The sequence below is a fragment of the Protopterus annectens genome, chromosome 1.part2 (assembly GCF_019279795.1).
Source record: "Protopterus annectens isolate FY-2018-M chromosome 1.part2, PAN1.0, whole genome shotgun sequence".
In the NCBI taxonomy this organism is placed as follows: Eukaryota; Metazoa; Chordata; order Ceratodontiformes; family Protopteridae; genus Protopterus; species Protopterus annectens.
Genome location: NC_056727.1, coordinates 413126317 through 413198405, shown reverse-complemented (window position 1 = coordinate 413198405; position 72089 = coordinate 413126317).

The window sequence follows — 72089 nt, the reverse complement described above, 5'->3', positions numbered from 1 at the left end:
AAGCTTACTCTGCAAAATGGAAACGTTTTTGTATTTGGAATGAGAAAAAAGGCCAGTGCCCTGGAAAACTGAATTTACCTCAAATACTACAATATTTGGCTGAACTGCTAAGCAGTGGACTTTCGTTCTCCTCCATCAAAATCCATGCCTCAGCCATTTCTGCAGAATACAACACTGATCCACCTTTATTCTCTCACCCTCTATTAAGACAGTTCCTCAGAGGGGCTAAGAATTTAAGACCTCCAAGAAAACAACCAATACCTGCTTGGGATCTTAATTTCATACTGGAAAAACTGACTTTGCCTCCTTTTGAGCCAGCTGCCTCATCAGATTTACAATATTTGTCCTGGAAAACAGCTTTCCTTCTGGCTACCACTTCAGCTCATTGAGTTTCAGAACTACAGGCTCTTATGGCTGTCCAGCCTTTTATCATCTTCCATCAGGACAGAGTTTCATTACGTACCAACCCGTCCTTTATGCCTAAAGTGGTATCCAGGGTAGCTTTAAATCAGGCCATATATTTACCTACTTTTTATCCTAATCCTCAAAACAAAGGGGAGAGATTACTGCATTCCTTGGACATCCACAGACAACTGCGTTATTATTTGGACAGAACAAAGCCTTTCAGAAAATCAGAACAGCTTTTTGTGGCCTATGTGGTAGGAGCTCAAGGAAAGTCAATATCCAAACAGACAATCTCAAAATGGATAGCCCACTGTATACACTTTTGCTATTCCTTTCATGGCAAAACTGTACCTACAGGCATTAGAACTCATTCTACCAGGGCCACAGCCACCTCTGCAGCCTTCCTCAGAGGAGTTCCTACCAAGGATATTTTAGAAGCAGCCACTTGGAGTTCTGTGCATACCTTCTCTAAGCACTACAACCTACCATTATACTCCAAATCTAGAGCAGGCTTTGCCACTGCAGTCTTGCAGGGCATTTTGGCTCCTCCTAGTTCCACCTAGTGCCTACCACCCCTTTCTTAGCTTTGGGATTCTACCCATCTGTTATGACTGCAGCTGTATGCACGATGAACATAGTACAGTTTTGTACCTGCCATAAATGTAGATGTTCAAGTGCTAATACAGCTGCAGTCCAGGTTTCCCTCCTGCCTTCCCCTCTAGGGGTCTTCTTTTATGGTGTATTTGCTTGCAACTACTGGTCTTTGATTATATTGCATTACATTATTACATAACTTTATGTATTGCCTTCCCTCTGGGGGCGCCTGACATCTGGGGCAAGAAAAACTTAAGAAAATGGCGTCGGCTGGTTCTTTTATACCCCTGTCACACTGACGTCAGGGAAGAAGCGACGACAACCGACGCCGGACCTAGACTTTGGAATTCGGCCGACCGAGGACCCGCCTGACAGCAGGAGAACCCATCTGTTATGACTGCAGCTGTATTAGCACTCGAACATCTACATTTATGGTAGGTACAAAACTGTACTTTTTGATTCCTTGGAGGCCTCTTGCAGGGCCGCAGTTACTGGATCTGTGATTAGAAGACATGTCTGGCTCAAGGAGCAAAATCTGCCTGATCATGTTAACGCTAAATTGTTGGATGCCCCCTTGCAGCATGATACTCTGGTAATAAGGCAGAAGAGGTTTTAAAGAAAATGGAAGACAAAGCTAAATCTATGCAAACTGTAAAAGATTTCTTACAAGTGCAGCCACCCAGGTTCAGCAGGCACTGGTCCGCTAAAAATTGGTCCTTTCCTGTGTCCAACAGAGTCACTCGAGGCAAATTCAGGCACTCAAAAGGCTCTAGATGCCAATCACAGGGTTCTTACAGGTCAAAGCAATGGGGTGCCTCCACCTCCAAATCTGGAGGAAACAAAGCACAACCCTACAGTAAGCAGTCTCAATGACTTCCCTCTACCTTCACTAAGCACTTATCTTTTGGCAGCCTCCTTGGGGGGAAAATTAGCACTTCATGCTCAAAATTGTCAGTTAATTGCCCAGTACAAGTGGGTATTAAACATAGTATCCCAGGGGTACAGATTTCATTTCCATACTTTGCCAATTCCAAACGGTTGGCCAGATCTGCCACAAAATCAATGGGCAGTGGCTCAGAAACAAGTTATGTCCCTCATGGATATGGGGGCTATTCTACCAGTACCAGAAAGGGAAAAATTACAAGGTTTCTATTCAAGACTTTTCCTGGTACCCAGAAAAGACAATGCCTGGCGTCCAATACTGGACTTATCGATTTTAAACACGTTCCTGGACATTCTAAAATTCAAAATGCTGACTTTACAACAGCTACTGCCTATGCTGGGCAGGAACGCTTGGTTAGTGACTCTAGACTTAAAAGAGGCATACCTGCATATCCCAATAAGGGAATCATGCAGAAGATACCTCCGCTTCAAGGCAGGTTTTTTGCATTACCAATTCTCTGCCCTGCCTTTTGGCTTATCTACTGCGCCCAGGGTCTTTACAAAGTGCCTGGCACCAGTAATTGCATTCTTCAGACAAAGAAGCATACAAATTTATCCTTATCTGGACGATTGTCTCATTCAAGCAGAGGACAAGGACACTCTTCTTCAACATCTGGCGTTTGTAAAAAGGCTTCTAACATGCCTAGGGTACACAATAAATGAAAAGAAATCCCAACTGGTACCCTCTCAAATAATTACATTTCTGGGTGCAAGCTTGAATACAACCACCCAGATGGCTTACCTTACGCCAGACAAACAAAGGCAACTGACAACATACTTCAAACAAATGGCAACAAAAACCCAGTTATCTGCAAGACAAATTCTGCAGGCTTTGGGGTTCATGGCATCCTGCATTCTACTAATTCCATATGCGAGACTGCATATGAGGAAACTTCAATGGTACCTAAAAAGTTTATGGAGTCAACATTGTCACAGTCTGGAAACGATTTCTCTCATTCCCTGCCTACAACAGGAGTTTCTTTGGTGGGCAGAGACATGTCACCACAACAAGGGACTGTCATTCACTCTACCCCCTGCCACCCAAACCCTAACTACAGATACATCAGACCATGCTTGGGGGGCCCACCTCACGGGGAGATGCATTCAGGGCAAATGGAACCCAAAACAAATGCATCTGCATATCAACCAGAAAGAGATGCTAGCTGTTCAGAATGCTGTGACAGCCTTCAAGGACTTACTTCATCCAGGACAACTACTGTTAAAGACGGACAACACCACGGTTATGTGGTACATAAACAAGCAGGGGGTACCCATTCCTACCCCCTTTGCAGACTAGCCATGGCATTGTGGAACACAGCTTTGACCTACCAAATACATATTCAAGCTCAATTCCTGCCAGGAAAACAAAATACTCTGGCAGACGACCTAAGTAGAAATCTTATGGACCCACACGAGTGGAAACTGGATCCACAAATCTTCAGCATGTTAACACAGAAATGTGGGAGCCCAGACAGATCTATTTGCCTCTCCCCAAAATTATCAACTGGACAAATTCGCACAAGGACTAATCACAGTCAAGCATGGAAAGTGGATGCCCTATCATTCAGTTGGAAAAACCTATCAGTCTATGCCTTTCCCCCTCTGCCTCTTCTCTCCAAGGTCTTACTAAAGGTCAGACAGGAAAAAACAAAAATGATCCTAGTTGCTCCGGACTGGCCTCGCCAGCACTGGTACCCAATTCTAAGGAATATGTCTCAACTCCCTCCTTGGTACTTGCCTCAAATAACTTATCTACTGCCTCAACAGAACAATCACATTCTGCACACTCAGCTCCAAACTCAGAACCTTGCAGCATGGCTGATCATTTAATTATTCAAACAACACCTCAGTAAATCTGTGATGGATGTCATTTTGGAAGTCAGAAGGCCTAGTACTAGAAAGTCTTATGCTGATAAATGGAAGAGATTCTGTACTTGGAACCAAGCACAAGGAACGGACACCGCAAAGCCCAATATCCCTCAGATTTTACAATATTTGACTGAGATGCTTGACAAGAGCCTATCTTTTTCTTCAATAAAAATCCATGCCTCTGCCATTTAGGCTCATTACAACACGGAGCTTCCCCTCTTTTCTCATCCTCTGCTTAAACAGTATCTTAGAGGGGCCAAAAATTTAAGGCCTCCCAGAAGATCACCAACGCCTGCATGGGACCTCAATTTTGTGCTGGAAAAACTCACCCTGCCTCCTTTTGAACCAGCAGCTACTGCGGATATAAAATTTTTATCTTGGAAAGCAGCTTTCCTCTTGGCAATCAGTTCAGCAAGAAGGGTTTCAGAACTACAGGCTCTCATGGCTGTGGAGCCTTTTATTACATTTTACCCGGACAGAGTGTCCCTCAGGACCAATCCTTCTTTTATACCTAAGGTGGTATCCAGTGTGGCTCTTAACCAAACTATTCACCTGCCAACATTTTACCCAAATCCGCAGAACAAGGGGGAGCGGATTCTGCATTCATTGGACATACACAGACAACTAATATTCTACTTAGGACCAAATCTCTAAGAAAGTCTGAGCAACTACTGGTGGCATTTGCTGCAGGATCAGAGGGGAAGGCTATATCAAAGCAGACTATTTCTAAGTGGATAAGCCACTGCATTCGTTTCTGCTACTTGCACCGTGGCAAACCTGTGCCCAAGGGGATCAGGTCACATTCCACCAGGGCTGCCTCTACCTCAGCAGCTTTTCTCAGAAGAGTTCCAACCAAAGACATTCTAGAAGCTGCTACTTGGCGCACTGTTCATACCTTCACAAAGCATTATCACTTGCCTCTCTTCTCCAAATCCAGGGCAGGCTTTGCCACTGCAGTTCTGCAGGGCCTTATAGCCGCTCCTAATGCTATTTAGTTCCATCCTCCCATCCATAGCTTTGGGATTCTACCCAAATGTAATGACTGCAACAGTGAAACATGAAGAACATAGTACAGTTGTGTACACTTACCATAAATGTAGATGTTCGAGTGTATTCACTGTTGCAGTCCGGGTTACCCACCTGCCATCCCCCATTACTATAACTTATTTTTCCTTCACTATATTCTAAAGCCTTTGTAGTGTATTTGGTTTTAGATGAAGGTAAAGTTTATGTTGCTAAAAGTGCATTTACATATATTTCTGTTTATTTATTTTTGCTCCCCATTTGGGGGGCACCTGACATCTGGGGCAAGAAAAACTGAATAAAATGGTGTCAGCTGCATGTGTTATACCCTTGACGACCTGACGTCATGGAAGGGGAGACAGCAGGACCCAAGACTTTGTTATTCAGGCTGACTGAGGGCAACCTGCCAGCAGATTACCCCAAATGTAATGACTGCAACAGTGAATATACTCGAACATCTACATTTATGGTAAGTGTACACAACTGTACTTTCCAGAGTGCTATGCCATCGGGCATGAAAGATGGACACCCTGTCCTTTCCTTGGAAGGGGTGGTTTCTTTTTGCTTTCCCTCCTCTTTACTTTCAAGAGCAGTGCAGAAGATTCAGCTAGACTCCCCAAAAATCTTGCTAGCGACTTCCTTTTGGCCGAGACAGCACTGGTGCCCCCTCTTAATATATCTGACTATGGGCAGTTATCACATTTTACCTCACCAGTTTGATCTCACACAGGACAAGGGGTCTCTCATCCACCCCCACTTGCCCACTCTGCAACTGACATTGTGGGTGATAGGTTTTCATTCCCTTTCAGGCACCTCTTTTCTGAGGACATGCTCAGGGTTTTACAGGAGGCAAGGAAACCTTCAACCAGAAGATCTTGTATGTCCAAATAGAAAAGGTTTTCAGTCTGATGCCATACTTATAACCAGGACCCTTTTTCAGTGGATGTCCCTCTGGTCCTTGAATTTGTGTGAGTTGATCCAGTCTAGCTTGGCCTATTCTTCTGTGAAGGCCCATTTGTCAGCTATTTCTGCTTGCCAGCCCTTGAATCCTCCTTTGACTTCTCGTTTTGAGGTCAAACAATTTCTTAAAGGTGTCCTGCATACTAGTCCTCCAAAAAAAAAAACTGTTTTTATTGTTGGTTCTTACTTCTGCATGGGGGGGGGGGGGGGGCTGAGCTCCAGGCCCTCATAACCATTCCTCCTTTTTTGTTTTTTCACAGGGACAGGGTGTCCCTTTGTACTAATCCTTCTTTTATGCCCAAGGTAGTCAATGAGTTTTCCTTGAATCAGTCAGTACAACTCCCTTCCTTTTTCCCTTCCCTCAGTCTGTTAATGAGAGGGTCCTGCATACCTTGGATATGCATAGACAGCACAGGTACTATTTAGACAAAACTATGGCTTTTCACAAGTACGACCATCTTTTTGTTTCCTTTCATCTCAGATATTTGGGTTTGGCTGGCTCTAAGCAAACCATCTCCTTCTGAATATCTAAGGCCATTTCCTTTTGTTCTTTTCATGGCAAATCTCTGTCTGCTTCTGGTAGACCTAATTCCACCAGGGCTGTTGCCTCTTCTGGTGCCTTCTTCAAGGAGTTGGACACCATTCCACCCTTGATGCGGCTACTTGGTCTTTGGTGCATACCTTTACTAAACATTATAAGTTAGATATGGTTTCTAGGGCCAGAGCAGGTTTTGTTGAAACCATTTTATGTGTGTTTGTTGAGGGCTCTTCTCAGTCTTCCATCTCCCATTCTGTTTCTTGAGCTTTTTTACTCTTTCTTCTATAATGAATACTGTAACCGTGATATAGAAGGTCGTAGTACAGTTGTGTAAAGTCTTAACATAACAGTTGATGTCTTTCTCTTCGATGTTGCAATATTCATTCCCTCCCTCTGTTGTCTTGCTTGTTATGCAATTTTTTCATCAGGATGTACATGAACTCCTTTTTCCTATGGTGACTGTTCTCTTCTGAGGCAATTCTCTAGGTAGTTGCATCCATATGTCCCTTTTATGCCCTACATTCTGTGCAGGGAGTATAAATGTGACATATGGTGCAAACAAGATCTCTTTTAGGCTTTTTTATATTGGCTGAACTTCGTGCTGCCCAGGGTGGGACATCCCTTCTATAACGAATACTGCAGCAGTGAAAAGAAGGACATCTACTCTTATGGTAAGACTTTATTCGGCTATATCCACAACCTCAAAGGCAGTACTCAATAATGTTCCAAACTACTTGTAAATGGAACCACCTACACAGAGCCAGTGGATATAGCAAATTTGCTGGCTGACAAATTTAACTCCAATTTTACCCCACCCTCCCACCCAGCAACACCCCTCAGGAAATATCTTCAACCATAACTCCTGCAACTATCACTAAGGAATAGGTCCTCCATGTACTCTCCAAAACCAAATACACTGCATAGATGGTCCCTGATAATATCCTAGGATGCAACCTTAATAGTTTGAAACCACAAATCAGGACCACTAAAATCACCATGTAACTGTAACCTTCATGCCAAATGAATGTAGGACTGCAACTGTCATTCCTCTGCACAAGAACAGACCATCTATTGACCTGGATAACCACATACCCATAAGTCTGATCATTCTCATATGCAAAGCCAAAAAAGAACTGTTTTGGAATGATAGACAATGACATAGGAATTCATCAGACACTGGATGTAATGCAGTTTGGTTTCATTAAGTGCAGGTCATGCCAACTCAACCTAACGGATTTCTTCAATAATGTTACCAAAGCAATGGACGAGGGCAAAATGGTGTATACGGCCGACCTTGACCTGGCCAAAGCTTCCAACACAGAATATAAAATTAGGTATAAACCCCTATGTTGCCAACTGGATAGATGGCTGAAAGATAAGAAACAAGAGGTTAGGATATGCAAGTCTACCATCCACAAAAAGATGGCCACAAGCAGTCTTTCAAGGTTCAGTGCTTAAGCCACTCCTTTTTGGAATCCATTTCTCTGAAGTCAAGACCAACAATCAAGGACCTCTGGCTGACCAAGATTGCAGACTGTGGCAAAATATGCCCAGCAAAAGAATCACCCAAAGATGCAAATACCCCAAGAAAGCCTAATTACTCCTTCTCTGGAACAGGCTTCCCATTCAATTTAACCTAAACCAGTGAATGAAAAATCAGAAATTTACCACTGGTCTGGCACCTGTGTCTCTCTCTCTCTCAGAGGCAGACTGTAAATGATTGACCATCCATGCCCAAGCCTACTTATACCCTTTAAACAACCCTAAGGCATCAAAACTTGTCCGATACATTTAGGAAGCATGGTTAGGCTTAGAGTCCCCCTGAGCTGACAGAGTTTATTGATCACCTATGAAACTATGAACTAGTGATTTCTGTCATTGGTCTACTAGAAAAACGGAATAATTATTTTGGACACATTATCTAAGAAACTGTGTTGGTTAGTATAATTCTGCAGTAATTTATGTGGAAATCTGTATCCTTACCCATGCCATTGATATGCAGTCTTGGAAGGCTGGTAACATCCAAGTTATTTGTGAGTCTTTTTGAAAATGTAAAAAGAAAAAAAACAAGTCCAAAGCTGAGTCAAAAGCTGAGACAAAAACTGCACCAAAAGGATAGCGTAACTCCACTTTAATCAATGCTTTCATCAAATGACTTCTTCAGAACCACATAGCAATGCAAGATAAAACCACAATATATACTCCTGCATTAATTACTATCAATTATATCCAATGTAAACCAATAAGAGCTTAACATTTTTTTTACTACCACTAAAAATATATATATAAAGTTTTGTTTGTTTAGAAATCTAACAACACAATAAAATCATTCACATTTCTTGACCTGCATTTTACGTTCTTTTAAAAAACATTTAATATTAATGGCATCGTTCAAGCCCGGTTTTTGATCTGCTTGCAGCTTGATTTGCCATCTCACTTCTCTTTGCTCTAGTTTTTAAAGTTGCCACCTCGAATATCATAAAAACATTGCTCCAAAATGAAAAACAGGAATTTTAGAAAACCAGGACATTCACACCCATGCCTATATAATGGGTGGTTCTTATCTTTCTTTTTCATATTATATACATGTTCTCTCATCCTGGTGTTCAAACACCTGGTAGTCATGCCAACATAATATGCTTGGCATACATCGCATACTGCGATGTAAACCACCCCCTAGTTTTGCAACAAAAATTACCCGGAACTCCTATGGTATAGGGCAGATGGAGTAGCTGTATATAGGGACCCTCTAAGATATATTTACACATGCTACAATCAAAACACTTGTACATACCCCTCGGTTTTTGACTAATAGAAAAACTTGGAACTATAATATTATTGTACCTTCCTTTTTCAAACAGTGCCTTAAAGTTATGATCATTCATGTACACAAAACTAATAACCCTAGACAAATCTAAATTCTCTTCTATAATTTGCCAATTACGTTCTACTATATTACATACACTTTTGTTGTCTAAATTAATGCTCGTACTGAAGCATAGAAAATCTTCTTTGCTACCCACTTTCTTTGTACTAGGAATGAATCCTTTAGTCAAAATAGGGGGATATTTAGAGTCCCATTGGTCCCAAATATTTTTAGCCAGTTCTCTCAAAAACACTTCTTGATGACCTCTGTCTAAAAATAATTGTGTAATAAATTCAAATTCATCTGCTAACTGCTGGTTATCACTGGTCATCCTACTAATAAATTGGCCTTTGGGTATTTTTTTTGCGTAAACAAAGGATGTTGGCAAGTGGCGTGTACATAATTATTTTTGAATGTCCTTTTACGAAAAATCCTGCTACAAAAACTTCTGTTAACTGTATTCCATGACAGTTGGACATCCAAAAAATCAGTAGAATTTCCTACACTCCCAAACACGAACTTCAGGAAGTCAGAAGCTTCATTTAACTTGTTGCAAAATGACTGGACTTCATTGTATCCTCCACTTATTATAAAAAGCAAATTGTCTATGAATCTCTTATAATATATAATATGAAATTCATCTTTTAAAGGTTTAATAGAACGTAAAACGCAGGTCAAAAAATGTGAATGATTTTATTGTGTTGCTAGATTTCTAAATGAACAAAACTTGATATATATATATATATATATATATATATATATATATATATTTTAGTGGTAGTAAAAAAAATTTTTAAGCTCTTATTGGTTTACATTGGATAATTAATTGATAGTAATTAACGCAGGAGTATATATTGTGGTTTTATCTTGCATTGTTATGTGGTTCTGAAGAAGTCATTTGACGAAAGTGTTGATTAAAGTGGAGTTACACTATCCTTTTGGTGCAGTTTTTGTCTCAGCTTTTGACTTGGTGTTTTCTTTTTATCTGTTTTTGGTACACCTTGGACATTTTTTGGTTATTGGTTGTGTTTGTGTTGCCATGGCTGAGTCTATTGCCAATCCGTTGGTGGATTTGAGTGTGTATAATACACCTGGTAATTTTGAGGATTCTGTCACCTCATTTTTGTTGAAAACATTAGGTTGTTGAGTCTTCCAGCTTTTCCCGGTTAGGGGTCGCCACAGCGGAACTCCGGTCCGCTAATGATTGGTAGTTGATTTTTATGTGCGGAGTTACCAGCCCTGATGCACAACCTTCAACGAAGGTACGCCCATTCACGCATGTCTCCACGCAGAAGACGCTCTAGCTGAGTATCGAACCAAACAGCATCTTACTGTGAGGCGACAACGCTACCGCAGCACCACAGCTGTTAACAAAGGGGAAAACTATTGCTCCACCAGTTGGAGAAAAAAAGTGAAACTGGAAGCATCGGTTCCGATGAAGATGCCCAAACAGTTATTGAAGTTAGTACATTAAAACTATCAGTAAGGAACGTGAGACAAACTTATTTCAGGGGCGGAGAGCAGACAAGCCGGGTCCCAGTTATGCTAACATTGCAGCAGTTCTATCGGAGTGTGCTGATCCATTCTACAGTAGGAGAAGGTCAGTTAATCCTTCTCCGCAATCTTTTTATAAAGAACAGTGTGAACGTTTAAACAAACTATTGAAAAAATACAAGAGTCTCAATATTTAGAACAAGTATTTTGCAAAATGTATACAACTGGGCATAATTCCCAAGGGTTTACGGTTCTTCAAGTGTCTGAATGGTGTACATTCATCTGACCCACTTTTTAACACTTTAGAACAGTTCTTCAGTAACTCTAGAATTTAATTTCTGAAATTACTGATAGAGCGGAATTGTAACATCATGAAAGATATTAAAGGGGAAATTACCAGTGTTGAGGCAACCATTGAGTCTAAATTTAAGTTCAAGTTCTGTGAAAGAAGTGAACATGCCATTCTGTTTAAAGACATTGAACAGCATGAAAAAATGTTAATAGAACAGAAAAATGGGAAACTTGAATGTGATTTATACAATTATTCTTACACAGAGGTTATCAAGAAGTGTTTTTGGGAGAACTGGCTAAAAATATTTGGGACCAAAGGGACTCTAAATATCCCCCTATTTTGACTAAAGGATTCATTCCTAGTACAAAGAAAGTGGGTAGTAAAGAAGATTTTCTATGCTTCAGTACGAGCATTAATTTAGACAACAAAAGTGTATGTAATATAATAGAACGTAATTGGAAAATTATAGAAGGGAATTTAGATTTGTCTAGGGTTATTAGAGGTAAATCCAAATTTGTGTACAGGAATGATCATAACTTTAAGGCACTATTTGAAAAAGAAAGGGACAATAATGTAGTTCCCAGTTTTTCTATTAGTCAAAAACCGAGGGGTATGTACAAGTGTTTCGATTGTAGCATGTGTAGGTATATCTTAGACGGTCCCTATATACAGTTACTCCATCTGCCCTATACCATAAGAGTTCCGGGTAATTTTTGTTGCAAAACTGGGGGGGGGGGTTACATCGCAGTATGCCATGTATGCCAAGCATATTATGTTGGCATGACTACCAGGTGTTTGAACACTAGGATGAGAGAACATGTATATAATATGAAAAAGAAAGATAAGAACCAGCCATTATATAGGCATGGGTGTGAATGTCCTGGTTTTCGAAAATTCCTGTTTTCCATTTTGGAGCAATGTTTTTATGATATTCGAGCTGGCAACTTTAAAAACTATCTAGAGCAAAGAGAAGTGAGATGGCAAATCAAGCTGCAAGCAGATCAAAAACTGGGCTTGAACGATGCCATTAATATTAAATGTTTTTTAAAAGAACGTAAAATGCAGGTCAAGAAATGTGAATGATTTTATTGTGTTGTTAGATTTCTAAATGAACAAAACTTTATATATATATTTTTTAGTGGTAGTAGTAACAAATTTTTTAAGCGCTTATTGGTTTACATTGGATAATTAATTGATAGTAATTAATGCAGGAGTATATATTGTGGTTTTATCTTGCATTGCTATGTGGTTCTGAAGTCATTTTATGAAAGCGTTGATTAGTGGAGTTACGCTATCCTTTTGGTGCAGTTTTTGTCTCAGCTTTGGACTTGGTGTTTTCTTTTTATCTGTTTTTGGTACACCTTGGACATTTTCTTGGTTATTACTTTTTGCAGATGTCACTGACCTGTGCCTGCTGCTGATGTGAGAATATAGACTTGATTTAAGGTTTGCAATTTTGAATAGTTTCTTTTGTTTTGCTCTTATTTATTGCATTTTTTTTAGCTTATTTTTATTTTAAAATGTAATTGTTTAGGGCAAATTAGCAAATATTTTTTTTTGCTTTGTCCTCTGACTGCAAAGAGGTTAGTTAAATAAATGTGATTTATGGGAGGATCTGAGAAGTGGCATTTATTATTTAAGGTAAGTAGAACTGAAAAGGGTTTTAATCTTTTGGAGATGCCACTGACCAGTGACTGCTGCTGTTGTGAGACTACATTTATCACTGATCTACCCTAACTTGGTGGCTCTTCAGTAGCCTGCCTCTTCTGCAAATTTTACTTTAGAAGCTCCTCCCACTCTCATCTTGTCTGCTCATACTAGTGAACACTGGAAGCTCAAGCTAAGAAGGGTCTCCTCTTCCAATGTTAAAACTTCAGTTATTCTCTCATTCATATCTCCCCACTGTTTAGTGCATATTACAGTACCTGAAGTATTTTAAAACCACAAACATCTGGACAAAAATACTAATTACTGACAGCCTAAAGACCTCTCAAGAAGAGTCAGCTTTGGATTAATGCTTCTGTTTTTGCTACTGGTGAGAGAAGGAGCACATAGACTTTATTTTCTAACCTTCTTAGAGATTACCAATCACAGGAAAGCCTGAAAACTGCTTCTTAGGTGCCAGACCTGGGATTAGTGCTTCTATTTTGCTATTGGTGAGAAAAGGAGCACTGAGACATTGATTCCTGACTGTCTTTGGGCAGTTTGTAAGGGATTTCCTGACCTGTCTGGTTTTCATCTGTTGCACAGCTTAGCTCTCTAGCACTGAGCTACTGTAAGTACTATCCAGGGAATCTACCAGGAGAAGGGTAAAATAATGTTGCAGATCCATCCAGCACATAAGATGAAATCACCAAAAAGTCTTGTCACCTGCTTCTCAGGAACCAGCTTGGGATTAATGCGACTGTTTTGTTTCTGGTGAGAGAAGGATCAAAGGGGCTTTGATTCTTAGCTGAGCGTAGCTGGAGTAAAACCAGCACTTGTAATAGTAGCCTGGTAGTAGTCAGGCAAACCACTTCAATTTATCACTCCTGGCAAACCTAATTGTGTCTTTTCGCTAAGTACTACTACTTTCGATTAGCCACCATCTACTTTCAGAGTATCATTCTAAATACTCCATCAATAAATCTTCATGGTCTTCTATAGTAGTCCCCCCGAACCCTTGAGAATTAGAACCAGTCCTTGTGCTGTACTCTCTGGCAACATAGTTCAACACTCTGATCTCACCCCATCTGTGACCAGTTTGATTGCAATAGGTATTCTAAAGCAGTGCATAAACTGCCCTTATTCTTACTGACTGTTCACTGCTTCTACCAATTGATGGTACAACCTGCAAAAGATATTTATTAAGAAACATGGAGGAAAACCTCTCACATTGTCCCACTGTTGGTAATCATCGAGCATCTGCCTTACCACATTAGTCACAACACATAAATATCCCTATAAGTTATGCTGAAGCTGTAAAGGAAAATTTTATTTGCCAAAACCTTCTAGAATGCACTCAAAAAATCTTAGCCTACAGCACACCAGAAAATACCTATTCTTCTACGCCCACATAAAGCAACCCCACACAGACCATCTAATCTGCAGGAAAGCAGACCTAAACCCTTTAGGCCCACTAAGCCATGCAGGGAAATGTTTTCATCATAGGCAATTCTATAGATATGTCTAAGACCCCATGCTCACCAGAATGGAAAAGAACAGGATGACTGTAAGCTGATTATCTGGGGACAGAATCTGGCATCTCAAGGGGCCCTAAGGTCCCTTTAATCACGCACATATGACTACAACCTACTGGTGATCTATGTGGGAGTGAATGACCTGAGGCATTCCACTCAGAAGGACATTCAAAGACATTTTGGAAACTTGCTATGCATATGTAAGAGGCAAGCAAGGCACTGATCTTGAGTAGTATCAATTGGCTAATTTGTTGGTGTCATTCTAAGGGAATCCAGTAAGTGTCAGCCTGGGATGAAGTGGTAGATGAACCTTTCTGTTTACCTGGGTCAGTTTACACCTCTCATACTAGGGTGTCTGCATATGGCTAAAGCATTTGCTGTTCCTATAGTGTCTTTCTTAAGCATTGTGTCCCTACTTGGACATTTCTACATAGAAAACCAAAATTCAGACATCATTGGCACTGCTTAGTATTAGGAGACTAAAGAGAAAGGTGGCAGAAGTCATATCTGTGTAGTTACAGAGAAATGGTTTAAATGCAAAGACAACTCTCCCTGTAGGTCTGAGGAAGCGATTGTGAAAATCGTGAAAGCGCTTACGTTTTGTTTTATTTCTTTCTTGTTAATAAATGCTGTTGGTGTAAGTTTGGTGCTGCTTCATACTTTATAACTTTCCCTGTATACCAGAGTTAAGTGCTTATCATGCACTCCCATGAGCCAGAAAAAAACATTACCTCACATCAGATTACCAAAAGGTCCTAACCTGGAGATCCAAATTATTCTTAAGAAATCCAGCTATTACTTCATTACTAGCCACAGATCTCCACCAGTGTGTTCCAAAGACCATGTAAATTACCTTAGTGCCATTAAGGAGTTAAATATCAAATAAAATACTTTATTGCTTGTGGAATTAATTCCACAAGCACTGATTGATTTATGTTGTTGTTGTTTGTCTTTCGGCTTTTCCTGGTTAGGGGTCGCCACAGCAGAACTCCGGTCCGCTAATGATTGGCAGTAGACTTTCACAAACACCGAGGAGCCAGCTCGATGTTCAACCTTCAACAAAGGCACGCCCATTTATGCATGTCTTTCGAATGCCCACCCAACCACGGGGAGGACATACAGACTCCACACAGAAGGCACTCCCTGCACTCCAGCCGAGAATCGAACGGGAGAACCTCTTTCTGTGAGGCAACACCTCTACCGCTGCACCACCATGGATGTCACTGACTGATACATGTACACCTCTAAAATGGATGTGCTCAGCATTTTCTCGAATTTGTTAAAACCAATACACTGGAGCAAATTGGGCAATTAAAAGATTTAATATCCTTGACCTGGTTCTTACCAAACAGGCCCTGTCTGCACCCCCACACCACACCACAGATCTCCTCACCCTGGTTAAATATGACCACAATTCTGTTGCCTTCTTTGTCAGGCTTAATGGTACTAGCCCACCACTAAATGAAACCATCTTTAGTGACTTCTCCAGGGCAAACCTTCTTCAACTAGTAGAAAACCTACACAAACTTCCCAACAATTTCCCACAAATGGTCCCAATTGAGAGGGCTACCATATTCAACTCCATTTTTTACTTGTATCTAAAATAGGTACATAGAAAAGTCTGCACCTGTCTGCCATAAATATAATGATAGATTCAGGAATAAAAAATAAAAAAATAAATGGAACTTCTGTGTTAATAAACAGGATAACAAAAGTAGGAAAACTGAAATGTTGTAAGAAATCAACATTCCCTACCTCAAGAACTCACTGAAAAAATATAAAATGTATAGCAGAGTGGAAATGTAAGGTTGCTACAGATATCAAAACAAACTGCAAATATGTCTTCAGTTATGACTGGAAATTAATGAATAATATTCAACAATGCACTGAGCTGATCATTAATAAGATGACACATTACAATCCCAAAGATATAGGCAATAAATTAGCAGACAAAGTTAGTGGTAGCTATTCCGTCTTTCCATATTGTTGAATTTACTATCCCTAGAACTATAGTTTCCCTTGTAATCACCCTGTGAAGGGTTAAAAGTAATGTTTCTTTGGGACCAGATAAGATACCAGAGTGCATTTACATTAGTGCCAAGTGTGCACTATTTGAGCCTCTACTTAAAACGTTCAATCTCAGCTTCTCTGCAGGTCACACAGTTTGGTTTTCTGAAGAGCAGGTCTCATCTCTTGAACTTCATAAACTTTAAAAAGTTTCAGACTGTAGACAGTAGTCACTGCTTATCTTATCTTGATGTGACCAAGGCTTTTGACATTATGCCCCATACTTGTATTATTGAAATGTTAGACAAACTTATTGTAAATTCCTACACTGTCCATTGGGTTGTAAGCTAGCTATCAAGCAGATCCTAATTTAAAATTGCTAGTACCTTCTCTGAATATAAAATTGTAACTATTGGGGTACTGTAGGGATCAGTGTAGAGTCCTTGCCTATTTGGCATTTACTTTGCAGACATCCAAGCCATTATACCTGAAGTGTGGTTGACCAAGTTTGGTGATGACTGAGAGCTGGGCACTGTTGTCAGCTCATCCACTGATACTAAATTCTCCAAAAAGGGCTGGAATATGCATTTACCAGGTATACTGAAAACAGTCTCAAGCTAAATGCAAAAAAAAAAAAGTGCAGCATGTAGTAGTCACACAAAAAGCTGTTCTCACCTATTATGTCATAAGTGGTATTCATCTTCAAACAGATACGGTCATAACAGACTTAAATAATTATGGGGACACTTTCTCATTTAGTCATCATGCTTCCATCGTGGTCCAGAAATCCCTGTTTCTAGCCCATTTAATTCCCAATGGAATATCTTCAAGATCCAAAGAAGTTATCTTGCTACTGTTACTTTTCCCTTATCAGACAAAAGCAAATCAGTCAACTAGAAATGTGCCAATGATTTTTAACCAAAAAATTAAAGGCCTCAAATCCTTCAGCTATCCTGATAAATTAGCACAATTGTTCTCATACTGCATAGTCTACCTACTGCTTCAAGGAAAGCTGTGTCACTTTTCAAGCCATGAAAGACCCAATCCTATTTCACTGTTTATTTCTTTACAAAACTTGTGGCTCTACTAACTACCTATGCTAAGGACCTTAATTTACACCAAAAATAAAACTTACTGGAGGGATAGATTCCTCACTCAACATCTTCCCAGCCTAGAGAGTAAGTTACCACTACAGGTCAAGCAAAGTACTGCTTTGTCTGCCTTTAGGGCTAGTCTTGATGATTGGATGGGTAGACATAAATTTATACTTGGATTATTATGTATGACCCTGCTTGATTTGGGAGGTGGGTACTGTTAAGTACTCATAAAAGTTGGCAAAAACTTTTAAGTGAATCTGATTAAAGGTGTATATGGCTAGGCCTCTTATGGTCCCTGTGCTCATGCTCACTTGCTTCCTTTAGTTCCTCTGGGCATGTCAGTAATCCTATGCTTAATAAGAAAGATCAACTTTACCTGTCAGTTCTTTGTGAGGGAAACTGTACTGGCTGAGGAGCCTTGTTGTTCCTGGTGGCCCAGTATCTTGATTTCTGTAGCTGTCTAGCACTGTAAGATTGTTGTGTGTTTGCTGATATGGGCAGGAGTGTTTGTGTTCCTCCATTAACTTTTCCAGAGTTGAGGGAAGCTAGAATAAGATTTGTTTTCTCTCCAAAAATTATGGGCATCCAGAATTGTACTAGCCAGAGGAAATTTCCTAGATGAGTTAGCCCTGCCATGTAAAGGGAAGTGATCTTTGCCATCATGGCCATGTCCCCACCCTATTCCTCTTTGGACACGCCCCTGATAGAATGTCCCCATCTCCACCAGGGATCATTACCAGAGAAGCCCATAGGTTTGTCCTCCCCCACAGATGGTAATGCCCATCCCTCCATACTGATCCATCAGTCACATGAGCTGCTAATTGAACCAGGGTCAGATGGACTTTTGTCAGTTTTATCCCTCTGTGCCAATGAAGTAGCTTATTAATGCAATCTTAATAAGATGAACTGCTGCATGACTTAACAATAGCACATGCCAAGTATTATATAGCAATTGGACAGGTGAAATTCTAGGTTACAGTCAGGGTGTCCCATAGTGCTCTGCCCTTGGGCCTTACTTGTTTAGGTTCTGTATTTCACATCTATCTTTTTCATCTGAGGTGTTCTACAGTCTGTATGCAGATGAATTGAAAATGGGTTAGCTGGTTACCTCTGTTACAGACAGGACATGCCTACAAAAGAACTTGACTAAATTGACTATTTGGGCATAGGAGAATAACATGTTGATAAATACATCAAATGCTAAGGAGGAAGATAAATATTTAATAAAGCACACAGTCATTGAAACTCTAGATTAATTTAAGGACCTGGCTATTAAGATAGATTCAGCTTTGAGTTTTTCTGATCATATCATCCAATTGGTTAATGATAGTTATGAAACTAGTGGAAAGAGTACAGTGGAACTATACCAAGGAAATCCAGGTATGTAAAACTCAAGTTATTATGAAAAATGAAAAATCTGAACTTGAACAGTGTTTTATATATAGATATTTAAGAGATCACCTTGGGTGTGAAGCTTGGCTGTAGATGGTTGTTGAAGTAACACCCTAACCCCATGTGCACAAAAATGGGAAAAGGGGTTGTGGATAGATGGATGGATTTAAGAGGAGACCTTATTGAGGTTTATAGTGAATTATGAGACATCTACCTCTAGGAATGTTTGGGGTTATCAAAGAGTAGCGGAGAATGATCAGATAACCTGTTTAGGAGAGCACACAGTAATAGGAAATGTGCTAATTGTTTCTCTGAAAGAGAAGCTGAGGCATGGAATGCAGTACCAGATTATTAAAGCGGCCACTAATTTAGATGTTTTAAGAACAACTTGGATACTTATTATGCGAATGATTGTTTTGTTATATTGACAGGCTAGAAAGGCATTGCGCCTGAAATATTTGTATGCGCCCAGGACTATTCATCATCCTGTTCCGAGCCAAGACTGCATGTCATTAAGTTGTTTTTGGGCATTGCAGTATATTATGATCTCCCCATGGAAAGGGAGACGGTGACCCAACATGATGTGATCTTACACATTTACGCTAACAAACATGACTGTGGTTCCACCTTTGGATCCTAATAGCACTACATGCTAAACTGCTTTTATTTGAACCCTGCTTACAATCATTACACCCATTCCAGGCACAAGTCCCTCTTTTCATGGCATAACCTTGAACGTTGGCTACCCATGCTATATACAAGCAGACATCAATGGGAGTCTGTCTCAAGTTAACAAGCTATAGCAGCTTGTAGCTTTGTCACATCAGATTCTGTACTGTGTTTCTTCTCATAGAATGGATTCATGATGGCAGTCACATCAAAGCTTGTAGACAGTGTGATGCAAAGAGCCTTTTCTTTTTTTCCATAACAATGTAATTTCTTTATTTGCCAATACCAAGCTTCTCCTCACGGTAGTTTATGATGGTTCAACCTTGTTTTTTGGAGCATGTCATTGCTTTTTCTTCAAAGGAAATTCTGTTGTAGCAAACAAACTAAACAACAGTTTAAACACCTTTAAAGGTTCACCACACACATTTTTGTGTTTTAAGGATGTAGTTTGTATAGCCTTTTCACTTTCTGAAATGCAGTTACAGTTCATTTTCTTTTAAGCGTGGATAGCAGTTCTGGATATGGGTGGTAGGTGGTCTTGGCCCTTACTCTAGATTTTATAGAGTAATGTAGATAAGGGAGTGTGCAGGACTTGCCTCTGCCCTCCCCCCAAAAAGGTGCTTTTGTGATTATTTGAATAATTTCTGTTTTAATTTTTATATAGATTGTCTTGGCATTATAGTGTGGTTTCTATTTTTATTTTCATATGCATTATTTAGTTTAATGTTTCAGATCTGTGACATGAATGTGGTTATTTCATACAACCTCAAGTTTTTCTGTAGCTTACTTTCAGTCAATCTGAATGTGTACAGATGAATTTTACAGTATTCACCATTCCAGGAGGATGGGTGTTCCTCAGTAATTTCGGTATTCATCTCGAATACGTGCCCATGAAGTAAACAGCTTACCCTGTCATTTTAAAATCTCATTCATACACACACACACACACACACACACACACACACACACACACACACACACACACACACACACACACACACACACACACACACACACACACACAGTTGTTGGGTGAAATAACTCTTTTATGTGTGGACTGGCTGTTGAATCAGTTTCAAAATGGCAAGCAAGAAACTTCATAGGAAGGTCAGACCTGATTCCATATAGGACTATAGCTACTTACATTAATGGGATAGTGCTGCAGGTGGTCTACATTATAACCACTTTAATTTTAGATACCCACCATTATCAGCCATTATAGTCTTACCTGATCTCTAGATATGTAATGGGCTCTAATAAGATATAATCTACTCTCATCTCATGATTACTTCCAATAAGGAATCCCTCAGTGGGACTGTAGTTTTAGCCTGGCAGACACTGGCCTGCAGACTGGATACTCTTCTTTGATTGGGTAGTTGCAAAGGTATTTAATTATAAAACATGATGTTCATAGTTTTCATACAGTAGGCATCTTGGCTGTCTGTGCTTTGTTAGTTTCCAAACTTGTCTGTATGATGAGAACTTTCCTTTTTTTCAGAGTGTGGACATTTTTAAGAGTGTAACAGCATTTCTGCAGATTCAGGCACCTAGGCAGCGAGACATTTCCTGTGGTACATTTGACTGGGGACACATGGCTGAAGTGACATTCAGCTGCAGAGAAATATGGCTGTTTGCAAATTCCCTGTGGGCAAAGAGAAGTATACACTGCCATGCCCACAGCTTTAATAACCGAATGCACAGGGGAAAACAATGTCCATGGTCCCCAAGGGAACATGAGACAGCAGGCAATATGGTAGGCATCAGCAGCAGGCTGGCCAGAGGGCATACCAGTGGCAGTAAAAATGCAGTGCACAATGGACAGTACCTTTATAATTGGAGTGTGTGGACAACTATCCTCTTCACAGTGTCTAGAAAACATTACCTAAAATGCATACTGGAGCATAAATGTGACTACAGTAGCCTGCAAGATTTTCTCCATGCTGTTACACACTTCTACATGTTGTAGTTATATAAGTATGTACATGGCTGAAGTGACATTCAGCTGCAGAGAAATATGTCTGTTTGCAAATTCCCTTTGAGCAAAGAGAAGCACACACTGCCATGGTCACAGCTTTAATAGCCAAATGCATGGCAGCAGAAGAAGTAATGAGTGTTGTGCTCAGTGTACAGTACGTACTTATATATATTGCCTGCTGTCTCATGTTCCCTTGGGGACCATGGACATTGTTTTCCCCTGTGCATTTGGTTATTAAAGCTGTGGGCATGGCAGTGTATGTTTCTCTTTGCCCACAGGGAATTTGCAAACAGCCATATTTCTCTGCAGCTGAATGTCACTTCAGCCATGTGTCCCCAGTCAAATGTACCACAGGAAATGTCTCGCTGTCTAGGTGCCTGAACCCTTCTGTCTGACTGTTAGTATCCACAGCTAATTTCTTCTGCTGAAGGTGTGTCCTGCATATTCTGGGATTGTTTGACTGAGGCTCAAAGTGGAATACTTTGAATGGAAAATTTAGAAAGTATTTGTTAACACCAATGGACTCATATAAACAAAACCAAGCACCTTAGCCTTTGAGATACTAATAACAAAAACGTTACCATACTGTGCCCCAGTATGAATGCTCAACGCCTATGTTTGAAATCATTTTGAAGAAGTAGACAAGGAAATTATATCAGGATCTTAAAAGCTGATTGCTGTTGTATGTGGTTTGCACTCCTTTTCCAGATTGCAAAGACTGATATGGTGTCTGCGTCATTGCCTGTAATCACTGCCTCTGGTCATTATGCTGTGGGTACACTGTCAGCTCAGCATGTCCATATTTGTCATTGGTGCTGTTGGGCATAATGGTCAGCAAAATTAATGCAAGTAGCTGTATTGTGTATCAAGTGAGTGGAAAAACAGCAGAGGCAGTCATTGTTGCAGGACCTATCTTTAGGTGGTACTCTGCCAGTGGAATTATTGGAAAACGTACTTATGCCAAAAGCATTCACAACTGTAGCTGTGCAGAATTTTGAATCGTACATCTGGTACAAGTTCTCAAAAAAGGATCAGAATTTAGATCAAAAGGGAAAGATGATCCCAAAATTACCTTTCCTCCAGTCAGAGTCAAGTGTTGCAAGTTAGAAGGACTCAAGGTGAGGGCTTTAAAAATAACACTTTGCATGATCATTAACAGATGTATTTCCCGTTAGCAAAATTAAAGCATAGATGCCATACATTTTTAATTTCTTTGCCTCCTAAGCATAAGGTGCAGGGTTTGATCCTGGCCTCCTGCCAATGTCTGAGTAGAACTGACAGGTTTTCTCCTTGCCACTGTGGAATTCTTCACATCTCCCAAGAACATGCTGGGTGTTTCCACCTGAAACACACCCAAAACTGAATGAAGTCATGGGATCAGCACAGAAGCTAGGTAGTGCCTATTAGGGGAAGAGCTGTGTAGGCCAACCATTTTAGGCATTAACTGTGGTATGCAGTACCTTCGAGAAAGGGCATCTTGAATTACAGACTGGGCACTATATCAGGGCCAGCCACTCTACAGTATAAAAACTGGCTATAGGTGATTTGGTCACATTGACTAATTTTGCCAGAAATGGGCATGGGTATGTGCCAGTGGTAAGTGGGATGATGACTATGCCTACTCCCACTAACTTCCAGTTCCCATGCTAACCTAACAGTGGAGAGATTTGTGCATCTCTATTGTATAGTGTGTGTCTGCTATAAAGTCCAGTACTAGTTCAATAAGCTACAGTATGACCTGTGTCCAGTTGTCCATTACCTGAGGTAGCTCACTTGAGTAAAAGCTGGACATAAAACAAATTAATATGTTAAACATAAACTTAGAATTGCTATATTGAATATAGGTTTGCTTACAGAATGCAGCTTGGAAGTGAATGACATGATGTTAAGGAGGAGGCTGGACAGCCTGTGTATCCAGGAGACAAAGTGGAAGGGCAGTGCAGCAAAGTCATTTTGTTTGAGATCCAGAGTCTACTACTCAGGGTGGCCTGACTAGAAATTGTGGTGCAGAAGAGTCTTCTGACTACAGTGATGTCATCAGAATTAGTGATAGTCCTGTGGCACTAAGACTCTAGTGTAAAGACAAGGCAGTATTCATAATCTCTGCCTATGGCTTGTGCCCCACAGCATGGTTGTGATGACAAGGAAAGAGTGCATTCAGGTAGCAGTTGGAGGAACTACTACATATAGAAGGACAACTTTAGTTGGTATTGATAACTGGGGATCTGAATGTTCATATTGGGACAGATAGAACAGGAAACGAGGACTAATAAAGAAAACAAATGCAGTATAGCGACCAACACAGCAGCTAAGGTATGAACTCTTTAATCTAGATGAGATAATATAATAACATTCAAAATAAAAAAGACAGACTATAAAATAAAGACAAGCGCTTTCACTGTAACTAAGACTACTTCTTCAGATCTAATAAAGATAACCAGACTCAACAATTTCAAATCACAGTAGCCTGTCACGAATATTTAAAGGTAACACATCATACATAAATGGATGCAGTTATCAATCTAAGATATACTACTATAAATAATCTTAAGACTTAAGCAGATGAAATATAATTATAAAACATCAGCACTGTTTTAAAAAGGGTATATATCAAACATATAAACGTCTCGGCGCACAGCAGATGTGAAGAAAAATCTCATTTACACATAATATGTACATATTCTCCTTACAAAATGGTAAACATATACAAACAATTAAAAAAAAAACTATTTAAAGAAATAATGGGCACTTCACATTTCTTTATAATCCATTATCGCGATCTTTAGCAAACTAAAATAAAAAACGTAAGTAGCTCTTGCTGATAAAATTCAAGCAAACGTCACATTGTAGAAGTGGCCAAAACCACAAGGAAGGGAGTTAAAGGCATAGACACTATTTAACCGTATGTTCAAATCAATTATATAAAACCTCCCATACTAATTCAGTAAATATCAGTAAATCAATTTATGTTATATCAAGAAATTATATATGCCCTATCAAAAAAAATCAATAACTAATAATTGAAAGTCTCAGCAGACTCAATGAAGCAGTGGTCGTGCTTTTAACACAAGTTTCAAAGAAACCTGCCCATTAATCCCCGGAAACCTGTCAGCTCTTAACTCAAGTATCCAGTCTAACTCCCTTGCTTCAGTTCTATTCCTAATGTCACCTCCTCTAACGTCTGTATGCAGCAAATGTAAAAATATTTTGACTGCCATCCATATGTGGTTCAGTTGAAGTGAATGGGTATGTTATTAGACATTTATTACACGTTTGTAAACTACTGGAAAATAAGTAGCAAAGTCATTCATTTGTATAATTCACTGCACATGAAGTAGTTCAGTTATCCTCCAGCACAAGAGGGGCACCATGATATTTGATACCTTCACTGCCTATATCTATATGATAATTTGTGCTTATAAGATGCCGTCTCACAGTCTACTTGATGTTTCACCCACTGATGCCTTGACAAATAGTCTACAACCAACATATAGACTTTCTATAAAATGCACTAAGCCTGAAGTTTGTCCAGCTCTACGTTATATCACAAATCCCCCACATTTTCTTTCTTAGTCCCTACTAGGACCCAGAAGACATAGGTAGTGACGAATGAGTTGATCAGTGGTGTTCAGTGGAGTGTGTGATACATGTGCTGTCTTAGCTAGAGTAGACCAGATTCTAAAGTGCGCCATGTGGATTACACGTTGGGAAGGTGAAACAGGCTATGGATTAAAGGATGCTGACCATATCTTATAGGGATAATTACAATAATAGCAAGGGTATAGAGGGTGCAGTCTAGTGCTTTGAGGTATCAGGGATCTTCCCATTACAATAAATAGTGTTTCTTAGAATCGAGCAACTCACATTTCATGTACTTTGATTCATTTGAAATGATACAACAGAAGATACATTCACACAACTGAACTAGACCTATACAATAGCGCAAGATGTAATAACATTTGGAGGAACTACACCCTTCCTGGGCATGACATCTTTCCCTTTAGTTTATTTTGGGATACTGCAGCCTACTACTCTCATTTAAATATCTACAAGAGGTTCCAGGGAATGGCCATATATGAAATGCATTGGAGTCAGTACTAACCTTCTTGGAGCTACATATTTCTTGGGAGCTGTGCCCCTCCCTGTATTTATCATCTAGGATACTGTATCCAATTGCTGCCTCTTATCTAGGAATGTCTCACAGCTGAATTGTTTAGCAGGCTATAATGACCTTTGGGGAAGTGCATTCATATGGGGAGCTACATCCTTCCCTGTAGTGACCTTCTGTATTCTACATCTCTCTTTTTGACTCTTTTCAGACCCCAGAGATTTCCAGCCAAAGCAGGATACCTTCAGGAAAACATTTGCTATAGGTCTCTATGTTATGCGGCTATATCTGCTATGAGTGTCATTTTAATCAAAGCAAAGTAAGTCAGTTGCTACTCAGTTGAGTTGCCCAGTTTTAAGAAACAATGTTTATTGCAATGGAGAAAACCATCATGCTGTAAAGACTGGGGTATAGACTCCACACCCTGGTACTACTGCAAACAATTCTGCAACTCTTGAACATTGGGGATAAGTTGATATTCCCTTTTGTAATGACTCTTTTTAGTAAACTGTACTTTCAGAATAGTGCATGAAAGTTATGAGTTGCACACATAGACATTGTCCAGTTTAATTGCTCTCATTCTCTTTGTTTGAAGATTTACCTTCAGCATGGAACTGTATGCCTCATTTCTGCTTGCTCATCGTCTGTTTTAGTGTACAGTGCATAAACTGTTAATTATTTTGCTACTTTGCTTTTATTTAACAGGGAACTCTCCAGTGGAATTATCGGCCTGTTTCCTGATAAAGTTTTGTCTAAGTTCTGATGTCTTAAATCAAATGAATAATAATAATAATAGTAATAATAATAATAATAATAATAAGATTATTATTAATAATAATAATAATAATAATAATAATAATAATAATAATGCATATAGAAATCAATGGCTTCAGAATGGTTCTTTGAGATCCCACAGCATTCTAAGTGATAAAATAACATGGGTTGTCATAGTGTACCTATAAACCATACAGTGATAATAAGGGGAAGGCAACAAGCTGGTGACTATGTAGTTGGTGCCAAAACAGAATGTAGTGTTCCTTACTTATAGGTAAAAGTAGGATAGGGCTACCACAGTACAGAACATATCGGCACAGTATTAATAGGCAGGCTGAGACAAACAAATGCAACAGATTCCTTGGTGAGGGTTTTAAGAATTTTGTTGGGGAAGGGTGTCAAGCCATTTCATGACTTTTAGGGTTTTTATGGTTAAGGGCAGGTACAGAGTTAGGGTTAAGGTTAGGGTTAGCACATATTACTAAGGACAGCAGGGAAGATTCATGATGTTATACATTCAAAGTCTAACCCAAAAGCTGCTCCTGACCTCAGCCTTAATCCTACACCTCACCTTCCCTTTAAAAATCCTTTCAATGACACTATCACTAAACAAAAGCAGGTTCAGACACATAAATGCACACCAACACATACATACATATACACATACATACATACACATTTAAATCTATCTCATTAATTAACCCTTACCCTAACCTTAAAACATACACGCTCAAACATACATCTATCCCATTCTATGACTGTTGCTCTAACCCAAACCCACAAACATTTGCAGGTGTGATCATGAGCAAACACTTGCAAACACACACACACACACACACACACACACACACACACACACACACACACACACACACACACACACACACACACACACACACACACACACACACACACACACACACACACACACACACACACACACACACACACACACACACACACACACACACACACACACACACACACACACACACACACACACACACACACACACACACACACACGCGCGCGCGCACACACACACACACACACACGCACACACAATCCATTTTCCTGTTACAATAAAGGCTACATCATAAAAAAATTAACATTCGATGCACTGCACATTAGCAAAAATGAAACCACAGTTCATTCTGTTGAGCAAATGAATGCACGATATAATGAACTGAACCCCTTCATTATATATACATAACTTTAATATCATGTTATGATGAATGTGTACACATTCAGTATTTTACAGTGTTTTTATTTTCATGTCCATGTAATACACCTTGTAAAGAAAAATGCTGTATAACAAATCTGTACTTAATGTAGTTTATCTGCACCTTGCAGTTTAATACAAATCATTAATACAAAGTCAAAGAGCTGTCAGATTATTGTTAACCTAGGTCATGAAAGTATTTCCACTTGAAATGATTTATCAGATGGCTTTTTAGCAGCTTGTGAAAGAGGATGACATCAGTGATCAAATGACATTCACTAGGAAGGCCATTCCATAATGCTGGGGTAAACTTCTAGAGTGGCATTAATGAGAAGGCTACGGTATATGAGGGTCTTTGTAACTGAGGTCCTGAATGGCCTGTTAATTCATACCGTGCATTTCAAATAAAGAGCAATTGTTTAATGGGGGCAATAACAGGTAGTAAGCAGCGTGAAAATAAGTTTATTCATAAGAAATTGTGCACAATCTTTAATTGCAAGGCATTGAGTCCTTTCAGTATTTATTTCATCATAATCATCATCATCACATCATCTGCCCATTCTCATTTTTTGTGCATGGAGTAAGCATCACACTAGCTGTCACCACCTCTCTCGATTCAGTTATACTCATTTATTCTTCAACAATCATGTCTTCTTTCCCACAATCCATCTCTTTCTTTGCAAAACATCCTGATTTCCTGTTGCCTTCTTCATGTCTTTCTCAAGTCTTCTCCAAATCATCTTCTGCTTTCTTGCACATGACTAAACCACTATAAGCTGTTCTTCAGGACCTTGACTGCTAAATGATTTACTTTGGCCTGTGCTCTGATGTCCTTATTTCTTTTTCATCTTCTGTCCTACAGTGTGCATCCCACCACCCATCTCAGGCACTTCATCTCAATCATTTCAAGCTTTCTCACCTGCTCTACCTTTACAGCCCAAGCTTTGGTGCCATACAGTAGTACTGGTCACACCACTGTTTTATACATCTTACTTTTCAGCATCTTTTGCATTCGTCTGTCTCACACTATGCCTGACAATCTTTGCAATTTGACTGCAACACCTCTTATTCTATCTTTAACTTCCTTATTCAGACTTCCCTTCTCCTCAAACACACTCCCAGAAACTCAAAGCTAATAACATTCTGCTATTTTCACCTTCTGTCTTTCCGTCTCAATTTTCAGCTGCTTCTGTTTTTCTCCATTTACTGCCATTATATCTGTCTTGGCTGCACTCTGTTTTACACCATGTGCCTTCAGTTTTCTATTCTAGCCAACATCATTTCCTGAAGTTCCTGTTCAGAGTCTGCTTGTAGTATCACATTGCATACAGTAGCTTTGTTGATATGTCCCTTCTGACCTGTTTGCTAATGTAGTCTGTAACCAGTATGAACAGCAATGGTCTCAGAGCTGAACCCTTGTGCACACCCACTCCTACTGAAAACCCATCTGTGAGTCTAAATGCTATTGGTAGTTGTGTCACTGGGTCCTTGTACAAGTCTGCACTAATTTTGCCACTGTTTCTAGGACTTTGAACTACCACAGGGCTACCCAGACCAGCTTTCCTGAGACCTTATCATATATTCTTTCCAAGTCTAGGGATGCCCACTTGGACTCTTTCCCCATCTCTAGCTTCTTTTCCACTATCTCAGCTAACTTCACTCTGCAAACATCAGGTTGTTTGTGCATTCTTATTTCAATATTAATTTGTTATCATTTGTTAACCATGAACAAGCCTAATAAGCTTAATCAAAGGCTCTTTTTCAGTAGGGACCGAGGGACAAGAGGCTGTCAAAGGATATAGTTAAGCACAAAAATACAATGAAATATGCAGTAATCATAATAAAATTTGCGTTATACAGAAACATATTGTATATGTATGTTCAAATCAGTATCACTATGATATCCTCTCCTAAGGCGGAATGAATAAATCTTAGTATTTTGTTTTCTGTGATTTGAAAGGTGGCAGTGTTTTGCTGAGAATAAAGGAGCACTTGTTATACTGTGGGAGTTTTGTGTGAAACTTTAAGTTCAACAATGACTTTGTCGACTTGAAGCTCTGTGTGAGTAGTGAAGGATAAATGCTAGTCAAGCATAATGCCCAAATGTCTTTGTTGAATGATATATTTGAGTTTATTTTATAATACATCAGTGATGGTAGAGTGTTGTAATGAATGCAGTCTCTGAGGAGTTACAAAGAGCATAACAGGGGACTTCTTAGTAGTGACAGTAAGTTTATTGTCTGTCAGCCAATTCCATATATGTGTGACATAATTTTAGAGTTATAAAGTTAGTGCATTAACTGATTTGTGTGCTGAAGTTAAAGCTATATGTTTTAAACAAGAAAATCAAATTTTGTTTCATAATATTGAATCACGACTTTCCAGTTTTCTTTTAAACTCTGTGATTTCCATCTAAGGTATATGTTACTGTTCCCATACATTCTTCATTTGCAAATTATTTTTGTTAGCATTTTACATTGTTTTTCCATAGTTTAGCAATAGTTTATTTAGATACCAGTGCTAAAATAAGCTCTTATTTCTTTTTTATTCCATGTCATTTTTTACCCCTATTTTTATAACATAAAGGCATGGATTCACAGAGCAGTGCATCGGCAGAGCTACTGCATTATAGGCAGACAACATAGCAGTGCTAAATAGACATGAATAACAAAGAAGGAATATATAGTGTAGTAGGCAAGCATAGATTCGACGAACAGTGCATCAGCAGAGCTACTGTATTATAAGCAGACAACACCGCAGTGCTAAATAGACATGAATAACAAAGTAGGAATGTATTGTGTAGTAGGCAGACAGGTAAACTTTAGGAAGTTCAAATAGACTGAGCAGAAACTTCATAAATAAAGCAAATCTACCTACCCAAGAGTCTACAAATGGCAAAGAAGTGATCTCAATTCACATCACACAAGACCCATGAGAACATGAGTAAGAAAACCATCAAGTAGCATGAGCTGCTTGCCTGTATTGGCAGGCTGCTGCTATGTGCTCCTAAGATAAGGTAGCAAAGGAAGTGCTGTGAACAGGTAGCCAACAAGCTGAATGCATCGAGTCATTAGAAGCAGGGGAAAGGGAAGTACAGGAAAGCAAGAGAAGGGGTATAGCAAGCAGTGGAACACTCAACAGGAATGCTCAAAGGTAAAGTGAAGGGGTGCTACGGTGTTATTTTTGTGCAGAAAGAACCCCATTTACATATATATATATATATATATATATATGTATATATATATATATATATATATATATATATATATATATATATATAGAGAGAGAGAGAGAGATGGAAAAAAAGGAAGAGAGGTAGAAAAAGTACCATCTGGGAAGAATGTAGGCTGAGAGCTGCCAGCAAGGCTGCAAACCACATGCACACACATATAAGGCCACAGACAGGTAAACAGGGGTGGATGTGGACAGACAAGGGGGTGGGACATGGGAGATACATGCACAGACAGATAAACACAGGGTAGATAAATGGATGGATGTAGATAAGATGGGGTACAGCTAGCTTGACAGCCACTCGCTGTCCCAGAAAGACTTTTGTGGGACCCATTAAATGGTGATCCTTGGTCTGGGTGGCTGATGACATGGGCAACAGCTACCCATGGTGTCTTGATGGCATCAATCAACCATTTAATTGTCTGCTACCTGTTGCAGGAGGGTTTGCTGCAGGCAACCCAAGGGGTCATTAGCCAGCCATTTGCTGCCTCCAGTACACATTGCAACTCCAATGCAACTACTGTCAACAACTGGGGTGGGATACTTGCTTGGGATTGGTCAGAACCCTCTAGTACAAGACACTATCATCCTGCTCACCAGTCTCATCCACAGCTTTTGCCAGCATTGCAGCAGGCTGCAGCAAATATCCCTGCAGTTCAGGTCAATCAAGGTGACTTGAAGAAGCGGGACAAAATGGGAAGCATGAAATTAGTCTTACGGATCTTGTGCAAGGAATACAGTTTAAAGCTATCAAACACTGGCCTGTCTATGCAATTACACTTCTAAATGGCTGTGCAGGGCTTAAGTATTATATCAGCAAAATTGATATGATTATCAGATAATTCATTTATGGTAGTGCAAGAGTTTCAGTGGTTAACATATTTTCACTGCATGTTCATACAACAAAGTTATGACTTTAACAAGTCATTACATGGGTATAGTTAATTCATTTGAGTTCATTCACATCATGACTTGGCTGCCATTACATACTGAGACCTGGACAGCAAGTCAACATCTCAGAAATTCATATATTTTTATTTGTTCTAATTATTTGCTCTTTTAAAATGCAGCTAAATTCTAAGGTGCAGTGTCATTTACTCGTTTTCTGTTGTAACCCCGTAATTCCATTTTCCTCCTGGATGAACGCCATTATATCATGCAATATTGACATCAAATCATCCAAGCAGTCTTCTTACTATTTTGTTCAGTCTTAACTAAACTTTGAAGAATGAATTAGTTGTATTTTCTACTAAAGTTGCTGGAAACTCTGAATGTTTTAACCCCAAAAAGAGCCAGTTTTGTTAGCCTGTACCTTGCCAAATGTTAAAACTGCATCATATCCTGTCCAGTGCACTGTTACTTAGCTATAGTCTGCAGTCAGATGCTCAGTATGGCTTTCACGATGCTTTCAGCAGTTTTACAGCCTCTGTAATGACAGCACATGCCATTTACTTCAGTATGAATGAAGGGTACATCACTGCATGTCTGTTTGTAGATATGAGCAGGGCATTTGAAAATGTTAAGTATCACATACTTCTCAACAAGCTGAAGTCTCAAAACTTTTTGGGCAACACCATTCCCTGGTATTAGAGTTAGCTTCAAAACAGATCCTTCCAGGTCTATCACAATATCTCCCTTTTGTCTGTGGGGATAATTAACACAGGAGTACAACAAGGACCAGTATTAGGGCCACTACTCTTCTCTCTCCCTACATCAATGACCCTTCTTAAGTCTACCAAATCTCAACTTAGTCGTCTATATAGATGTCATGCTTTTCACAAACCACATCAGCCTGAAAAATAAGCTACAAGACAATTTCACTCATCTGTGCAACTGGTTCAGCTTTAACCTGCTTCCAATCAACCCACAAAAGACTAGGGTAATGGTCTTAAAAACAAAAATACAGATAACTACTATTCCACAAATTATAATAAAGGATAATAATAGTAAAATAATCCCCTATGTCACTGTACATTGGTCTAATTATGGATCAAGTTCTTTCCTTTACAATACACACAGATAGCAAAGTCATAGATCAAGTGAAATTTTGTTACAAAAGTAGTCATCTTTTGTCTCCAAATGCCCACTTAGCCATTGCCAAATATGTTTTATTTCCTAATTTAGAAAAAGGGCTCCCCCTCTATTATTCTCCACTATACACATAATACAAATATCAGAGAAAAAAGTCTGAAGATTTATCCTAGCTAACCCGTTACTCAACCACTCAAAAATGCTAACTGGCTTTCTATGACTAACAGGGCAGTTTTCTACTAAACTCTTTAATTCTCAACAAGGAGTGAGGTGCAACATATGTGTGCAAAGAAGCAACAAGGAGTGAGGTGCAATGTGTGTGTGCAAAGACGCAACAAGGAGTGAGATGCAACGTGTGTGCAAAGAAGCAACAAGGAGTGAGGTGCAATGTGTGTGTGTGTGTGTGTGTGTGTGCAAAGAAGCAACAAGGAGTGAGGTGCAACATGTGTGTGTGTGTGTGTGTGTGTGTGTGTGTGTGTGTGTGTGTGTGTGTGTGCAAAGAAGCAACAAGGAGTGAGGTACAACATCTGTGTCTGTACAAAGAAGCAACAAGGAGTGAGGTGCAACATGTGTGTGTGCAAAGAAACAGCAAGGAGTGAGGTGCTCACAGTGTAAGAAAGCAACCTACACTACTGTAGTTACATACAAAGGTGCAGAGGCAGCTACACTAATATTGTTAGGTGCACTGAAGCATGCACAGATATACTGTCACATTAGGTGCAATGTTACAGAACAAGGAAATAGTGCCCGCAATGTTCCAGGGTCATAGCCCTGTGCCCTGTCCCACCAAACAATAGTGCTACAACCCAACAGCTGCTGCCTACAGCATACATGCCATACAGCCAACCACCAATAGCAGACAACCTGGAATAGCTATTTAATCCAATCAACATAGCTAATGAATAATAATATTTTAATTATTCATTTGATAAGTATTTTACAAATAAATATTAGACTAAATAAGGTAATAATACCTCAGAAAGTAAAAACAATTGAAGGACCAGACAAAATCCCAACAATATTAAAAAAAATATTAATGATATTAAAATACCATTAACAGGAATATTTAATTCCTTGTTTAGAAATTGCCATGTTCCAACTATTTTGAAAAAAATTATTACTCACTCCAGTTCTTAAACAAATGGAAAACAAAGGAGATGGAAAACTATTGAACATTTAGCTGCCTTGGCCTCAATAGTAGGTAAATGTTTTCAAAGGTGTATTCTAGAAAACAGAAGATAATAAAAGAGAAATAATTTACATGATATCAGGCAGCATATTTTTTTTCCAAATGTAGATCAACTCTAACTAGTTTAGAAGAGTTTTATAATCAAATAACAACAGTTATGGATAAAGGAATGTCAGCAGCAGTCATTTATTTGGGTTTAGCTAAAGCATTTGGCATCCTGCTTCATAAAACAATATACGAAACATTAGTTAAAGATAATTATAAACCATACTTGGTCAATTGGATAACTTCATGGATTTCCTTTATTATTTAAGATATTCTTTGCTACAGTTCTAGTAATTAGTATATGCTGGATGGACAAGTATTCAGATGAATACAAGTTAGCATTTATTATTTCAAATGATAATGACTACAACATTAATAGCTACCTGCAAGAAATATCAACTTGGGCTGAAAAAATGGGTAAATCAGATTTAGCTTAAATAAATGTAGTGTCATGTATCTTTTACAAAACAATTAGCAATAATACAAGATGTTGCATTATCAGAAGTTGGTGAATATAAAGATTTAGCATTATTAATAGCATCAAACTGGTCTTATTATAAGCATGTAAAATCAATAGTTATAAAAGCAATGAGACATCAAGACAGTTACTCAAGACCATCCCCTGTACTAGGAAAAACATCTGGTTGAATTGTACAAAACATATCCTGGAATATAATCATGCCTTTTGCTCATATAACAATAGTGATCTAGTAAGACTTGAAAAGAACAGAAGAAATTCACTAAAAGGTTCCTACCATGAGAGCATATACTGTAGTTATAGAAAAATATTTCAGAAGCTGAAACTCTTTACAATTCATGATCAACATTTAAGAGGAAAACTTATATTTGCTTAGAAGGCATTTCAAGATTATATGTTCCAAGCATCACTGAATTTAGAAATAAATGATAACATAAAAACTAAAAGACATAGCAAAAGTGCATATAGGATCAAATCATGTAATGCCATAAAACTTGTTTTTATATAACACAAAGAATTTAAGTTTATGGAACAGATTGCCACTTAGTACTTGAAGATCTGATACCATAACAGTTTTTAAACAGACATTGGATGATTGGATGGGTTCACATGTATGCAATTCAAGTTTTGAGGAATTAGTGTTCCTTGTTGGCCTTAAGGCCTGAATGCTAGAAACTCAAACTTCTGAACTTATATCCTAGGATCTGTCTGAGAAAATGAAAGCAAGATGTCATAAAGACTGCTGCCACAGACAACAAAATATTTAATAAAGACAGTACTGTACACTGCATACATGAAAAAATACCATACTATTTAGTACTAAGCAATTCAAGGTGTCCTGCCTAACCTCTGCTTCCCACACTCAGAGATCTGGAATGTGAAGGTGAGGCAAGTTGATATACAGGTGCTTGTACTGGTCATCAATATATGGGACGCTGGTTGCTGTGGACAGCAAGTCTACCAATGATTAACCTTTCTGAAAGGACTCATGTATGGTCCTAACAGCTGATTCCTGAACTGGCTGTGAAGGTGACAGAGCATAATTTTGCATTCCTTCGCACACCACACAGGTGATCCCTTGCGACACCAGCATCAGCAGCCAACTCCATGAATGTACAGCAAATCAAGATAGTTTCTGGGGATTAACACTGTACTTGGTACTCTGAATTATGTGACATGCACCCTAATACCTCATAATATGGAACACAAAGCACACACGCAGCTTGCATGCACGAGTGGCATTCACTGCATGGCTGTGACATGCAACAAGATGTTCTAACAGGGGATGGCAGTGCACTGACACAGGACAGCCAGCCCCAATCCAGACTTCCATAGGTTTTGTTACACCACCGTCATCTCCTGTGCACCTGCACTTGGGAGTGGACAATGTTAGACATAAAGGGAGGCTTGTATTCATATTGTAGATCAGAGTGTGTGATATACCTTTAAGGAGCTTTCCTGTGAGTCAGCACATGCATATACATACTGAGCACATGCAAACAAGAGTGCCATTCTGAGTGAGCAGCCAGAGTGTAAGCATGCAAGTATGTAATCAGTTAGACAGTTCATTTAAGTTTATTGTTCCTGCCATCCATCCTGATATATTTGTATACAGTAAACTATTTAAATGAACACCCAAGCCTCAATGTCTTCTTAATGCACATAAGAAGAGTGATATGGTGTCAGAAGTGGGATCCAGAGTTACAGCCATGAAGCAACCACTGGTTAACGTTGGAGGAATATACAGGAGTGGATCATCCCTACTGCTCAAATGACTTGCAAAACAGGTCAGAAACAAATTCCAGGTATGTGCTAAAACTTGCTTAAATGATTTCTTTTGCTACAAATATAAAACAAAGCACTCAGAATGGTCAAAGCAAATTTCTTATTAAAAGAAATGTCCGAAACCGTGATATATTGATAAAAATCCAAAGAACAATCTGTAAAAACTGTGCAGACACATGGCAGGCAATAACATGAAATCCAGTAAAATCCAAAGAGATGTTTTAATGAATGGTAAGCGCTTTTACACTCTACAGTGCTTCATCAGGCAACAAAAGTAATAGAGCAGGTTCATTAAATACAGTAATCAATTCAAACCAACCAATCACTTCCCTCGCTGATTACAAATGACATATAACTCTAAAAGCCCTATTAAACATATAATAAACATATGCAAAATAATAAAAAAAGAAAAAATAATATCGAAACGTGAACAATACATTATCTAAACATGACCATTAATGACAATTATAAACGTAAAGAACTAATCATTTCTTATTTAACCTGCATGCTTTGAGAGCCAGTTTGTTGGATACTGAATCATTAATACCTGAGCCTAAATGTACTCCAAGTCTCAAGATCCATTTAATTTCCATAGTACTAGGAAAGGGATGGATTATAGCGCACTTGCTAAACATACTATGTTAGCAGCAGAGGAACATACTTTTTTATTCCAAGTGCAACAAGTTGTACATGTAGATGTTAGGTCTGGAATATATATAGTCAAACGGACAGTATGGAAATGAAATGGATCTTGAGAGTTGGAGCACATTTAGGCTTAGGTCTTAATGGTTCAGTACCATCAAACCAGCTCTCAAAGCATGTAGGTTAAATAAGAAATGATTAGTTCTTTAAGTTTATAATTTTTATTAATGGTCATGTATAGATAATGCATTATTTCTGTTTCGATATTATTTTTTTTCATTTTTTTTGTTATTTTGCATATGTTTATTATATGTGTTGGGCATCAAGCTGGCACCTCGGCACCCATAAAAAATCTACTGCCAATCATTAGTGGACCGGAGTTCCTCTGTGGCAACCCCTAACCAGAAAAAGCCAGAAGAAGAAGAACAACATGTTTATTATATGTGTAGTAGGGGTTTTAGGGTTATATGTCATTTGTAATCAGCGAGGGAAATGATTGGTTGGTTTGAATTGATTACTGGATTTAATGAACCTGCTCTATTACTTTTGTTGTCTGATGAAGCACTGTAAAGTGTGAAAGTGCTTACCATTCATTAAAACATCTCTTTGGATTTTACTGGATTTCGTGTTATTGCCTGCCATGTGTCTGCACAGTTTTTACAGATTGTTCTTTGGATATTTGTTACCTGTGCAGTTTATCACTGAGTGCTCTGTCTTTTCTCTTTGTTTGCCTTTTGGATTTTTACCTTTGAGGCTCAGCAAGCATGGCAGAAGGTGTTTTGAACCAAACTGAAGACATGAATCGGGTGCATATGAGCCTGACTGGTAATGAACGATTATCTAACTGCCTTAATTTACAAGTGAATCCTCTTTTAACTAATGACCTAGAACTGGCCAACATAGGTACTGATGTGGCTGTTGAGGTTAATGCAAGAGCTAAAGTGTTGATGCATGAACTGGAAAATGTTTTGTTACAAACGCCTCCAGTGTCAGCGATACCATATGTAAGCATGCTTGCAATTAAATGTTATTCCACGCAGTTTAAGGGTCTTGAATATGCCCACTTATGGACACACATACCCTGAATTATTGGCCAGGTGGCAGAGAATTAATCTTGAGACAAGTAAGGCATATGTGCAATTAATTATAGTCTTTTTTACACCTCTTGAATCTGAGTTGAATACTCAGATTGAATCTAAATATAATGATTTATCCTCCTTAACTGGTATCGATATGGCTGAGATGTTCTTGGATGAGGTGGTTGATAAGGTGTTGGTTTATGAACATAAACTGTTACAAGTTAATAAGAAGAAATTAGTCTGTGACATGGACGATTTAAAACACCAGCGAGTGTTTGCATGGCCCAGAACAGAACAATGGCAAGAGCCAATTAGTGAGCGAGTTTGAGGAGAGAACCGGGTTGAGGACAACCTGGCGTCCAATCAGCAACTAGAGAAACGAGTGGCCTCACCTTTGCTGCCAGCCTCCACCTATTCGACTCTGGTTGCTAAGTTAACCACCACTAATGTAGTCAATGATGCCTATAATGGGAGTATGGTTAATGGTGTATGTACTGGAGGTGCAGATGGAGGGCCAGTTGTCAGGATTCTTCCTGCCACTTGTGAAGTGGTTGAACCAGCTTTACTGCTTCCTTTTTGGATGAGGAACAAGTCGGTCCAGGAAAAGGATCCTGTGCATGTCAGTCAGAAACTGAAAGATATGCTGAATCACAACAACGGGCGGACATTAAAGAAAATGTGGGCTTCGGCCCAAACCGGTTAGTATGGAACCTATCCAGACATGCTTTGACTGATTCAGAGGTTTCATTACTTGCAAAAGGGTTGGGATTTATTCCCTCTTCACTGGCTAGTGTTGATGAGACCTTACTAGAAATTAGGTTATTTGCCAGGAATGTGGCTCTATGAATGGCATTTGGACAGAGTGACTTTACACAGTGTAATGCTTTTAGGAAACCAAGTACTTTTATGCTGATTTTTCCACTCGCTTTAGAAGTTTTCATAAAAAGCTTGTGAGAATGATCTGTATGTGTTTTTTAACAATCGTAAAACCAAGAAGTGTGGTAATCTTGGTGTGGGTGAGTGACAGGCTCTAAATGCTTTACAAAGTAATGAACAATTGATTATTAGACCTGTGGATAAGGGAGGACCGGTGGTGGTCTTAGATGTAGATTATTATATTGAACAAATGTATATTATCTTGTTCAATATGCAAGTATATAAGCCGGTAGATTTGAAAATTATTGAAAATGTTCAACAATGTGTTTTTATGAGCTTGTATGAATGTTTATGTATGGGGCTCATTACACGCGAATTGTTTGAATATTTCAATGTAGAATATCCACTAGTACCTAAATTGTACGGTTTACCAAAAATACATAAAAACCCTAACAGACCAGCCTTTAGACCTATTGTGTCTGGTGCTGGTTGGTTTACTGAGCCATTGCCCATTTATGTGGATAAACAGCTTAGGATAGTTTTGGAGAAGTATCCTGTGGTATTAAAGGATACAGAACACTTTCTACATGATTTATATACAGTTTTGGGGGGTTGTACTTCTCATTCATTAGTTTTTGTTACTTTAGATGATGAATCACTATTTACTTGTATTCCTAATACCGAAGAGGATAAATATGGTCAGAACTTATTTGATTAGAGATGGGTCTTTTGACATTACACATATTGACCCTCTTTGTTATTTGTTGGAAGTAATATTAGACAACAACATCTTTGTTTTTGAAGGAGCATACTATTGGCAGACAGCTGGTGTTGCTATGGGCATCAGCTGTGCCTATAGTTAACGCTAACCTAGTAATGGCTGAATGGGAGTATTCAAATGTCTTCAACTATGGTAAGGGTGCTATTACATTTTATAGACAGTTTGTTGATGATCTCTTTATGGTTTGGGAAAAGAGTATAAGTGACCTTCAGATTTTTATTAATAAATTAAATTTAAGTAGTAGTTTTTACATTTTACATATATGTATTCTGTTGATTTAATTGAGTTTCTAGATGTCTCTGTTGACCATAATGGTACTTTAACAGCTAAACTTTACCACAAGGATTGTTATTGCCCTTCCTTCTTGCACAGAAGTATGCACCCCCAACATGTTTTCTCAAGTGTGGTGAAAGGGCAAATACTACCTGTTGCTATGCTGACTTGTGATGATGGAGACTTGCAGACTAACTTGGATGTGCTATGGTCTGTATTTGTAGAAAGAGGTTATGGAGAGGCTGAAATCTCTAGGGCCATTAAGACTACCATGGATGACAGGGGAGAGCTAAACCATATTTTTCTAAACCTCCACACTGCAAGAAGATAAAATCATGGCAGTCTAATGAGGTATTTGTGATATTGTCTTATAGTAGTGATGCTGGATCTATTAAAAACATTTTAACTAGAAATTGGCATATTTTGCTTACTGAAAGTAAGCTAGGTGAAGTGGTTGGAAAGCAACCTAGGATGATTTATAATAACAGGGATACACTTAAACAATTACTATGTTACCCTGGAGATAATAAGAGCAATGAACGTGCTAGGACAGGAACTAGGAAGTGTATGAAGTGTAATTTCTGTCAATTTATTGATGAAAATGATCATTTTGTACATCCTGATACCCACCGTATTTGGCATTTGAAAGCTCAGACTAACTGCAACACTAAAAATTTGATATATCTTGCCCATTGTGTTATTTGCCTTAAGTTCTACATAGGGAAACCAATAGGTGTCTTCGGGAGAGGGTAAGAGATCATATGTACTGTACTAGGAAAGGTATGTATTATAGTGCACTTGCTAAACATACTTTTTTATTCCAAGTGCTACAAGTTGTACATGTAGATGTTAGGTTAGGGAATATATATAGTCAAATGGACTCTATGGAAATGAAATGGATCTTGAGACTTGGAGCACATTTAGGCTCAGGTCTTAATGATTCAGTATCCATCAAACCGGCTATCAAAGCACACAGGTTAAATAAGAAATGATCAGTTCTTTAAGTTTATAATTTTCATTATAATGGTCATGTTTAGATATTATTTATGTTTGAATATTATTTTTTCTTTTTTTATTATTTTGCATATGTTTATTATATGTGTAGTAGGGCTTTTAGAGTTATATGTCATTTGTAATCAGTGAGGGAAGTGATTGGTTGGTTTGAATTGATTACTGTATTTAATTAACCTGCCCTATTACTTTTGTTGCCTGATGAAGCACTGTAGAGTGTGAAAGCACTTACCATTCATTAAAACATCTCTTTGGATTTTACTGGATTTCATGTTATTGCCTGCCGTGTGTCTGCACAGTTTTTACAGATTGTTCTCTGGATATTTGGTATCTGTGCAGTTTATCACTGAGTGCTCTGTCTTCTTCTCTATTTTGATAAAATTGTTCAAAATAATTACAAAAACATTTGAAACAATATCCAAATCACATAAAATGTACAAAAAAGGGAAAACAACTGTATTTTTTTCACTATGTGCTACTTTTTCATATTAACAAAAGATATTCAAAATATACAAAATGTGCAAAGTGTTTGCAAATGTGTGCAGTATTACAGTGCAGTTATTTCACAAAGTACAGTCATTTCAAAGAATATTTCACGAAGTACAGTTATTTAAAAGCATATTTCGCAGAGTACAGTATTTCGAAGAGTTTATTGTGCATTTGAATATTATAGGTACCTGGTGTGTGCTAATGTTTGTACATAATTACAAGGGCCATTTTGCAATGTATTTTACTATAATCTGTGGGCAAGGCAGAAGGGTATCTCAGACCCACACCATTTGTGTTTGATAACAGTACTGCAGAAAATTGGAGAGTGTTTGAGCAGGAACACAATATTTTCATTCAGGCTGCTTTTTCTGACAAAGTTGCATGTACAGAGACATTCATTCTGCTTAGTTTAGCTAGTTCAGAGGCCAATGAAAGAGAGCATTCATTTGTGTATGCACCTGGTGTTGTTGTGGGGGAAGAAGAAGACCACCATATTGCAGTACTGGCTGAAGCATGGGACGACTCTGAATGCTTAAAACACACATTTAGAGAAATGTGTAACCCTGAAACAAATATTATAATTGAAAGGCACTTATTTTACACAATGGATCAAAAGCCTGGTGAAACTTTTGCAGCATATATAACTGACTTCAGAAATAGGACTAAAATGTGCATATTTGGTGATTTGAGAGATGAGTTGATAAAGGACCTGCTTGTTTGTGGTATTAATAATGACATAGTGAGAAAGATTTTGCTTCAAGACAGTGACTTAACTTTGAATAAGGCCATTGAGATTTGTCAGATATATGAGCTTACAGAAAAGCACACAAGTGTGCTTACAAATGAGAATAGCTACAGAAGGCACAGTGACAAAGCTCATGTTTATAGTATGCAGCACATGATTAAAAGAAACAGGCCCAAGCACATGGCAGTTACTGCTACCCTGGGAAACTCTGAGTCTTTCCAACAAATTCCAGAGCCTGCTCAGTGAAGCATAAGGGTGTATTAGCAAAGTCAAATCATGTGCCCCCACCTAGCTTTATAGTCAGCTGTCATAATTGTGGTGGAAATCAAGAACCCAAAAGAGAAAAGTGCTAAGTTTTTGGTCAGCAGTGTCATTCTTGCAATAAGTGGAATCATTTCAAAAGGTTTTGTAAATCAAATAAGGCACATTCTTTTAATAAAAGAGGGCATTCCAAGAAGCAAGTCGAGCAGTTAGAAAGCTGCAACCCTACTTTTTATGTTGATGGTGTGTCTGTGCTTGGTGCAGCAGTCAATGCAGTAGATTTGTTTGCAAAGAACAAAATCTTTTGTACTGTTTGGATTAATGAAAGCCCTTTAGAGTTCAAAGTAGATACTGGTTCAAAGTGCAATGTTATGTTAGCAGAAACATTTGCTAGAGTAAAATCTGCAGAACAACCTGATTTGACAAAGTGTGCAAAGCTTGTTCCATATGGTGGTGAAGAGATTCAAATCAAAGGTGCAGTAGTGCTTTCATGTTACTCTGCTGGGAGCAGCTATGACTTGCAATTTTTCATAGTCAAGAGACATGTGCAGTCATTATGATATCTTAGAGACAGCTTGAAAATGGGACTGATTTCACTTAATAAAGGAGTTCACCAAGTAAGAATGCATGACAACATTCACCCAAACTGTTTTTTCTCAGTATGCTGATATTTCTGCAAACTAGGCAAACTACCAGTTGTGTATTCTATGAAGTTAGACCCAGAGGTCAGCCCAGTTATCAGACCAGCATGAAAAATTCCAGTAGCTATGCAGAGCAGAGTCAAAGCTGAGTTAGACAAAATAGTGCAGCTAGGAATAGTTTGTCCAGTATAAGAACCTACTGAATGGGTATCCTCCATGATAGTAGCTCATAAGAAAAGCTCAAATGATATCAAAATATGTATTGATCCAAGAGATATGAACAAAGCATTAAAAAGCCTCATCATCCAATGCGCACAGTTGAAGAAGCTGTTGCCCTCATGCCAAATGTCACTGTTTTTTCTGTCTTATATGCAAAGAGTTCATTTTGGCAAATTTTGCTTGACTGAAAATCTTCGTTGTTAACCACATTTGGTACACCATTGGGAAGATACAGATTTCTGAGAATGTCATTTGGAATAAATTCTGCCAGTAAAGTCTTTCAGCATGTGAAGAAGCAATTTTTTTTCTCGCTGTCCTTGTGCTATTATAGTAGATGATATTCTAGTAAGAGCCAATGAAGAAACCAAACATGACAGAAACCTCTGGAAACTTCTGGAAAGACCACATGAAGTGAATCTTAAGCAGAATCATCAGAAGTGCAAGTTCAGGCTACGAGAAGTTACTTATGTTGGTCACTTGTTTATCAGTTCAAGTTTATGACCAGATCCTTCCAAGCAAACAACAATTCTCGAGATGCTAGCTCCAATCTTCAAGCCCTACAACATTTTCTTGGGATGGTCAACTATCTAGGCAAGTTTATTCCAGATTAACTTTCAGCATTGCTCAGAGAGCTGACTCACAAAGATTTAATTTTGTCCTGGTTAGAACAGCACCAAAGAGTATTTGTTGTCCTGAAGCAGAAAATTGCTAACCCACCAACTCTCAGTTACTATGATGTTCACAAACCAGTTACTCTTTACTGTGATGCTTCTAAGTTTGGTCTAGGTGCAGTAATTCATCAAGAGGGTAGACCAGTAGCCTATGCATGAAGAACTCTTACCCAGACTGAGATGCAGTATTCCCAGACTGAGAAAGATCTTTTGGCAATTGTGTTTGCATGTTTGAAGTTCCATGATTATATTTCTGGTCAACCTCTCCAGATGGTAACTGATCACCAACTTCTTGTTACTATTTTGAGAAAACCTATGCATACAGCTCCAGCTAGACTGCAACATATGATGATCAAATTGCAAACGTACAGTTTCAATCTTGTCTGTACAAAAGCAAACTTCTTTATCTTGCTGATACCTTATCCAGATCATCCAGGAAAACCACAAAACAATGAGCAACTTGATTTTGAAATCAGTGAAGTGAAAAATGTTTCTTCCACACATCTTGACGAGTTCAGAACAAACACAGCTTCAGATCCAGTTCTCCAGAAGCTCAACCACTTTATCAGTCAAGGATGGCCTTCCAAGCCACCTTGTTTACCAGTAGAAGTGCAACCATATTTATGAGATTTTGTCAGACAATGGTATCATCATGAAAGGTCCTAAAGTGATTCTTCCAAAATCCTTGCAACAAGAGTATATTAAGCTCTTGCATCATGGCCACCCAGGAACTGATTCTACCAAAGGAAGGGTGAGGGATCTAGGATTGTGGCCTTCTATGTCAAGAGATATTGAGAAAGTACTTTCATCTTGTTCAATTTGTAATAGTACAAATCTGCATCAACAGAAAGAACCACTTCAATTAAGCCAAATTTCTGAACTACCTTGGTCGACTGTAGCTACAAATATCTTTGAGTGGAATAGTCAACATTACTTGGTGTTATTAGACTCTTAGTCAAACTGGTTTGAGATTGACCTACTTCCCAACCTAACTTCCAGTATTGTCATTACTAAGTTGAAGCGACATTTTTCTGTCCATGGTAGTCTGAACAGAGTTATTTCTGAATATGGAGCATAGTTTAGGAGTCAGCAGTTCAAGGAATTTACAGAAGAGTGGGACTTTGTTCATATTACAAGTAGTCCTGAATACACTCAGTCAAACAGCTTGGCTGAACGTGCAGTTCAAAGTGCAAAACAGCTGTTAGAGAAATCCAGATGTGACAATACCGATGTGTTTCTGAACTTGTTAAATCTCAGAAACATTCCTCATGATAAACATCTTTGTTCACCTGCCAAGAGACATAACAAGGTAAACCAGAACCACATTACTGATCAGCAGTAATGTATTGGTCCCATAAGCTAAAAACAACAAAGCAGTAGAAGCCTAAATGTTGAAAAATAATTTGTCCCAGAAGTCTTACTATGATAAAACCAGCAAACTGCTCTATTCTTTACAAAAAGGGGAGATAGTGAGGATACAGATGTCAAAAGGTTTTGATCGCATCACATTTGTGAAAAGTTTTTGTCACGAGCTGAGATTGTACATTGTGGAATCACAAGGAGTGGAATTCAAAAGAAATCAGAAGCATTTGTTACCAGTATCCAAACCAATGTTATAGCATCCTGCCTGTGACAAAGACTAGATCTCAGAGTGACTTGTCATATGTCCCTATTCCAGAGAACATTCCGTCAGTAATTTCCGTTCCTGAGAAAATCCCTGAGACTCCTCAAACAGAACATTCCCCAGTTACTGTCCCTGTTGCTCAACCTAGTCCTAACTATTATGTTATGAGATCAGTTTGCATTTCAAAACCTACTTCCAGATACACGGCAACCTGGACATGGCTGTTGTTTTTCTTTATTAGTGTTTGCATAATTGCATACCTATAAAAATGTCACTGTTTATATGAGACAGCTCAGTAAAGAGGGAGGATGTAAATCAGAGTGTATGATATACCTTTAAGAAGCTTTCCAGTGAGTCAGCACATGCATAAAAGTACTGAGCATGTGTAAGCTAGAGTGCCATTTTGAGTGAGCTGCCAGAGTGTGAGCATGCAAGTATGTAGTCAGTTGGTTAGATAGCTTGTTTAAGTTTAATGTTCCTGCCATCCATCCTGATGTATTTGTATACAATAAACTACTTAAAGGAACACCCAAGTCTCAACATCTTCTTAATGCCCATAAGAAGAGTGACACATATGATACCTGAATCTGCTGCACTAAAAACTCATCAATGAAGTGATCCACCTCTAAGTTCTACATAATGATCACCCTGCCACAAGAAGGAGTGTAGGTGGCATCCATGTTACCCTGATCATCATATCCTGTCCCTAATGCCACCCATGTGCACAGATACCAATACATGCACTGTCAGGGACATCCACATATAGTATAGTTTGCACTGGATTCCTCTGTTGTGCAAACTCCAGTCATATCCATGCAGTAACCCACCCATAACTCTACATTCCATGATATACACTAGGAGATCATGTGTGGAAAGCTGCTATGCACAAAGTTAATGCCATGCCAGGAGAAACTACATCACACATCAATTTCAGAAGACTACAAGCAACATTATATGATAGGCATCTCAGAAAGCATGCAACAGTGTTGCAGAAGTGCCAGTGATAGAAGGATTGCCCTCCATCAAGTTCAGCACTCACTGAGGAAGATCTATTTCAGTTATCCCTACATGATGATAATACAAACCTACAGACTTGGCAAACTGTCAGCACAGATAGGTGTTTTATATTTGCCTGTAAATAGTCAGCTGTCATTAGCATGCACACAGTAGGGCATGTGGGGCTGTGGCTGAGTGCATCCATGGGGTATACCACAACTATGGTGACATTTGCAGAGGATGGGTCAGAATGAAAAGTTGTAGTCAGTCCTATACCACAGATGGATGATGAAGCCAATACAAAAACTGGCTCACAGCCTCAGGACACATTGACACTGTCTCCTTCCTTGATAGGCTTTCACCCACTGTTCTGGATGACACTATTTCCTCTGTCAAACCTGTCCTACAAATTGCACAATATGGTGTACTGCCAAGCCAGTTAGGAGATAACTCTACTGTGACTGACAGCATGCAGTAGTAGATGAGTGCACAGCTTCTGACACAGAGATACCTCCTTGTATTGCAGGCTAGCAGTCCCTCATGGCATTGTCTTCTGTTACAGCCAGCTCAAGATTTGCAGGTGGCTCTTGACCCCAACCAACAGATTTGCAGGACTGTACTCAGGGCATAATCCACAGCTAGACATACTAAAATGGGGCTTGCTGGCATTACATATGGCCTGTGTGGAGACCATAAAGTTCAGGAATAACCCAGTGATTGACAATGTGCTTTTCTTGGTGGGCTACATAGCTTCCATGGTCATCTACATGCTGATGATAGCCAGTGCTGCCATCGGTGCCCTGTATCCCATTGTAGCCTGTGGTTAAGGGTATAAGTTTATCTGTGGTTAATGCACTGGATGACTATCACAGGGAACACAATCTGCATCTGCCACGTTGGGGTAGCAATATATATTAACCAATAGTAGGGCAAGGGCCAGCTCCCTAGCAGGAATAATTAGTGTGGTCAATTTGTGTGTTCCCATTTTGACTCTGGAAGATCCCTTTAGGTGGTATGGTAGTAACTATACATACTATGGTATCCACTGGTGGAGGAAATACATGCATTCCTCCAATTACAGTCTGTGGACCATATAGGTCAATCAATGTCCATATAATGTTTTTCCAATGTGAAAGCAGTCCCATATCTGTTGGTCTGTTAGTTGGTGGGATCTAATTCTTTGCTGGTAAAATTTTTGGTATTGAGTGCAACCATGTGGCACACCAAGGAGACTAGTAGTTCAGCTAGGGAGATACTGTTGCAAAATGTCTCCACTGCTCCTCAGATTTCTGCTTCTGCAAGGTTACAGATTTTACCAAGATCTTTTCCTTTTTACTCATACACAGCCATGCGCATGACTTTGCACCTAATGGCTGTGAATCTGAACCTACTTTCCCCATCAGAATCTTAATGCCATTAATCAGTGATTAGGTGGTACATCTTCATTTGCAAGTCATTATATTGATATTTGCACACCTCTTTTTCTGTACCTTTTGCCTGGTGACCCATTGCTCTACATGGTTCTCTGAATCGCTACCAATCTGCATAAACAAACGCACAAACAAATGTTAAAAACTCATCTAGTAGCTACATGGCTATGATCCTGCACTAGCCTTGGCTAATTCTCTCTTAATTTCTGAAGCTATCAAACCCACTTGCATCAACTAGACTATCAAACTACTAATCTCTGTATTCTGAGACTCTGATTTCTCAACTCCTTGTTCATTCTGCAATACTATATATCAACAAGACTTAGAATTTCCAGTGTATAATGTTTATCAAACCTAGATTTAGTATGTAAATTACAACATGTCTTTTATCATTTCCCTTACACATAAGTCTATGTATTGTTTTGCTACCTAAAACCTATGGTGTGGTCATCCCTTCCACAAATTATATAAGTCTTCAACTGAATCTTCTGTATATACTGTATCTTGTACCTTTCATCAAATGGATTTACTGTCACTCTTTTTGCATAGCTGTTCTGTACCTTGTATGATCATATTTTACATTTTATTTTTTCGAACTGTATTTTTGAATCTTATTTGTATTCATATCTTGTATGAGGAGCTTTTCTCCCTGGGACTCTACTGAAAAAGGACCTGTGTCCAGTCAGACTTTCCCGGTAAACAAATGTAAAATAAATAATAAAAAATAAATAACATTTTCTAATTTTTGATGGAAGGACATGGTGCAAATTTCACTTATCATCTATGACTAGACTCCATAAAAGCACGTGAGATCTGTTCTCTTCAGAAATACACATTCCCATATTAAACATACATTTTCTCACATGTATGTTATTTTCTTACAACTGAAAAACATATGTATTAAATCAGCATCCACTTCTCTATATCCTCAAAGCTCAGTATCCCTTTTTATTTCTCTACATAACCCGGTGGATGTCAAAGGTCATCTCTATAAAGGACATTTGTTAATTCCAACTTGTCCACTTTGTTAAATATTTACATCTATTCTATGCCTCTTTCCATTCCCCTGTTAATAATAAACCTTCATTTTGTTCATGTTCTCTCCAGATCCTTCTTCATAGTATTTATTTTTATTTTTAATAATTCTAAATTAATTAGGTCTCTTTTTCCATTTTCCATCTTTTCCCATTGAGTTATTCTAGATTTCATCTTTTTATTGTTCTCCCATGTCGTGGCTGCTCTCTTTGTACTGCAGCTTTCCAGTTTTTAATCCAAACTTCCCATATTTCTCCTTCCCATTCCTTCTCATTAATGTCAATGTTTCTAGTACCTATGTATTCCCAGTGATCTCTTTACTGGTTCTGTGTCTTTATATATTGACTTATTCTAATAACTGCTGTGCATGTCATGTAACACACCACAGCATATATTCCTTTATGTTTTATCCCAACTAGTCTATTATGGGCTATTCTTACTCCTTGATTCCCTTATGGATCTTGATGTTCTTCTGCATTTTAGTATCCCCCTATGATCATACTGTCACTACTTCTATTTTCATTTCATCACATATTAATCCAGACTAGATTCTAAAATTATTAAAACTCTGTGAGTTCTAATATCATAACAATATTATTAGCTAGTGACATTGCTATCTGCAAGCATTCTGAACAAAGCCGTACCATTATCATCCTGATATGCCTTAACTAATGCTCCTCTACCTTCTTGCATTATTAAAATAAATAAGGAGGGGATAAGGGACAACCAGCTTAGTAATGGGTGCTAACCCTAGACCTAATGCTACCTCTTCCGCCAACCCTAACCCTACAACTTACCTTAATATAAACCATCCTGTAACACTGCCACTACACAAGACATAATCAAACAAACAAATACACAAATATACACACACTACCAACACTACATCTATCCAATTACCTAACTCTGACCCTAACCCTAAAATATGCTCACATGCAAACATACAAAACCTATCCTTGACCATAACCCTACCTCTCACACGTGCGCAAATACTGTCAACCCCTCTAATCCCACTCACATTTCTCGATGAAACATTCCCTTGACATTGTGACCACTCATCTATTTATTACTTTGATATTAAGTACCACCCCTTGCATTTATCGACAAAACTGATGTTCTAAGAAATGATGGGAATACCTACAGCACATATAAGGTGCAGTTTTCTGTTTTAGATGCCATGATATATACCATCACCTTTCCATTGTGTGTTGTCCTGTTTTATGGCAATGTTGTCAGTGCATGCCAGGTCCTGGTGGCTGAAAACAGCTTCCCATATCTTTAAACTTGTACTTCTATTACCTGAATGGTCTACTGTCCTTTTTATTGCCAACATCCTGTTAGCTATCGTCTTCTTTAACCTGATGTTCTGCTTAGCAGAGTGTGCTTGAAAAACTAAATCACAGCAATACGTTTCTGCAAGAGTTATACAATTGACTATTTCCTTAATAAAATTTAAAATCTTGGGTGTCTTGATACAGTGGGATGGCATGAATAAATAAGGTACTCCAAGCAGTGGATACTCCTGATGTACTCCAAGCTGACAAATGTAGTATTTTGAGGTAAAGCATGTTAGTTGTGTAACAACAAGGACAAATGGAAAGCCACAAGCAAACACAAGAAAAAATGCAATTTACTTAATGAACTGGGCACTCAATATAAAGGAAATGTCATAGTATTCTGCATTAAAGTTATGCTACTGTTAATGGGCAGTTATTCCTTACTTTTGTGCTATGTGCACATTGTATGCTTTCTTTTCATATGCATCACTTAATTTCTTACTAGCTATCATTAGATGCATTTTTTCAGTTTATATTTATTACATTTTGAGTGTGTCTTGCCCTTTGCTACATAGCTGCTTACTAACTAGCAGTAGATGCATTTTTCACTTTGTATTTATTACATTTGTAATATGTGTCATCCTTTGCCACATAAATACATTTTAAAACTAACTACAGCAAACTAATATGCATATAGCATTAGGCATCAGGAAACAAGATGTTGTTTATGTATAATGACAATACAGAAATTCTGTCTACTTGTAGTAAACCAGATGCAGCTTAAAGTCTCTTATTACTGCATTGATGGGAGAAACAGTTTATATCTCTGTGTCCCAGTATGGTGTTTGTTGAAAGGCACTGCTAAAAATCTGTATTGTCACATGTGTCATCACTTGACAGGAAGCATCATTGCACAACCTTTAACTGACATGTGGATTACTATTGCAGCATGAATGCAGAAATGTACAGGCTTCTGTCTCTTATCAAATATTCAGACATAGCTGGAGTTGTGTCACACACCACATAGATTACTGTAAAGGATACAGTTATATAAAGTAATATATTCAAAATAGGTACATTGTAGTATGATGAAGCACAAGCCTTCCTGTGCCTTGTCTGTGATCACATGACCCACATTATACACTGATTCAGAAAGGGCCACCATGAATCTCATTATCATTCATCACATCACTGTGCTGTGGAAATCTCTTTTAATTCCATGCAGTCTGCATTACATAATAATGGAATACTGGAATCATTTGCCATTCTTTGAGCTATCATTGCTGTGGGTTGAGCATACTAGCTGCATATTCTGTGGTGAATGTCAGAGGTCTATTCATCCCTACATTCCAACCTGAAATATCACATGTTGATATCCTGTGCCAGTGCTTAGATGTTCTAGGGTCCTGTCATCAATCAGCACTATGGTAATACAAATGAGGTCATATGTGTTGTCTGACATGGTGGGCATCAAAGTTAATGTTAAGGGTGTTGCACTGCTGCTAAATGCTGGTGACCTGTCCATAGCAGGAAAAAATGGTACATTTAAGGAAAAAATTGTGCTATCAGATCTGCAACTACATGGTGAAGCCCAGATGTGCGCACGTCTAATAGGTGGTGTCATCTGTCAATCATATATCCTCAGTGACATCATCACCATCATATGATATGATTAAAGCAGCTGGCAGCTGTATACAAATAGAAATTGCAAAACATGCAGCATAAAACCAGACACAGATAGAAGGTATGGCATTTCAGGATTGTATTTTACTGCCACAGTCTCACCTTATTTAACCATAGAAGTGGAACTGCACTTTCATTACTCAGTAATGCATTCATAGGTTCATAGTTTCTTACTAAGCTAACAACCGAGGAGACCATCATGAAACTCAGCCACAGCATCCGATATTGGTTGTAGACTAACAATGTCCCTCCCATTAAGCACACTTTCTCCATGTATCCCTAGTGAAAATATACAACCACTCATGTAGTCATTCAGACTGGTTTTAAATATTACTATGGAAGTTCTCTGCTTGAGAGGTAAAAACAGTCCTTTGCAGAAGCACTGGATATGTTGGGAGAAGTATTTTTCATGCCATCTGGTGTTATTGATGTGGTAGTATCGGTTCAGGTATTTAGAGCTTGCATAGTGGTTAATTTCTTCACATTCCATGCACAAGGTACAAGGTTTAATCCTGATCCCCGGCCATTTCCTGTATGGAGTTTGAATGTTCTCCCTGTGACTATGTGGGTTTTCTCATAGGTTCATAGGTTCATAGGTTGGTACTAGGCTATCAGCCCTAGGGCCTATACAAGCCTAGCCATAACAATTCCCTGGCTATTTCTTCCCACATTATTTACTTTCCTGGACCCCTGTCTAGCAGGGCGACTGACGTGATCCCTGGGGTGAATTTCCTTTCTCCCATCCAATCGTCAAGGTTCCTCTTGAAGAGGTCCAAAGAGTCACTCTGCTTGACATGTATGGGCAATCTATTCCAGAGTCTGGGGAGTCTCTGGGTCAGGAACCTATCCTTCCAGCATATTTTGTTTATTGTGATGACAAGGTTTAGATCCCTGGAGCGTGTAGCTCTGAGGGATTGGGATTTCTTTAATTGTAGCATGTCCAACAGCTCTGGGTTTGACATGGCCTTGTATGTTAAGCAGAGATCGCCTCTGAGTAGACGATATGCGACAGAGTATAGCTGGAGTTTTTAAGGCGGTCAGCGAGGGCATCTGCTTTAGGCCTGTGATTCTTTTAGTGAGGTATTTCTGAGGCCTTTCCAGTTGTTGCAGATGTCTTGAGAGGTACATACCAAATGGGGCGTTGTATTCTATAATGGGTCTAATGAGGGATGAGTACAGTGGGACAATGACCTCCTTTTTTCTGGATGAAAAGCCCTTCGTGATGAGGTGTGCCACATAGAAGGATTTCCTGACTGTTGTGGCGATGTGGTTATCGAAGGTGAGACCACTGTCCACCTGGGTCCCTAAGTCTCTTATCACACTTTCTGTGTTTAGTGTACTGCCACCTATATGGTAATTCATGGATACATGTTTTTTCCCAAAGGGGATAACAATACATTTCTTGGCATTGAGCTTGAGCCCATGGCTCTGGCACCAAGCATCTGTTTCTGTAAGGCCCTTTTGTAGAGTATCCACATCATTTGGGGATTCAATAATGGCTCTCAGTTTGCAGTCATCTGCAAACTTTGTTAGCCTGAGTCCCTTTTTCTCCCAAAAATAAGCTGAAGAATGGAGTTTTGGGCAGCAGCCACAGATTCTAGATAGTGCCTATTAGGGGAAGAGCTGTATGCATCAACTGTGGTGCACAGTTTTCTCAAGATAGGAGAACACAGACCACAGACTGCATGCCATGTCAGAACTAGCCACTCGGTGGTGTAAAAATATGTCTCTAGATGATTTAGTCTGCCACCAAAAATGGGCAGGGGTATTTGCTGGGGTAAATGGGTTGAGGACCCGGTCTACTCTGACCTACGCCAGGAGCCCATGCTAAATGTGGGAGGTGTGTATATGCTTCTATTGGTTAGTGTGTGCCTGACATTAAGCCCAGCAGTCCTGGATCAATAAGCTACTGGTCAGTTGGTGTCCACTTGGGATAGCTCTGTTGAAGAAAAATTGGATGTAAAATGAATCAACCTGCCAAACATGCACTAAGAATTGTTACACTCATAGGTTCACTGGCAAGACTCAGCTTGGAAGTGAATGACATGATGGTAAGGAGGAGGCTGGACATCCTATGTATTCAAGAGACAAGATGGAAGGGCAGTGCAACAAAACCACTTGGCTTGGGATTCATAGTCTGTGATAGTGAGGAATAGAGTGAATGCACACATTGGTATGGACAGAACATTATATGAGGACTGCCTGGGTACCCATGAGTTGGGCAGCATGAAAAAGGAAAGAGAGACCATTCTAGACTACTCTCTGGCAAATGGCTTGATGGTGGCCAACACATGGTTCAGCAAGAGAAGCAGTCACAAAATCACATGCAAGAGTGGCCAACATGCAAGTCAGGTAGACCTCCTTCTAGTAAGGAAGGGGGACTGGGGTAGAATCAGTGATTGCAAAGTCATCCCCAGTCAAACAGTCAGCCCACAGCATAAACCAACAGTTGCCACAATCATTTGCAAACAGTAGTCAGAGAAGACTCTAAGGTCAACAAAGACTAGGCTGAGGACCTGCAAGTTAATTAGAGAGGAAACACAAGAGTTCAAGGAATTATTCAAGGCTGTAGCATCTCAGGAAGAAGAGAAAATAGGTGGAGGCACCTCAAATAGGCATATGAGAGGACCACAGAACAGATATTTGGCCGAGTCATTAATGGAAATAAGGTACATAAAGAAAGTTGTTGTTGAAATGCAGAAGTCTAGGAAGTCATCAAAAGAAAGAAGGAATGCCGGAAAAAGTGGTAGTAGAAAAGATAGACCAGGTTAGGAAGGAATTCTAGTTGTCTAACAAAAAGGTTAAGACAGGAGTTGCAATAGCAAAGAACAAGGTGGCGCAGTGTTGCAGCAGTTAATGTTGTCACTTCATAGGAAGAGGTTCTCTGTTTTGATTCTTGGTTGGGGTGCCTTCTGTGCAGAGTCTGCATGTCCTCCCTGCGTTTGTGAGGGTTTCCTTCGGGTACTCCTGTTTCCTCCTATATTCCAAAAACAAGCGTCTGAAGTGTTTCTCCCAGGGCCTCCACTGAAAATAGACTCTGTCCTAGTTGGACTTTCCTGGAAACAAATGTTAAATAAATACATTTCTGAACAGAGACTCAGTAGATGGCACAAAGAATATATATCAGACTGCAAAGCAAAGACAGAAAGATAAAGAAGAAAGACAGCCTTCGTAAGAGATGCTAGCAACAACCTGTTCACCAGTCCACAGGACATCAAAAGCAGATGGAAGGAGTACTTCCAGCAGCTTCTGAGTGAAGAAAACCCCACAGAAGCTGTACTACCCCAGATACAGCCTATGGTGAAAGAAGAGAAGAAGTAAGAACAGCACCAAGGAAAATGAAGTCAGAAAAGTAGCAGGCTCATATGAGGTCACAGTAGATATAACCAAGATGTTGGGTGAAATATGGTAGAAATGGCTCCTGAGTCTTCTCAAAGCAGTATGGAGACAAATACATATCATCCCAGATGACAGGAGAATAAGCATACTGGTTTCAGTATCCAAGGGACATTCACAACTGTGGGCAGTACACAGGTATCAAACTCCTATCACACTGGATGAAAATTCTGGAGAGAGTGATTGATGAATGAATACACAGAGAAGTAAAAAGTAAGATGGGCGATGAACTGTTCAGTTTCAGATCAGGATGCAGCATAAATGACCCAATGTTTGCAGTGAAACAGATAGCTGAGATTGAGAAAAAGCTAGAGATGAGAAAAGAGTCCAACTGGGCATTCCTAGACTTGGAGAAAACAGATGACACGGTCCCAAGAAAGCTGATTTGGGCAGTCTTGTGATGGTCTGAAGTAAAGGAAAGTTGGTGGTGGAATACAGAAGTCCAGGAAGTCATCAAATAAAGAAGGAGTGCTGGAAAAAGTAGGACACAATAAAGACAGACTAGGCTAGGAAGGAATTCTGGTTGCCTAACAAAAAATTACAGGCTATTTACAAGGACCCAATGACTCAAATATGAACAGTGTTCGGTCTCACGCTGGGGTTCCCAGTCGGAGTGTGTGTACCTCAGGGTTCAGTTCTGAGTCCACTGTTGTTCATACTGGTGATGGACTACATTAGCAAACAGGTCAATGGAGACAGATCAACAAAGCTGCTGTATGCAGATGATGTGGCATTACAGGCAGACCCTGAGCAAGAACTTCAACAAAGAAGAGAGGAATAGAATGCAAAACTGAAGGCACATGAGATGAAACTGAGTCATACCTCTCAACCTCTTAGAGCAAGAAATCTGGACAAAGCCATAAATAAAAGTGGGACAAAGGTCCAAAACTAGGAACATTTTTTAAATCTTGCTCTTACAAACCTAGAAAGGTTTTACATTAGCATGACTTTTCTGAAGGATATGAAGTCTGAAACTCAAATGTCTGTCATTATTTTTGAACTTCGATCTTTAATTATTTACCACTAACTTGCCAGAAAACTACAACTTTATGAAAAACGGACCAAAAATATGAGGCCAAAATCTGGAGACTGTGCAAAAATCTGTGCAGTTGAGAGGTACGAACTGTGTACAGATAAGATAGTTGTAACGGCAGCAAATCATGAAAATCAGAAGAAGCTGAGAAAGGAGATAGAAAGGAAAATAATGGAACAGGTTAACAGCTGCAAGTATCTGGGAGGGTGGTTGAAGAGAAATGAAGTCTGACTAAGGAGGTCAAAGCTAAAATCAGAGGGATGCAGCCTACTGGCACAAAGTGTCAGGGGTAGTGGATGACAGAAAAATGCCATAGAAGCTGAAAAGTAAGGTGTACAAAACAGTGGTGTGACCAGTACTACCGTAGGGTACAGAAACCTGGGCAGTAAAGGCAGAGCAGCTGAGAAAAGAAAAATAGAAGTGATGAAGATGAAGTGCCTGAGGCAGGTGGTAGGATATACAATGTGGGACAGACAAAGAAATGAGGACAACAGAGAGAAGCTAAAGTAGCTTCAATTGTAGAGAAGGTCAAAGAGAACAGATTACGGTGGTTAAGGCATATGAGCAGAAAGGCAGAGGACAATCTGGTGAAGATGATTTAGGATAGACAGGAAGAAGGGAGGAGGAAATGAGGGCATCCAGCAGACAGATGGATGGATTGTGTGAGAGAAGATCTGTGACAGTCGGGCATGACTGTTGAAGAAGGTAGGAGAGTGACATTGAATCAAGAAAGATGGGGTCAGTTGACACGACACCTCAATCTCATGTAGAAAATGGGAAAAAGGGGGTTGATGATGATGATGAGTTGGTGTTCGCCTTATCAATGATTCTGTTTAGGTAAAGGAGTTCAAAGAGTGCTGGGTCATTTATAGCACAGAAAGCTAAGCAGAAATCTCCTCTCAGGAGTGTATATGACACTGAGTAGGGGGAAAGGAGTTTTCGTCTATCAGATTAGCTAAGGGAACAGAGATCCGGGGCCTTTGGTGAGTACATTGTGGCCTCTCAAGCTGGCTTAGCTGCTTAGACATGGTAATGCTGAAAGGTTTATTGAATGATGAGTCTAATAAGGGTCAAATATAGTGGGGCTATAACTTCTTTGAACCTTGAAGAGGTACATAAAAGACAGGCATTGTAAAGAAGAAGGAAATACTGACAACTACAGAGTTGTGATAGTTAAAAGAGAGGCTCTTATCAACAAGCATACCCAAGTCCCTGATGACTGTGTTAAAGTTAAGTGGAATGTTATCTATGTGGTAAGCAGTAGAGATACTACCTTTACCAGGGTAAACCATGCCGCATTTCAACCATGCCGCATTTCCTGGTGCGAAGGTTAAACCTGTAATTACTTCACCAAGCATTTGCTTGGTCCAGCACTTGATAAGCAATTTGAGTATCAGAATATGATTTTATGAGGGCCCTCAGTTTGCAATCATTAGCAAATGCTGGTAGTAATATTCCCTTGAAATCAACTTTTATGTCAGAGAAATATATAACAATCACATGGGGTTCATAACAGAGCTCTGCAGGATACCTCTGGTAAAATGTTTCTGTCTACAATGGCACAAGTTCTGTCAGACAGCCAGTTACCTACTGGTGAACTATTTAAGGGCTAATGTTGAGCTGGGAGAGAATGAATTAGAGCCATATGCTTGCTGTCTCCTGACATATGACCTGTGGAAACTGACTAGCATCATAGAAATCATACTGGACTTGGGGAGGCTAGAAAAGGGAAAACATCACTGACTACACACACACAAAGATAGACAGACATATATAGTTATAGATATAAATATAAATACATATATAGATTTTAGACGTTAACAAAGACAAAAAACAAACATATAATATCAGGGTCTACATTATATGAATGAAAGTTCATATAATCGAATGCTCTAATGAGCAAAAATCCCAGAAAGCAAAAACAATATTGTGGGAGGCTGCACCCCCCCACACCCCCACTAAATATATATTCCAACTCCAAGATCTCACTACAGTGAGTAAAGGACAAATACTCCAATCTTCACTGTACTGCGATCTCACAGCACGAATCTCGATTTCCTGGATTTTCGCTCATTAGAGCATTCGATTATATGAACTTTCATTAATATAATATAGACCCTAATATCAAAGTACAACAATGTCATACCAGCACCTTTTCAGAGGTACATTGAATGTGGACTCAGCATAATGGTATTACATGACATTCAATATATGGACATGGCAGTAGCTGCATTCGTTCTCACTGCATTTATATTTGTCAAATGTTGCACAGCTGAAGATTTTACCAGTCACTGTAATGTTAGAAAATACTCAGGCTGCCTCTTACCAGTCACTGTAATGTTAGAAAATACTCAGGCTGCCTCAAATTAGTGCAGCAGGATAGATGGTGATATAGTAGTGGTCTAATAATCTGCAAAAGCAAACATTAAATTAAACTGAGGTCAAACTATTGGATATATTAAACAATGACAAACAAATCAGGCCATTATTTTATTGTAGTTTCTGTTGATATGTATCGATAAAAGTGACTGGCTATTTCCGAAATTAGAACATGTGACAAGCAGAGATAATTGTAGGAGAGTAGGTTTCCTTAACACATGTATGTAGCCAGGCATATGCTGTGTATACCAATAATACATATTCTAAAAATAAATTATTTTATGCAACTGGATGTGCATGAATTTACTTAATGGCATATTTGTCATGGTTCATAATTATATATCATATTATACATTTTTTCTTAAAATGACATATTTATCATGGTTAATTACATATATTGTTAAATACCCTTTTTGCTAGAATATCTGCTTTGTTAAATGGTTTTCTTGCTTCAGGTTGCACCTTTTGGGATTGGGGCTACTCTTGCAGAGGAGGGGAAATGCATTCTGGTAGTTGGCATACAGTTTCAGAAATCCTGGCTATGCTGTTACCTGAAGACCGAAGGAAGGCAGATATGATTCTGCTTTGCAAGAATGGCATGCTGAAACATGAAAATGATGTACTTACCGTAACAATAGATCCAGGTTGTTTACCTTTCATCCAGTTCAGCTATGGGTTGTCAGATCCGACTGGATCCAACCTCAGTACTGATTCTGAAGCACTTCGGTTCCAGGGCTCTGAGTCTCCTACCCATAAATGCCTGAACTCCAACTCAGTACCTCAGATCAAGTTTGCCCCCCATTAGATACTATATCCATATCTAGACCAATAAATGTGTATCACTAATATAAACCCTTTTCAAAACTAATTCCAGAACATAGAAAAGAAAAAAATGATTTGGTTATGAGAAACAGGCAGTACGAACTGCTCACAGACTGATATGATTCAGACAACCTGGTCATCAAAACCTATTTGTGACAATTTGGATGGAGCAGATGACAGGGAGGTGGAAATGGAAACAAATCAGGCATCATAAATCTATCATTATGGTAAGTGCATAACTTTCATATCCAGTGTTGTCTGTTTTCATCTGATTCAACTATGGGGCACATTCCCAAGCATATAGACCCAGGTGGTATTAAGGAAGGACATTCCTGAAGATGGTGGAACTAAAGGAGGAACACGATCTAGATTGTTCATCCAGTCTATAATAAAATACAAATGTATGAACTGTTGACCAAGTAGTAGCTATGGAATATCATCAACAGGAAGTCTACTGACCAAGGCTGTAGTAGTGGCCAGTGCCCTTGTGGAATGAGCCTTAGGTTTAGATTGTAAAGACAAGCCATTTTTATCATAAACGAAGGATAACCATCTAGACAGAATAAATTTAGCCACTGCTTTGCCCAGTTTAGGTTTTGAGAACACCACAGACAAATTGATCTGATTTCCTGAATGGTTTGGTCCTCTGAAAACAGAACCTAAGCTGGCATTGAAAATCCAACATATATAGCATTGCCCTTGTCTGAAAATCTGGGAAAAAAAGACTGGTAGGTTTATTGATTGATTAAGTTAGTTTCAGGTGCCACTTTAGGAAGGAAAGATGCGTTAGTCCTTAACAAAATTCTGTCTTTGTGAAACACCAAATAGGGAGGCATGCAGGAAAGTGCTTGCATCACTGAATCCATTTGGCAGAAGTAACTGTCATTAGAAAAATAGTTTTCTAACAAGTGAAATTTCAAATCAACTGATGCTGACAGCTTGAAGGGTGGTTGGGTCAATGCTTGTAACATGATGGTAATATCCCATGCAGGTATCAGGTCTCTGATAGGAGGCTGTAGGAGAAAGGGTCTTTTTAAGAAGACCTTAGAGAGTCTTAAAAAAAGCCACTGAATTGTCATTCTGACCTATGTGGAAAGTTGAGATTGCTCCCGTTTGCTCTTTGATAGTTGAATAACTGGAGCAACCATGGAAAAGTTCCAACAGAAATTATAAAATGGAAGGAATGGGGGCAGAAAAGGGGTCTAAATCCCTAGACATAGCCCAGATGGAGAGTCTCTTCTATTTGCTATGTATATTTTTGTAGTGATACATTTCTGGGATGCTGAAATGATCTGAAGGACTGAAGTAGGAAGCTTGCCGTCTCTGGCTAAGGTTAGAAATGGAGGAACCAAGTGGTTAACTTCATGGCTTTCTGGTCTGGAGGACGCAGACCAGATGGGTATGTTACTGGATCTGGATAATGGTCCATCATCCATGAAGGATGTACTAGCAGAGGCCTCAGGAAAGGAAACCATGTTTGTCAAGGACAGAAAGGAACAATGAGGATCACTTTGGCCTTGCACATTCTTGCTTTCTGTATGAACTTGTTTATTAAAGACAATGAGAAAAGAAGACCTGGGGGCCAACTGTGGAATAGAGCATCCCTTGATGACTGTCCCTGTGGTGGTGGTGGGGGGGGGGGGTCAGGGAAAGAAACTACTGCTGTTGTTTAGGTAGCATGCAAACAAGTCACAACAAGGTTGGCCCCAGCGACTGAAAATCAAAGTTGTCACTGTTGGATTGAGAGAATACTCATGAGGCATCAAGATGGATCTGCTCAGCTTGTCTGCTAGTACATTGGATGACTCTAGGATATGCATTGCTATTAGATAGTGTTGAGAAGACATTGCCTGTTGCCAGACTCTCATTATTCTTGACACAAGGGATGAGAGCATGTTTCTCCCTGTTTATTTATGTGCCAAACCACCGTCATATTGTCTGTCTGTACTGATATCACACCTCTGGGGAGGATGCCCTGAAAGGCCTGCAATGCTAGGAGGACTGCCCTCATTTCCAGGACATTGATGTGAATGAAGGTTGATCTCTGCATGTGACCAAGTGCCCTGGACTGTCTTCCCTTTGAAATGCCGCCCCCCATCCTTGAAGGGATGCATCCGTCATCACTATCACCACAGGGAGGTCCATAATGGATGCCCCTCTATTACTGAATGAGATGTTATCCACCAGGATTTGTGTTGCTCATAAATTTGAGTGAGCTAAATCTTGGCATGAAGTAGATGGTAAAATTGAGACCATTGCACTGTTAGGGTCCACAGAAGCACTCTTATGTAAAATCTGGCCAATGGAACCAGGAGGACTATGAAACCCATTAGCCCCAGTAGGCAATGAATTAGTATCACTAGCAGGAAGGAGTGATTGAGAACTTGAGTGGCAATGAGGTGCAGGGAGAGCACCCTGGAGTTGGGAACTCAGGTGATCTGCAAGCTTGTGTTCAGGTGGCATCCAGTAAAGTTTATCTGTTGAGTAGGTGTACAATGGCTTTTGGATAGATTGACTATAATCCTTAGGTCTTCAATCAGCTAGAGCAAAAGGTCCTGATGGTTTGACAACAGATTGCTGGAAGTAGCGGTCAAGAGCTAGTCATCAAGGTACAGGAAAACATGGATCCCTAGCAGGAAAAGACAGGTTCAGCACAAATTTCTCCCCCTTCCCCACCAAAAGGGCAAATATCTATCCCAGCAGAGTGCTGCCCCCCGACATCTCAGATGCTCAGGTAAGAGCCGCCCTCTCCAAAGCAAAAAACACAGCATCAATGGGACCAGACGGTGTCCCAGGCTGCATCCTACATGAACTCCAAGAAGAACTAAACGCAAACATAAAACTACTGTTCAATCTCAGCCTTACTACAGGATATGTACCCAAAGAGTGGCATACAGCAACAGTGGTCCCTCTCCACAAAGGTGGTGCCTCAACGGATCCTGGAAACTATCGCCCCATAAGCCTGACTAGCTTGGTCTGCAAAGCTATGGAAAGGATCATCATGGACCTCATAAATAAAGATATTGGGGACCTACAGACACTGGATCCTACCCAGTTTGGCTTTGTTAAGGGCAGATCCTGCCTCTTAAACCTGGTCAATTTCTTTGAAACAGTCACCAAGGCCATTGACGAGGGGAAGGTGGTCCACACAGCCTATCTGGACCTTGCAAAAACCTTCGATACAATACCCCACTCGGGCATTATAGATAAGCTCACCAGCTTAAATATAAACCCCTATGTCACTAGATGGGTTGCAAACTGGCTCAAGGACAGAACCCACATGGTTAGAATTGCTGGAGCCATGTCAGACTCCAAACCAGTTACAAGTGGCATCCCACAAGGCTCAGTCCTGGGACCTCTCTTGTTCGGTATATATTTCTCGGAGGTACAGGCCAACACGGAAGGACTGTGGCTGACCAAGTTCACAGATGACTGCAAACTGGGTGCCATAATCGACTCTCCAGCCAACATAAGCATCTTACAAAAGGGCCTCATAGAAACAGACAACTGGTGCCAGAGCCATGGCCTCAAGCTAAACGCCAAAAAGTGTATAGTCATCCCCTTCGGCAAAAACAAAGTGCCCACAAATTACCACATAGATGGTAATCCATTAAGTATGGAAGAAGTAATTAGGGACCTGGGGACCCAAGTTGATAGCAATCTCTCATTCGACAACCACGTGGCCAAAGTGGTTAGAAAAACATTTTATATAGCCCACCTAATCATGAAGGGATTCACATCTAGATCAGGGGAGGTCATTGTGCCTCTTTACTCATCCCTCATCAGGCCCATAATTGAGTACAATGCCTCTTTTGGGATGTACCTTACCAGACACCTGCAGCAACTGGAAAGACCCCAAAAGTACCTCACCAAGAGGATCAAAGGGCTCAAACAGATGCCATATGCTCAGCAACCAAAAGAAACCACACAGAAAACTAAGAAAGAGATGTTGGTAAGTCAGCTCCAAGGGCTAGGCACATGCAGGTACAAAAGTTCAGGTAACTGTAGGTTAGAGTCCAATCCAATGTACTTAATACCAGAAGTTATAAAAACACTGCTTTATTCACCAAGCCAAAATAAAAGTAAAACGCTGCACCAGCGTTTTTCGTTCTGATAAATATCAGAACTTCTTCAGACCTGTAAATGCCCTAGGGCAGATAGCTTAGTATGAACCTATGAACCTATGAACATGCTGCCACCCCTGCCATCATCTTGGTGAAAACCCTGGAAACTGTGGTGAGACTGAATGACAGGGCTGTATACTGATAATGATTGTCTCTGAGCTGGGAATGGAGAAATCTCTTTGAACACTTCTGCATGTTCACATGGTAGGAAGAGTCTTTGAGATCTATGGCACACATCCAATTGTCCTTCTTCAGCAGAGGCATAATGGCCTGAAGTGTGGCCATTTGGAGCTTTGTCTTTTTGACATACTGATTTAAATGGCTCAGATCCAAAATGAGTCTGAGGTCCCCTGTTTTCTTTGGTATTAAAAAGAACATTGAGCAGACTCCAGATTCTAACTGGTCTCTGGGGACCAGCTAGGTGACTCTTTTTTTCTAGTAGCTTGAGGAACTCTGCTGCTGCAACTTCACACTTACTGGATGGGACATTGGATTTTCTTCTTTTTGATGGGAGGAAGAGAAAATGGTATACAGTAGCCTCCGGAAATTATGTTTAGCACCCAAGAATATGTAGTTTTGTTTCACCGGGCTTGTGTGTGTGTGTGTGTGTGTGTGTGTGTGTGTGTGTGTGTGTGTGTGTGTGTGTGTGTGTGTGTGTGTGTGTGTGTGTGTGTGTGTGTGTAGAGACAAGCATTCCGTTCAGCAATCGAGAAACTCTTCAGGGGCACTAAAAGGGCTTTTCAGTAAAGAGACCATAAATGCCCTGGTTATGTGGTCCACCTCTGCCTCTAGGGAGACATCCGTTATTGTAACATCCTCCTCTGACACAAGGAGGTCTATCACCAGGAGTGTCTTGGTAAGAGCCCTGTTATTTTTGGAACAATAGGATCTCTGGGGAGTGAAGTAGTGGATTCCCAATGCAGAGAGAGTCTTGCCCTCCTAGTTACCCTAATCAGTGTTCCTTTCACTTTGGGTCAAAATAAAGTGGACCCATCAAAAGGGATATAAATGATAGGTATCTTAAAGCTTTTCGCAAAATCACATGGATGCATCCAGGCATGCCAATGAATGGTAATTCCAGTGCCCACTGCTCTTGCCATGCCATCAGTGGCATAAGAAAACAGTCACATGACTATGCTGGAAGCAGCCTGGAGGGTGGAAAGCTGGAAGTCCAACGTCTTCTGAACATCCACAGGCAGGATACCTGAGAGAGACTTGAAAATCTCCTTAGTCAGGTCTCTATGAAATCTGGTGGCATGGACTAAATAATTCAGTGCTCTGAGGCCAAAGGTCACTGAAGCATATGTCCATTTCTCAAATGATCCATAGCCCAAGACACTTTGTTAGGGGGATGGACTGAGGAGTTTTCTTCAGATAGCTCATTCTTTGTGGCCACATCTACTACCATCGCATCTACCAATGCATCTTTGCTCCGGTGCTTCTGGATTGTTGATGCTAGAATCCTATGAAGTTTCTTAGGGATGGGCTCTACCAGATCACAGTCTTTTCATGCCCATTAAGCCATCAAATCAATGAGTGGGTCAACAGATGGCACCACCTAGGATGAAGATGAGCCAAAACCAAAGGCTTTCAGGAACATGGACTCATCTGTAGAAGGGCTATCAGTGGACCATCTCCCTATCTGCTTTATCAGTTCAATGATCTCACCTTCAGTGGACTATCGTCCTATCTGCTTCATCAATTCAATGATGTTACCAAAGGTGATATCTTCCCAGGGTGAGATAGGTGAACCTTCACCTTCATCCAGGTCTGTGTCTTCCATGACAGACTCTGAGGAAGAGTTTAAGTGCTCCGCTTGAACATCTGTTTCCTGTGAACCAGTTTGGGGGGGGGGGCTGGAAGGTTCTGAATCAGATCAGACTGGGAGGTAATGAGGTAAGTAGCCTGGGAAGCCTGTGGAACTGACTGTCCCTGTCTGACTGGAAGATGGGAAATAGAAGCTGACTCTAGCCAGGGTTCAGATGGAAATGGACTGGATGGATGCACCTTTTCCCTCTGTATCAAAAGGACACTCTTAAAAGCCTCAAAGGCTGAATATACTATCAGCTTTGCCAGAGACTTCATGAACAGAAAACAAGCCTTGAAACAGAGAGGCCTCAACCCTGAGGCCAACCTCAGTGCTGAGCTATCAAGAGCCAAGGCAGGGAGGGGAAGAGACTGCTCTGACATCTTTGGTGTCTACCCATCCACAGGATCCACAGCTCCAAAGCTTCAGCTCTGAGACTCTTCTGGATCCAAACAAATTGGAACCACAAGGGGGAGAGAGCCTGTCAGAGTCAAAGTCACTTGCACTGTTTGAGAGTCAGCTAGGTCCAAGGGGTGGACTAGGACCAGATAAGGAAAAAGCAGAAAAGTTAGATGGACCAGCATTCGGTACATTCCCAGAAGATGGCACCAAGAGAACTCTGAGCTGAATCTGTGTTCTGATGAACTTCCTGATCTTTCTGTCGATATCTTGTTAAGTCAGGTTTCTTGATGACCAAGTCAATGATGCCACTGAAGGTGGTCTCAAGTACCTAATTTCTTGAAGGATTGGTGAGTGTAGCTTGGGACTCACTGTGTTTGGGCAGAATTGGGACCAAGGAGGTGATGGACAGATCCAAGAAAATGTCGGCTCCGAACTTTGTGTTATTTTGGGATCCAAACCAGACAAGAGTGTTGGATCCAGGGAGTGCTTATGGGACTTCTCAGAGTCTGATTTCTCCTTTTCCTTTATCTTTTCCTTCTCTTTGTCTTTTTATCTTTCATGACTTCCTTCTTGTTTTCCTTCTCTTTCTGCTTTTCCTTGGATGTCTTTACTTTGCTTGCAGGAGAAGAGGCAGCAGAGGAAGCTGAAGGCATGGCAGACCCTGTCTGAGGAGGAAGGAGTCCTTTCATGATCAATTTCTACTTTCTAGTTTGCAGAGACCAGGAGCTAAAAGAGGAGCAGGCCTGATACTGTGTGCCAGGATGAGCAGTGCCCAAACAATAAACACACAAGGATTGCAGGTCCTGAGGCAGGAGCTTGTGCCCACACTCCGTACATTTTTAAAATCCCTGTCCATCGGCCATTACTAGTGCACTACAGCAAACAAACATACACACAGAGCAAAAGTTTACAAGTAAAAATATGTCTATACTAAGTATATCTATACAACCATCTAACTATCTAACTAATTTTATATATATACATATATATATATATATATATATATATATATATATATATATACACACACACACACACACACACACACACACACACACACACACACACACACACACACACACACACACACACACACATCTATACATATCTATATATCTATATATGACTATTCACCTGGGTAAATATCCAGTGACACACAAGCATACGTAAACTATCCAGTAAGTAAATAACACAGCACAATCAACATACCTAACCTCCTCTAATTTACCTAAATGTAACAAAAAAGGAAAAAGTGCCCAAATGCTTTAAGACCACCGACATCATCCTAATGCTCAAGAAAGCATCTCCTGCATCATTAAATGATTACTGGCCAATTGCACTTACCTCAGTAGTGATGAAGTGTTTTGAAAAAAATGGTCAAGGATCACATAAAACCCTGTCTCCCTGCTACATTTGATCCTTACAATTCACATACAGGCCATATTGTTCTTCTGAGGATGCCATAGCCTTAGCACTTCATCACATCTTGGACCACCTGGAAAATAAGGACTGTTACGTATGCATGCTGTTCATAGACTTCAGCTCTGCCTTCAATATGGTAATTCCACAACAACTGCTGTCTAAGCTGAGTAATCTAGGCATAGAAAACAACATCTGCAACTAGACCTTTGACTTCCTGACTGAAAGGTCACAAATAGTTAGAACAAGAAAACATCACTCAAACAGCATCACCCTAAACACTGGGGTCCTACAAAGTTGAATACTCAATCGACTTCTTTTGACAGTTCTACACATGACTGCACAGCTACGCATCAGTCAAATAGAATCATCAGATTTGCAGATGACACCACAGTAATTGGCCTTATCAAGAAGGAAGACGAGGGGGCCTACAGGGACGAGGTGAACCAACTCATTCATTGGTGCACTGACAACAACTTAGCACTAAATGTTGGGAAAACCAAGGAAATCATCATTGATTTTAAGAAGGAGAATAAGACACACACCCCTATCATCATCAATGGTGCCATAGTAGAAAGAGTAAATAGCATCAAATTCCTAGGGGTCCATATCTCACAAGACTTAAGTTGGGCCACAAACACTTCCTACCTTATAAAGACAGCCCAACAATGTCTCCATGCCCTCTGGAGACTTCGTTGAGCTAACCTCCCCCCACAGGTCCTACTTACCTTCTATAGAGCCACGACTGTGAGCGTACTGACAAACAACATCGTTGTCTGGTATGGAAATTGCTCTCAAGCTGATTGGAAGGCACTGGATAAGATTGTTAAACAAGCCACAAAAATCATTGGCTCCAACCTTCAATCCCTACAGGACATATATTCAAACAGATGCTATGGTAGAGTCCAAAAACTATTGAAGGATACAGACTATCCAGCTTATGGAGTGTTCAAACTTCTGCCAACAAAGAAACACTGCAGAAGCATTAGATGTAGGACATTCAGATTCCATAACAGCTTCTTCCCACACACTATCAGACTGTTGAACAACAAACGTATAGCCTAACCCGCTAAATGGGTAAAACTATTTATGTGCTATACGTCATTGTTATTTATATAACTCTCTGCATAGATCATTTTATGCATCTCTATATGCACTATGAAAACTGTAAACTGTAAGTTTATGGCATATATTGGGGGTCTATATTACAAGATCGAAACTTTAGTTAATTTAATAACTAAAGATCGATCTTGTAATATCGAAAGCCAAAAATCTCGAATGGCCAATTTAACGCAGGGAAACAATTCCCTTGGCCGTTAATGTGGATTATGCCCTTTTTTCCAATGTGGAGTGATCTCGGAGTTGGTATATTTAGTTAGGGGGGATGTGGGGGGGGGTGAAGCCCTCCTTGATTTGGGATTAAAAGTTTTTTTTTTCATGTGGCCAAGGGAAATGTTTCCCTGGGTTAAATCGGCCGTTCGAGGTTTTTGGCTTTCGATATTACAAGATCGATCTTTAGTTATTCGATTAACTAAAGTTTTGATCTTGTACTATAGACCCTATACTGGTGGTGGTGGGCAAGTTTTACATCTGTGTCTCTTTTACTTATTCATAGTACTGTTTTTTATATATCACTATATTCCTACTGAGTATTCCTGTTGTTGTATTTGTTTTGTTTCTGCTGTAAAAAAGCTTTCAAATTTTTACTGTATTTATTTTTAGTATCTTATTTTGATTCTTATTTTTACTATTTAAACTTCTTTTAATTTAATCTAGCTTTCTTCTGTAGACTGTCATTCTTATGGTACAAGCCTGAGTATAAAAACTTTGTGCAGTGATGCATACTTTTTCCTTTGTGTTGATCTGTATGACAATAATGTTTATTTTCACTTTGACATTGACTTTGATCTTATTTCAGTCACTTGTTTTCTTAATGAAATGAAATGATTAGTGCACTGAAAAGGGTACCTATCAAATGACTATTAACAATTACTTCCAAGTAACTTATAACATTTTAGCTTTCCAGACAGTGTAAAAAGACAAGCAATTTCCATTTTAGAAAAATACTAAATTAGCCTAAATAAATATGAATTATCACATGTATACAATCTGAAGAATGGTAAAATAATATAACTATCTGTTTTGGGGTTGGCTGCTGGTATAATGGATAAGGCATTTACCTCACAGGCACAATTTACAGGGTTTCATTCATACCTTTAGAAGTGAAACTGGCTAGACTTAAAATGGTTCCCAGGGTAGGTAATCTAGAAATGGACCATGAACCTATGAATCTGTTTACCAAAATTAATGCAGTTGATCAATTAGGACAACATGCAATTGTACTGTAATTAGAACTTTCAGTAACAAGTTTCCAAATAACTACTTTTGCAACCATTTCATTTACAAACTTTTACATAATTTTAGCACCAGGACATTGCATACAACTTCTTAAACAAACCCCTGAGTGATATATTTACACATTTTCTAAATATATTATTCCTTATTGTGCTCTCACACCTTCCACTATAAGTTGACAAATGGCAGTTCCTCATGCCTCAACCTCCCTTATAACTTGGCAAAAAAAAAAAATCCCCGAGAACACAGTTTTCAGTGTTTTTGCATGGAGGCAAGTCCTCAGCATTCCCCCATGTTGGGGGTGGGGGGCTGTGCCCCACACCTCACCTAAATTATATAATCAATTTCATGTTCACACTACAAGGGGGAAGGGAGTAAATACCCAGAAATGTCACTTAGTGCCTACATGTTTCCCTAAAAATGCCTCTCAATGGAAATGCCAATATTGTGGGAGAATCAGCTCTCGGGGAGTTGAGGGTCAGGTAATTGCCATTAATGAAGCAGTAGTGTAGCCCAATAAGGCATACAATGTGCAGCACTGTAACTAGTCTAAAAAAGAGAATCTATTTGCATATTGAAAAGGAAAATAACTATATTTGGTTACTGACTGCTAGACTAGCAAAGGTGCTTTCAGAAGAAAATTTGGTGTTCTAAAGTCATGGCATTTCACTTCAGGAACTGCTATAGTTCTGATTCTATTGCATATCCTGTATCTATCTTAATCAACTGCTCCATTCAAGAATCTACCGTACCGGAAATATGGAAATCCTTCTATACCACTCCTCTGCACAAAGGTGGCAACTCTGTTGAACCCTTTAACTATAGACCAATCGCTATTTTCTCACCGCTCTCCAAGATCCTTGAAAAATGTATACATACTCAACTACTATCCTATCTCATTCACGAAAATCTCCTCACCCCCTTGCAACATGGTTTCCACCCTAAACACAGTACCTTGACTGCCTTACTATCCTTTACTGAAAAGGTTGCAGAAGCTGGGGACAACAGCCTCCTCGTCTCCTGTCTATTCCTTGACCTCTCTAAAGCCTTTGACACTGTGTCTCATCCCATCCTTAACACCTCTCAGACCTAAACCTCTCTCCTTATACTCTTGGCTGGTTCCAATCCTACCTTACTGGCAGAAAACAAGCTGTTAGATGGTATCAGGCTTTCTCACCCTTCCTTGCTCTTCAAACAGGAGTACCCCAAGGCTCCATACTTGGACCGCTCCTTTTCAACATTTTTACTAACAACCTACATTCATCCTACAGTCTCTCATCTGTAATACAATATGCAGATGACTCTACTATCTTATCTATCTCCAATACTATCTGTGATCTACACACACTAACACATAATTCCTTCATCTCTGTTGAAAAATGGCTCAGAAACAATCAACTAATCCTTAACCCTAAGAAAACTCATCTCATTTTCTTCCTACCTTAGACACTTTCTCACCTTAAATCCAACTTTTCTCTTTCCTCCCCTGCCTCACACACCAAACTCCTTGAGGTAATAATTGATGACTGACTAAAATTTCACTTGCACATACAACAGGCCATCAAAAAAAAAAAAACACCAAAAACTTGGACTACTTTATAGGAACAAAAAATTCTGCACTATTACCACTAAACACACTCTTGCACAGACATTTCTCTTACCTAGTTTTCTATATACTTCCCCCATCCTTATCAATATTCAAACTACCTCAATGCAGAAACTGGAACAAACATACAGCAAAATTGCCAGAGTTATTCTAAACCATCCACTCTCTTCACATCACTGCCTCTCAATAAGCAAACTTCAGTGGCTGGAATTTCCGCACCTTCTCCTACAATCACAACTGCACACTACCTTTTCCATACTCAACAACCCCTCTGCCTGCCCTGCTCTCTCCTCCCATGTTACTCCCTACTCCCCCCCCCCCCAGTGCCTCCAGAGTGCTGATCAGCATCTGCTCTCAGTTTATAAACCCAAAAGGAATATTAACAAACCACTTTACAAACACTTTGTCTCACTAAATTGGAACAAACTCCCTCCCTACTCCCCCCCCCCCCAGTGCCCCCAGAGTGCTGGTCAGCATCTTCTCTCAGTTTATAAACACAAAAGGAATATTAACAAACTACTTTACAAACACTCTGTCTCACTAAATTGGAACAAACTCCCTCTCCATATTAGATCCAACATTTCCTTTCCCTGTTTTAAAAAGGAGCTTAAATCCCACCTACTAAACTTGAAATTATGCCATTGCATTGACCACACTTAGTCATACCCCGGGATTCATGAAGCTCGGCACAAGGATGGAGTTAGCTTTGTGCTGACCATGCAGCGTAGAGATGGCGCAGCAGCACCACATGCATATTAATGAAGGCACGCAGCCATAATGGCCACGTGCATAGGAAACGTGTACGAGTGCAGGGGGCATGTCTAAGCACTGCACAGAGGTGTGAACAT